Genomic DNA, 61,447 nt, shown 5'->3' with positions numbered 1-61,447 from the left:
CCCTTCCCGGCTCCTTGGAGAGCACAACATTCCTGCCCCGCATTCCTGAGGCGCGGGGAAAAGCCCTGGAATGCTGGGGAGGGCGGGGAAGGAGCGGGATTGCCCAAGGAGCAGGGAGCTGGGGGTGGGAGGATGGCAGCCAGATGTTCCCAAGGCGTGAAAAAATCCACTGGGAACAGCTGGAATTGTCCTTTATCCCACCGGGATCTGCAGCTCTATGATCCAGGCTGGAAAAGACCCCCGAGATCATGGAGCCCACCCTGCAATTATCAAATCCAACACGGGAATGTGGCCACTGGATCTGCTGGAGCTGAGCTTTGGGGCAGCTTTAAGGGAGGAAATCCTCAGTGCAACAGCCAAGGAAAGGGAAGAGGGGTTTGGTGGAAAGGGAAAAGGCTTTTCCTGGGAAAAGGTTTTTCCTGTTTTCTTGGGAAGGGAGGAGGGTTTTGCAGGAAAGGAAATTCCTGCTTCTCACTCCAGGCTTGGTTTTGGGGCTCCCAAGGAGACCACCAGGAGGATGGACTGGCTCTTCTCCAGAAGAATATTCCCAAAATACAGAACTCCTGATGGCCAGGAGAGGCCAAGGAGGAAGGACTGGGTTGTTGACTCCTCCAGGAAAACAGGGAACGCTCTGGGAAGGAGCAGGAGCCCTGCCCTGGGAAGGGGGAGCCAGGAAATCTCTTTATTCTGTGGAGCAGTTTGGGGTCACAGCCCCAGCTCCTGTTGTTTTTCCCACCCCAGCCTGGGAATGGCACATCCATAAATCCACACCCTGGGATTTGCTGGTGGTTTTTCCCAGAAAAAACAAGAAAATAGAGTGTTCAGTGATGGGCAGCACTGGGAAAATAAAGAGGCAGGGAAGGGTGAGCTGGGAATGAGCTCCCACAGGATGGCTGCTCCCTGTTCCCAGGGCCTGGCCAGCACAGTAACCTCTGCAAATCCTCTGACCTTCAAATGCCCTCCCCAGCCCAGTTAAATCCATATAAATATATGGAAATATGGGAACAAAAAGCTTTTTCTTTCCAGTGCTGAGAGTGCCAAGCGCTGCAGGAGCCAATAAAGAGCTGCTGCTCCAGGGAGCTGTGGCAGGTAAAACACAAACAGCCCCAAACTTCCCCCAAAACTGCAGCCAACCCCCAAATTTAAAAAGAAAAATAATAATAAAAATCAAACTAAATCCAAGCCCCAAAGCTGAGGTTTGTAACAGAGGAGGGAAATGTGGTTCTGTGTTTTTAGCTCTTGCCTGGTGCTGGATCCCAGCCTGGCTCCTGGAAGGAGCACTGGGAATTCTCCTCAGAGGGAGCTGGAGCAGGGATGGGGACACTTTGGGGACAGCCCTGTCCCCTCCACACCCCGCTGTGCTCCTGGGACAAAGGGACACGGAGCAGTCCCAGCTTGGGATTGTCCCAGGGATATGGGAAGGATCCACTGCCCGTGCCGAGGTCTGAGCCCCTCAAACCCTGAACACAGAGGGGGGAGCTGGGATCAACTCCCAGGGAATGAGGGACAGGAGGGACAGGAAACAGCCTCGGGTTGTGCCAGGAGGGTCGGGGTGAGTGTTGGGGAAAATTCCTTCCCTGCAGGAGAGGTCAGGGGGCTGCCAGGGCACTGGGGGTGTCCCCATCCCCCAAAAAGGAGCAGGGGTGGCTCCTCTCCATGGGGGTGTTTGCTCAGAGCTTGCATTTGATGGTCCTGGAGTTCTTTCCCAAATTTATCATGGAGCACAGAGGGAGGGAGAGCCGTTCCAAGCAGGAGCTCTCTGGTACCTGGACCTGGAATTCTGTGATCCCAGGCAGGCTCCAGGAGCTTGGCAGCAGCCTGGGCAGGACAAAGGCAGGGCAGAGGCTCAGCGTCACCTGTTTGCTCAGGGACACGGGCACAGAGGTGTAAACGCCATGGCCAAGGTCACACGGGACACCTGGGACACGGCACCGAGCCCCCAGACCCTGCCCCAGCAGGAGGGAATTCTCCTCCAGGGACCCTGGAAGAGAAGGGAATCCCAATGGAGGATGGGGGTCCCTGTGGGAGTTGGGGGTCCCAGAGAAGTTCCTGATGGAGGGAAGGGAAACAGCCTCAAACCCCACAGCAAATGTTGGATAAACCCCCCCAAAGTCACCGTGAACACCAAGCAGAGGAGGGGGACAGGTAAAATGATGAACCCCAAGAGCCAAACCTGCTCCTCAACGGGACAGGGACACAGAAAATCCCAATTCCTGCCTGGATGCGCTCAGTGCTTGATCCTCAAGCCACTTAAAAGTTAAAAAGTCCTCGGTGTGCTGGGCTGGGGAGATAAATCCATTGTGTGACTCCTCCAAGGTGACTCAGCCCCCATGGCTGGGGCAAAGGCAGCGACAGCCGGGCTGTGCTGGGAGGAGCAGGGCAGTGATTTCGTGTCTCTGCCCTTCTCTCCCCACACTCCTCGCCTCCCGCACAAGGATCCATTGAGAGGCTGCAGAACAAACGTTCCCTTATGCCCAGCTCCAAAAAAGCCTCGGTCGGTTTGTGTGAGGCAGCTGCCCCGGAGCTCGCTGTGGTTACTCATTAACCGCGGCTCCCAGGGCACGGGAAGGAGGAATCGGCTTAATAGACCCTAAAAAAAAAAAAAAAAAAAAAAAATTTAAAAAAAGAAAACAAACCGGCAATGAAAATAAATACATCAGGTGCCCTGGAAAAGGACGTGGAAAAAACAGGTGGCAGCTCCCGGGTTGGGATGGGCTGAGGGATCGGGAGGGACAATGGCAATGTGTGGGGACAAAAGGGGACGATTATTAAAGGGAAGGGAAGAAAGAGAAGGGACAGAGAGGCGCTTGTGCTGCACAGAGAGGGGTTTCTGTGCGGGATCTGCTCCCACCCGGAGCCATTCCCTGTTCCCACTGGAGCCATTCCCCATTCCCTGTTCCCACCCAGAGCCATTCCCTGTTCCCATCCAGAGTCATTCCCCATTCCCTGTTCCCACTGGAGCCATTCCCTGCTCCCAGGGCGTTTTCCATGAGAATGAGGCACTGCTGAGGCTCGGGAGCGTTTTCCAGGTGTCACCCCCCGCTGTGTCCTGTCCCGGCAGGTGGGGATGGAGCAGCTCCCTGGATTCCCAGCCTGGATCCCAAAGATCAGATCCTCCAGCCCCAGGGTGGCACCACGTCCTTCACCTGCTCCTCCTCCATCCCTTTCCATGGAAAACACATCCCCCCGTGTGCCTTCATCCCCAGGTGTGGGTTTTGGGGAGAAAGGCATCCCAGAATAGTTGGAAAACCCCCCTAAAATCTTCCAGTCCAACTTCCCTCAGCCCTGCCAGTGCCACCACCAGCCCAGTCCCCAAGTGCCACATCCACAAGGTTCCAAATCCCTGCAGGGGTGGGGTCTCCACCTGTGCCGGGGTTGGACAACCTTTCCCGTGAAGTTTTTCCCAATATCCAACCTCAACCTTCACTGGTGCCACTGGAGAGTTTTATTCCCCTTGTCCCATCATTTGTTCCCTGCCACAAGAGCCCGACCCCCAGCTGGATTTGTGGAGTTCCTGGGCTCAGGGCAGCTCCATGGAAAAAGTGGGATCCAGCCTGTCCCCAAAAACTCTCTGAGGTGACAGGGACACAGGGGAGGGAATTCCTGACACCTCGGTGAGATCCTGAGGGAGAACCACAATTAGATCTGTAATTAAAAGCTCTTAAAAAAAAAAAAAATTAAAAAAAAAATCAATATTTCTGGGACCAAGGGCTGCTGAGGCAGATCCCTCCTTCCCTCCCTCCCTCCCTCCCAGCCGGTGCTCCAGGGGAACAGGTACCTCGTGCTGGAGTTTTTGTGGGATGTGGAACATCTGGAGCCGGGCGGCACAAGGCAGCCTTTGTGCAGCTGGGAAAGGCCGGGCCAGCAACCAGCGCTGGTTTGGGACAGGGAGAGGGGGAGGGAAAAGGAAAAACGCCAGAGGGAATCCAGCCCCACTGGAGAGGGAATCTCAGCCTCCCCTCGGAGCTTCCCGGCTCGCTGTGCTCACCTGCACAGCCCCCCCGGGGGTCTCTGTGTCCCTTTCCGATGGGAATTCCTCCCTCCAGTTTGTCCCTTTCCGACGGGAATTCCTCCTCCACTTTCTCCTTTCCCCATGGGATTCCCTCCCTCCAGCTCGTCCCAGTCCCCGGGGGTGCTGCGGGGAGAGCTCCCAGTCCTCCCCAGTGGGTCCCAGTCCTTTAATGGACTCTGCCTCCCAATCCGCATCCTCTGCCCCGCTCCCGGCTCCAAAGGAATATTGGAATATTCCATCGGGAATATTTGTCCCTCGGAGGTGACCGGAGCCACCTCCCCCAAAAATTCCCGCCTGGGGCATCCCGAGCTGCGGCGGCTCCAGAGGGGAGGGGACAGGGTGAAATTCCCGCTTTGTGTCCAGCTCTGTGCAGGACAAACCATCAGCGTTCCCAACTTTTTTTTTTTTTTTTTGTTCCCCTTTCTTTCCCAGGGTTTGAGCTCCAGTGGAGGCTGGAGCATCCCAGTTTCCCCCACTCTGATGTTTCGGGCCAGGCTGGCAGGAGGGGCAGGAGTGAGGTTGGATTTCAAACACAAATCACATCTCACAGCCTATTTGGCTTTTTCCTTTCCTTTTCCTAGGCCGGAATTTATCCCAGCTCATCTCTGGTGGATGAACAAAAATCCAGGAGGATTTCCCTGAATCCAGCACTGCTGCCGTGTCCCTGGAGCTCAGAGAGCCCCGCGAATTCGGGGGAGATTTCCTAAATCTTGTCTTGGTGAGGATTTCACCAAATCCCTCCGGTTCTGGGTGGAGAGAAAATCCTTGGGAGAGCAGGGAGATGAATCCTGACACCAAGGATTCCCCCGGGGCCTCCCGAGTCATTAAACTAATTAAATCTTAACAGGAGGAGCCCCGGTGATTGGGTGTGAAATCCCCGGGGCTCGGTAATTGCTCTGCAGCTCTGGTGGGTGGAAGAGACAAAGAGATTTGGGGGAATTTTGGGGAATTTTGGGGAATTTTTCCTCTCCGGTGCAGCTGGAGGCAGCTCCAGCCCTTTTTGGATTTTTGGAATGCTCAGAGATTTGGCTGTGCTGGGATGGACTGGGATGATCTGGGATGGACTGGGATGAACTGGGATGAGGTCCCTGTCCCCTGGGTGCTGGGGGGAGAGCTCCCAGTCCTTCCCAGTGGGTACAGCCCTGCACAGAGCTGGGGGGAGCAGCACTGGGATTGGGAATGGGAAAATGGGGTGGGGGAGTTCCAATGGGATTGGGAATGGCAGGATGGGTTCCAATGGGATTTGGGGCCTGGAGGAGATGGGATCCTGGAGAAGCTGGGGGTCCTGATGGAGGTGGGATCCTGGAGGAGGTGAGAGTTCCAGTGGATGTGGGATCCTGGTGGAAGTGAAGGTCCTGGAGGAGCTGAGAGGTCCCAGTGAAGTTGGGATCCTGGAAGAGAAAGGGATCCCAATGGAGGCTGGGGATCCCTGTGGGATCTGGGGGTGCCTGGAGGAGCTGGGGGTCCCAGTGATGTTCCTGATGGAAGTTGGGGGTCCCTGTGGGATCTGGGGGTCCCCAGCACACCCCGGGCTCTGGGACATCCCCACCCCAGCCGTTACCAGCACCTCCCTCCATTGTTTCCCCAGCCGCGTTTTTCCCCATGACCTCATCTTCCCTTGGCTCCCGCTGGTGATTTTATGGCAGGGAAATGATTCTGCAGCCAAAGGAAAGCAGATCCAGGCTTCTCTTCCCCCCCTCTCCCGTTTCCAGCCGGGTTTGTTTCTGCTCCAGGCACGGCAGAGGGATCGTGGGAGACAAGCTGGGAGCTCGGTCAGGAACATTTCCCTCGTTCCTGTAGGAACACGACAGGCACCAGGCAGGGGTTGAAACAATTCCCCCCAGGAACCAGCCCTGGACACGAAAGCTTTTCAGTTATCATCAGCATTTTGTAAGATTATATTCAAAGAAACCCTCAGGCTCCAATTCCTGCTCCTGAGATCCCCCTCGGAGGATTCTGAGGCACAAACCCCAGAAATCTCCTAAGGAAGCACATGGAGAACATCCCCCCGAGATGGTGGAAATGAAGGATTTTAGGTAAAACAACCAAGAAAAAGGGAAGCAGGAGCTCATCCATGAGTTGCAGTCCCAGGAATCCAGCACGGAGCTGTTCAAGGGCTGGCTCAACAAACCTACTGAGAGAGAGCCAATAAATACCTAAAAAATAACTGGGATTAAATTCACAGCTGGGATTGTTCAGCCTGGAAAAGAGAAGAGTCTGGGGAGAGTTCAGAGCCCCTGGCAGGGCCTGAAGGGGCTCCAGGAGAGCTGGAGAGGGACTGGGGACAAGGGACAGAGGGACAGCACACAGGGAATGGCTCCCACTGCCAGAGGGCAGGGCTGGGTGGGATTTGGGGAATTGGGAATTCTTGGCTCGGAGAATGGAGAGGCCCCGGAATGGAATTCCCAGAGCAGCTGTGGCTGCCCCTGGATCCCTGGAATTGTCCCAGGCCAGTCTGGAGCACCCTGGGATAGGGGGACGTGTCCCTGTCGTGGCACTCGATGGGATTTAAGGTCCCTCCCAACCCAAACCATCCCAGAATTCTCTGAAATCTCCTCTGCAACCTCAACAACACCCACACAACATCTGCCCTGGGAAAAGAACACCCTGAACCCAAATTCCTGGTGTTTCCTCCACCCCCCAAACCCAGGCTGGTCCCTGAGGCAGGGAGGAACTGGAACCTGCAGGCTGGGACTGGGACTGGAACTGGGAATGGAACTGGAACTGGGGCTGGGACTGGGACTGGAAGCTCCAGGCTGAGACTGGGACTGGAAGCTCTAAACTGGGACTGGGGCTCTCAGGAGGGCTGGGGAGGGGCAGGCGAGCACGAGCAGCTCGGCTTTAATCGCAGCGCGGCTGCCAAGCCCAACAAAGCCCCGCACGAAGAGCAGAAATCATTGTGTGCCGTGAGCAGGTCGGCATTGCTGCCGTGCCGAGGGGAGGGCAGGGAGGTGAAATCCATCCCACCCCGTTATCCCACCCCGTTATCCCACCCCGTTATCCCACCCCGTTATCCCACCCCATTATCCCATCCCACCCCATTATCCCACCCCATTATCCCACCCCATTATCCCACCCCGTTATCCCACCCCACTATCCCACCCCATTATCCCACCCCATTATCCCACCCCGTTATCCCACCCCATTATCCCACCCCGTTATCCCGTCCCTGCTTTCCCCCCTTTCCAGGCAGTGACTCAGGTGTCGCGATCCGCCCCGGGCTCGCTCCTCGCCCCGCGAGCGGCTCCAGGCGCGCTCGCCCCGGGGCTCATAATGGGATTATTGTTCCTTTGCGTGCAAAGCCTGGCTTGGGGTTGGTGTCCCCGCCCTGCCCTGCAAACCGCAGCCGCCTGCGCCTTCCCAGCCCCCGGCACGGGCCGGGAGAGCCCCGCTCCTCCCCGAGAGCCGATCCTGAGCCCTGAGTCAGCGCCAGGGAGCAGCGGGAAACGGGAATGGGCTGGGAGGGACCCGCAGGGACCAGGCGGCCCCACAGGGATCAGCCAGTCCTAAAGGGATAATCCTGTCCTAAAGGGATCACCCAGTCCTAAAGGGATCACCCAATCCTACAGGGATCACCCAATCCTAAAGGGATCACCCAGTCCTAAAGGGATCACCCAATCCTAAAGGGATCACCCAATCCAATCCCTGCCCAGACACCCCAACAATCCCACCCTGAGGAAAGGGAAAGGGAAAGGGAAAGGGAAAGGGAAAGGAAAGGAAAGGAAAGGAAAGGAAAGGAAAGGAAAGGAAAGGAAAGGAAAGGAAAGGAAAGGAAAGGAAAGGAAAGGAAAGGAAAGGAAAGGAAAGGAAAGGAAAGGAAAGGAAAGGAAAGGAAAGGAAAGGAAAGGAAAGGAAAGGGAAGGGAAAGGGAAAGGGAAATTTCAGTCCAAGCCCAGCTCATCCCTCCAGGCTCCAGAGGAATTTCCCTGGGGGTTCCTCCACAATTTCCTCACCAGTCACTGACAGTGCTGGTACCAGGCAGCACCTCCATGGTTTGGCCTCTGAAACACACACAAAAAAGAAAAAACAACCAAAAAACAACACAATAAAAGCAGGAGAATCCACCCAGCTCTGCATTCCTGGGCTTTTCCACAGGCACGGTGCTTGGCCAAGCCCTGGGAGCAGCAGCTCGTGCACAGGCAGCACCAGAGCAGCTCCAGTGCCAAGCACAGGCACCTGGGGGCTGGGAGGAATTGGGGGATTTCCCCATTATTTCCCCATTATTTCCCTATTGTTTCCCCATTATTTCTCATTATTTTCCCATTCTCAGGTCATCCCCTTCATCAGCAGGGCTTGGAAACCCCCCCCCAAAAAAACACGAAATCAGCAGCAAAGAGGCCACAAATACAGGCTGGGGGTTTGGGGGGTGATTTTAAACCTCATCAAAAGAAAAGTAAATTTATTTAGGGTGGGGGTTGAAGTTTTAACTGCAGAGGGGTCCCAGTTTAAGTTTCCCTCCAACCAGTGCTAACATTTATGATGATTTTAAGGCCAAACTCAAGAATTTAAAGGCTTTATTAAAAAATTAGTAAGGGATGGGGAACGGGGAGGGATCCCCAGCTAAAATTTGCTGTTTTGCTTGCAGGCAGCTCACAGGACATTTCCAACCCCTCCAAAGGCTGAGTGTTCCCAGAAAAGGGTGGGAAGGGAGGGATGAACCATGGCTGGGGATGCAGGGCTCATCTCCCTGATTTCCAGGGACCACAGCAATCCCTTGGCTCCATCCTGACCCCCCCAGAATCCCAAACCCCATCTCCCCCATGGCATCATTTTCCCCTTTTCCCTCCAGCCAAGGAGCAGAGCCCATCTCAGTGTCCCAGACCATGGCTGGGTGTTTCTATTCCCTCTGCTCTCCCAAATCCCATTTTTTCCATGGATATTTCTTGTCCACAGGGGTAATTTCAGGCCTGGGCTCTGTGCCAGCTTTCCCCTCACACCAAGGAACAGGGAGATAATTTCATTCCCCTCCAGGAAACAGAAAAGTGGGATTTTCCTCTGAGATTCTTCGAAATCCTCTGAGATTTCTGCATCTTTCCCTAGGAATCCATCCTCATCTGGCCTGGCTGCATCCAAGCAGGATTAAATGTTTTATTTGGCATTATCTCCCAGAAATCTGATTACAAGGCTGCCTTTAATGGTTTTATTTTGGTACCAGCTGGCAGCACACAGCAGGAATTAAAGCAGGAAACATCCCTGCCAGGCTGGAGAATCCCAAGCTGTGGACAGCCCAGAGGATTTGAAGGTTTTTAAGGCTTTGGGCTTTTAAGGTTTGGGTTTTTAAGGCTGAGGGCTCAGAGCTTTGCAGCCCCTTCAGTGTGGGTGGAATTAAGGAGAGCAGTGGGAGATGCTCCAGCCTTGGGAATGGAATATTGGAATTCCAGTGATTCCCTCTCCTGCCCTGGGATGCAGGGAGAGCTCTCACCTTTTTAAAAGAAGGGCCTGACACCCCCTGCTTATCCTGCTGAAGGCTGAATTCCCAAATTTCCCCTGTGCTCAGCCCCAGGGATGCACATCCAAGGTGAAATTGCCTTTCCTTGGCTCTTCCCCCTCTTTTCCCACCCCCATGGAATCTGCCTGCCCAGCCAAGAGCAGGAGGAGCTTGGAAAGCCAGGAGGAGTGAGGCTGGAAAAAGGAAACCCCGCAGAGTGGGGGCAGGAGGAGCAAATCCGTGGATTTATGGCACTGAAACAACTCCGTGCAAACCTCATTTCCCATTTATTGAAAGCAATCACAGTTAAAAGGTCAAATCCATCAGCAAATGGGAGTTTGGATCATCCAGAGGGACACACACAGGAAATCCAACTAAAAAAAATCAAGGATCAAACAGAAAGGGACAGCTCAGCTTATTCCAACCTGTTCCCTTTGGTTCTGATGGGACTGAACCTGGATCTGGGACATCCCAACCCCAATTCCAAAGGGACAGGGGACAGCCAGGTGATCCAGCCCCAATTCCAGAGGGACAGGGGACAGCCAGGTGATCCAGCCCCAATTCCAAAGGGACAGGGGACAGCCAGGTGATCCAGTTATTCCCACAGGAGGGTTGAGGGACTCTCTTTGTGCTGGGATTTGCAGCATCATTCCAAGCCTGGCAATTCCCTCCTCCCTGGAGGCACAGCCCGGATCAGCCTGGATAATCCTCGATGCTCAGGAAGAGCCATTCCACAAAAAATTCCTGGGAAGCATCAGGAGAAGAGGCAGGAACTCCGTGCACGGCTCTCCAGGTGGGATAATGAAGAATTGATCCATCCATCCATCCCGGAATTCTGGCTCCTGCTCTTCCTGCAGGTCAGGGCTGAGCAGGATGAGCCTGGCCTGGCTCTGCGGGGAGTTCTGGATCCTGAATTCCACAAATCCCTCGGGAATTGCTGCACATGGAATTGCATCCCGGCAGGGACAGTGTGGAGCTCCCAGCCTGCCTGGCACGGAGGACTCAAATCCTCCTTTCCTGCTTTTCTTCCCACAGAAAACCCACACAGAACATTGGAGCTGGGCCCCTCCCAGATACATTTAGGGAAAAGCAAAAAAAAAAAAAAAAAGACATTTTCCTCTTGCAGAGATGCCAAGAAAATTCATCTTTATTTGCCTGGACAATCTCCATCCATCCAAACCAATTCCCTGCAGCATTCCCGAGGGGCAGCAGGGTGTGGGGGACCTGTGATCCCCTGCCTTATCACCCTTCCCAAAAAAAGGGTGGAATTCCAGACTCCGTAAGGAGCTGCCTCCATTTCAATGCCTCAGTGCTCAGCGAGAATTCCCAACCCCCGACAGAACAGAGAGGACCAAAATCCCAATTTCTTTCCTTGGAGAAACCATCCCAGCATCACCCAACGCCCCTTCCAAAAATCCAAACGAGGATCTGGGAACACCCACCCACGTTCGTGCTTGGAAACTCGCAGGGAGAGAAAAGGAGGGGAGATACAAAAATCAGAGGAAATCAACACCAAACCAGATCCCCCCAAAAAAATAAAAATAATAATTTCTGTGTCCAGCTGCAGGGGCGGGCTGGGGCGTGTCGGTGTCCTGAGGCTCTGCCGTGTCCTGCTGGGATGGCAGCTCTGTCCTAGCCCAGCCCCACGTCCAGGGACATCATGACCACGAAGCCCAGCACGCAGGTCCAGGATGCCAGCCTGCCATGGCCACTGCAGCGACACGCGGGGGGGACACGCATTTGGATCGGCTCATCAGAGTCACCATTAAAACACGGATTTCTCCCGGGAGGGCTCGGTTGGTTATTAAATCTTATCTGAAGTGGGGAGTGCTGCAGCTACCAGCTGCAGAATATAGTTTAAAAATAGATAGTTTTTTATCTTTTTATGTATATATATATATTTATATTATATTTATATTATATTTATATATATATTTGTATATATATTTATATTTATATTTATATTTATATTTATATTTATATTTATATTTATATTTATATTATATTTATATATATTTGTATATATATTTCTATTTCTATTTCTATTTCTATTTATAGTTTAGTTATAGTTATAATTTTAGTTATTTATATTTATACAGTTATAGTTATTCCTAGTTATATAGCTATTTCTATTTCTATTTATTTTTATTTTTATATTTATATTTATATATTTATAGTTGTTATCATTATAGTTATATAGTTATATATTTTATATTTATACAGTTATGGTTATAACTATAGTTATATAGCTATATATATTTATATTCATATTTATATTTATTTTTACATTTATATATTTATAGTTGTTATATAGTTATTTATAGTTATATAGTTATAGTTACATAGTTATATATATTTATATTTATATAGTTATAGCTATAGTTATATAGCTATATATATTCATATTCATATTCATATTTATGTTTATTTTTACTTTTATATAGTTATAGTTGTTATAGTTCTAGTTATTTATATTTATATAGTTATAGTTATAGCTATAGCTATATAGCTATATATATTTAATTTTATTTTTATTTTTATTTTTATTTTTATTTTTTTATACATTTATCGTTGTTATAGTTATATATACTTATATAGTTATAGTTATAGCTATAGTTATATAGCTATATATATTTATATTTATATTCATATTCATATTTATATTTTTCTTTTTTAAAATATAGCTACCATCTAAAAGTGATCACAATGGAGCTGAACCTGGCCAGTTACAAGGTTTTTTACAGCTGAACAGTCCAGTAAAGAGCTAACACCTACATTATTTCCACTTTTAACCCAATAACCCAAACTCCTCTGACCTGCAAAAGCTACTCAAAAAGAAAACAGAAGAGAAAGAATTAATAACAAAGTTTAGCACCTGGTGCTGTGGACAGGAGGAGTGTGTGAAAACCAAAATATTTTAATAAAAGCATGTTTGCAAAAAGTGTTGCCTCCCTTAAAGCAATGAGCTTAATTGTTGGGGTCAGAAATCAGAATCGTTCATAGAAATCAGAGTGGAATAAAAACCTCTGGGTGGATTGAAGGATGTTAAAATTGAGGTTTCAGCATGAGGGAGTGAGTGAGTGAAATAAGTTTTAAATGCTTTTAGTAAATAAAGTTCTCAGATCTCAGAGTAGTAGTAAATGTTGTAGTGAAAGTTAAAAAACACAATCCAGCGTTTCCATGGAGGCTCCAGGAGCCTCTCTTCAGACATAACAGAGTATAAAACACCACTTACATTTTTCAGTTACAATAAAATAGGCCATGTACATAGTTTATACACAGCCTGGCGTGCTAAAAAACCCGAATTTTAACAGGTTAAAAAATAATGGTCAGACTTTGTGTCTCAGCTTGTTGGGAAGTTTCTCTAAAAGAACATGCAGCAGGGAGAGCTGGTGCAGTTTGCCACTTGATTTTTTATGCCACTGCATTTTGCCATTTGATTTTTGCAATTTGATTTTTGCCATTTGATTTTTGCCATTTGATTTTTATGCCATGCATTGCATTTTTATGCATTTTGCCATTGCTTTTTGCCATTGCATTTTGCCATTGCATTTTTATGCCATTACATTTTGCCATTTGATTTTTATGCCATGCATTGCATTTTTATGCATTTTGCCATTGCATTTTGCCATTTGATTTTTATGCCACTGCATTTTGCCATTGCATTTTGCCATTTGATTTTTATGCCATTGCATTTTGCCATTGCATTTTGCTATTGTATTTTGCCATTGCACTTTGCCATTTGATTTTCATGCCATTGCACTTTGCCCTTGCTTTCCTTTGCTCTGCCTTTGCTTTTCAGACTGATGCACCCCTGCCATAAACAACTTTACAGCCACTATCCTCTGCTTGGCTCATTGAGAAAACAACCCGACAAGTTGGGTGCCTGAGAGCACCCAGAGGTGTTAACCTCACGCTTATCCCATATAAAAAATACATTAAAACGAGGGAAACAAAACCCCCCAAACCTTCCAGCAGCCGGGGGGGTCTCACCTGCTCTGTGCCTCGGGGATGATGTCGTCCATCACCACGTACACCATGGCTCCAGCAGCAAAGCCCAGGGCGTAGGGCAGCACAGGCTCCACCAGCACCACGGCAAAGGCTCCCAAAACACCAGCCAGGGGTTCCACCATCCCACTCAGCTGCCCATACCTGCCGGGGAAACAGCCAAAAAAAAAAAAAAAAAAAAAAAAAAAATATCCATGGAGAGCCAGCAGCAGGGCTGGAGTCAGCGAGTCAGGAGTTTTTCCGAGAGAAATCAAGAGTGCAGGGGATTGAATTCAAGCCTTTAAATGGATTGAAGTGTGTTAAGCCATAAGGCAGAGGTGAAAAGTTTAAGCAAGTGAGTAAGTAAATAAGTAAGTAGAAGAAGTTTTAAGTGCTTTTAGTGAATAAAAGTCTTGGATGCCAGAGAGAAGCAGTAAATGTTCTCGTGAAAGTTAAAAAAAACACAATCCCAGATACCAGCGTTTCCATGGAGGCTCCAAGAACCTCACTTCAGACATAATAAAGTTAGAGTTAAAAATATTACTTGTATTTTTCAGCTAAAACAAGACAGACCATATGGGTAGTTTGTACATAGCCTGGCGTGCTAAGAAACCAGAATTGTAAGAGTTTAAGATGTGATGGTCAGAGTTTGTGTCTTAGCTCGTTGGGAAGTTTCTATATAAGAACAGGAATTGGGGAGTGCAGCTGTGGGAAGGGGTTTGAACCCTTTAGGTGAGGCAGAAATAAGATGCACAGCTCCATGGTCATGTTCCATGACAGGAAGAAAGAGCCAAGTTTATTCACAAACACACTTGGTTTTATAGCAGGACTGCAACTCCCAGAGCAGAGAAAAGGAGATTGGTTCAGAGAGAAGACACCCCATGGCCAGGGCCTGGGCACACACCACAACAGGGCTTCTATCTTGGGATTAATTCCTTTTTATTGTGACCAAATTATCACCCTGGGAGAAATTCTCCCTGGCCTTGAGCTGGAGCAGCTCATGGGCTGGGAACAGAGCTGAGAAGCTCCAGCCTGGAATATTTTCCAGGCTGTAATTTTCTTATTTTCTCAATATGGGTCCCACAGGGGAGAGCTGCTGCTTTATGCCTTTTGCTTTTGCCATTGCTTTGCTTTTGCTTTGAGACTGATGTGCTTCTACAATAAATAACTACACATAAATAACTTTATAGCAACTACGAGCTGCTTGGCTCATGAAAAAAAAAACAACCTGACAAGCTTCAAGGTTCTAAACCTCAGCCAGCAGGGCTGGCACAGCCATCCCAAAGGATTCATCCTCAGGATAGGGTGATTGTTGGGATCAGAGATTTACCCATTGGGATGTGGTGATTGTTGGGATCAGGCATTGTTGGGATCAGGGATTGTTGGGATCAGGGATTGATGGGATCAGGGATTGTTGGGATCAGGGATTGTTGGGATCAGGCATTGTTGGGATCAGGCATTGTTGGGATCAGGCATTGCTGGGATCAGGGATTGTTGGGATCAGGCATTGCTGGGATCAGGGATTGTTGGGATCAGGCATTGCTGGGATCAGGGATTGCTGGGATCAGGCATTGCTGGGATCAGGGATTGTTGGGATCAGGGATTGTTGGGATCAGGGATTGTTGGGATCAGGGATTGTTGGGATCAGGCATTGCTGGGATCAGGGATTGTTGGGATCAGGGATTGTTGGGATCAGGCATTGCTGGGATCAAGGATTGTTGGGATCAGGGATTTTGGGAATCAGGAGCAGGGGCAGAGCTCACCAGAAAGCTTTCCACGTGGAGAATCCAGCACCACGTAGGGGCAGGCTGACAGCCAGCCCCTCTGGGAAGTTCTGGATCCCAATCCCAATGGCTAAATTCCTGCAAAAAGCACAAATGTATCCATTTATTTCTGTCAGGGGCAAAGCTCAGCCCGGGATAGGGAAAAAGGGACACGAGTAAGGATTCAGTGGAAGTGCTCAGGGCTCAGATTTAACAGGATCCCAGAAAATTCCATCCTCCAACAGCTCCAGAGCTGCCATCAGCTCCAGCACGGAGTGACAGGGACCAGATGGAGGAGAAGAGATTTGTCCTGGGAGGTTCCTGAAGGGATTCCAGCCCCAGGATTCCCAGGAACTGCAGCATTCCCAGACCTGGGCATCCTCCCTCCTGGGGGGCTTTGCCACAGAGACCCCAATGGCCACAGGGTTTTGCTTTTTTTTCTTTTTCCCCTTTTGTATCCCATGGAAAGGGAACACTTGGAATTTTCCAGGGTGAAAATCAAATCCCAGAGCCATGGATTGGTTTGGGTGGGAAGGGATTTTAAAACTCATCCCATGGGCAGGGACACCTCCCAATATCCCAAGTGGCTCCAAGCCCCAACCTGGCCTTGGACACTTCCAGGGATCCAGGGGCAGCCACAGCTGCTCTGGGAATTCCATCCCAGGGCCTCCCCATCTCCCAAGGGAGGATTTTCTCCTCCCAGGGAAGGATTTTTGTCCTCTCAGGGAAGAATTCCTTCCTTGAGAAGCTCCTGTTGTGTCCCTGCTGGAGCTGTGCACATCCACCTCCCACCCTTCCAGCCCTGCAGGAGTTTGGGATTTTTGGGGAATGTTTCAGGCACCAAGCAGGGCTCAGGTTTGTGGCACATCCCTGGCTTTGCTGGGCTGTGCTGGTGGCAACGGGGGGACACCAAGGGTGGGACCATCCCGGGGGGCTCCAGCAGGGAAGGGTTTGGCTCTGAGGGATCCCAGAGAGATCCCAGAGAGATCCCAGAGCCTCTCCCGAGCTCAGCTCCTCCTCTGCCAACACCTCCCAGCTCCCTTTTTCTCACCCCCTCGTTTCCTATGAGTAAAATAAGCCCGGTGAGAAAAAAAAAACCTCTCGGGGTTGTTTAAACTTCTCCCAGGGTTTACAGAGGAGGGGAGGGGAAGGGGGAGAGGCTCCGGGTTTCCCTGGGCAGGACAGGCCATTACAATCACAAACATTATTCCAGGCAGGGAGAGGGAGGACGGAGGGGGAAAACCATCCCTGCTGGAAAACACTGGAGCCGCTGTCTGGGCTGGGTTTGTTTTGTTGTTTTTTTTTTTTTTCTTTTTTTCCTCCTTCCCCCGCTCAGCACAAAGCAGCTATTGCTGCTCCTGGCCACAACAAATTAACAGGAGGGAGCTGTGAATGGAGGGGTCTGTGTGGGAAGGGTGGGGAGCCCCCTCCCCATCGGATCCCAGCGGGAATAGGGACCCCCAGGATGACCCCCGAGGGGCAGGAGGGAGGGATGGAACTGGGAGGAGATCCAGGGGAAATCCAGCAGGGGTTTGTCCCTGTGCTCTTCCACAGCCCACAGGATAACTCATCTGTGCTCCCCAAAACCAGGGAGAAACTCAGGATAACTCATCTGGGCTCCCCAAAACCAGGAAGAAACTCAGGATAACTCATCTGGGCTCCCCAAAACCAGGAACAAACTCAGGATAACTCATCCAGGCTCCCCAAAACCAGGAATAACCCCAGGATATTCCAATCCCAAGGGATATTCCTGCCCTGTCCCAAGGGATATTCCTCTCCAGTCCCAAGTATATTCCAGTCCCTGGGCATATTCCTGCCCTGTCCCTGGGGATATTCCAGTCCAATCCCAATGAATATTCCTGCCCATTCCCAGTGGATCCCCCTGCCCATTCCCAGGGGATCTCCGGTCCCATCCAGCCCAGCCCAGCCCGCAGCTCCCGCAGCTCCCTCGATCAAAGGCTCATTGTGTCCGGGGAACAAAGGCGCCTTTGGACGGGAATAGGTGCGGATTCTTGGAAAGCTTCCCCCAGTGCGGGGGAATACTTTGTGAATAAATTGTAAAACACGGGGACAACGGGGGGAGCCCGGCCTCGGGGGACACGGGGGGGACAGGGACACGGGGGACACGAGCCAACACAGCCAGAGGGAAATTCCATGGAGTGAAGGGTTTGGGGGAGAAGAGAGAAGAGAAGAGAAGAGAAGAGAAGAGAAGAGAAGAGAAGAGAAGAGAAGAGAAGAGAAGAGAAGAGAAGAGAAGAGAAGAGAAGAGAAGAGAAGAGAAGAGAAGAGAAGAGAAGAGAAGAGAAGAGAAGAGAAGAGAAGAGAAGAGAAGAGAAGCAATCCCAGATTTATGGAGAGGGGTGGGATGGGAATATGGAACCAGGCAGCAATCCCAGATTTATGGAGAGGGGTGGGATGGGAATGTGGAACAGCTGGGAGAGGAGCAGCACCCCAGGACGGGAATTGTCATCCCAGCCACCTCTGCATTCCACCCACAGGAGCTTCATGGGCTGGAAAATAAAAACTCCACGTGCTTTTGTGCAGGGGGAGTGCAGGAAATCCATCCCTGTTCTATCCCCATCCTTCAGGCTGACTCACACTTGCAGGGATTTTTTTTTTTTTTTGCCTGCAAGCAGCCAAGTTATTCCCTGGAAGATTCAGGCCCTGCTCCAGCTTTATTTGGGGTGGGAGTAGGGAAGCAGGGAAGGTGCCCCAGGACCCTGGAGCACCAATGCCACGTGAGATTCCCAAAATCCAAACAAACAAAAAAATGCTGAAAATCCTGGTTTGAGCATTCCCCAAGCTCGATTTTCCAGCCTTAACAACAACCTTTGATCAAATATTACAAATTAGACCCACAAGGGATTCTAAAATAACCCCAAAGCTGCGGGATGGGGCACTGGGAGCTGCACCCACATGGAGATATTCCCATTGGAAGAGCATCCCTGGAGCCTTCACATCCCAGCTGGAAAATTCAGCCAGAGCAAAAAGAATCAGCCAGGGGTGCAGGGACATCCCTCCCACCTGCTGGAAGCACAGAGCTGTGATTCCTGCTGGAGCCAGGGAAAATCCAACAGATTTTGGCAGAGAAATCCAAGTTAATTGGGCACCAGATTCCCTTTTCCTGCCCCAAGGTGCAGGCACTGCTCACACACCCTCCTCCTCCTCCTCAGACACATTCCCAAAGCTTTCTCCTGTTAAAAGCAAATTCCCAGGCACAGAGCTTTTTTTTCCAGTTTTTTCTGCAGCACAACCCAGGCACACTCCTGAGTTCCTGCAATCCTGCCCGAGGAAATTAATTTTATGGCAAATTTATCCTTGACAGAAAAAAAAAATAAATAAATTCTTAGGAAGCAGCAACGCTCCGTAAGAAAATGGATTTGGATTTTTGCAGCACGGGGATGAGCTCCTGCAGAGAGCAAAGAGCTCCGGGGGGATTTGGGATTTAGGATTTGAAAGGTGTAGGATCAGGATTTGAGAGGTGTAGGATCAGGATTTGGGAGGTGTAGGATCAGGATTTGGGAGGTGTAGGATCAGAATTTGGGAGGTGTAGGATCAGAATTTGAGAGGTGTAGGATCAGGATTTGAGAGGTGTAGGATCAGAATTTGGGACATGTAGATGCAGGATTTGGGAGGTGCAGATTTCAGGATTTGGGATTTAGGATTTGGGATTTATGAGGTGCAGGTATCCAGCCCCTGCTGGGGAGGAGGAATTCCTGGTCCCTCTCCTGCTCCATCCAGCTTTGGGAAAGCAAAGGGGAGCAGGGTCAGACAGCCCTGCCTGTCCCCTGTGTGTCCCCTGTCCTGTCCCCTTTCTGTCCTGTGTCTGTCCTGTGTCTGTCCCCTCGCTGTCCCCCTGTCCCCATCCCGCCCCCGCTGTTCCCAGCAGCTCCAGCCCCATCTGGTTCCCATCAGAGCAGCCACCAAGGAGGGCAGGGCTGGGCTGGGCTGGGCTGGGCAGGGCAGGGCTGGGCTGGGCTGGGCTGGGCTGGGCAGGGCTGGGCTGGGCTGGGCTGGGCTGGGCTGGGCTGGGCTGGGCTGGGCTGGGCTGGGCAGGGCAGGGCTGGGCTGGGCTGGGCTGGCCTGGATCCCTCCCCGTGCTCCAGGGCAGGCACTGCAGCTTTTTTAAACCACGGCTGCCCTCCTGCTCACCTTCCTGCCTGGAAGGCGGCCAGGAGCAGCTCCAGCCTTCCCCATTCCCATCTGGAGGGAACCTTCCCCTCCTGGGCACACCCGCCCTGCCCTGGCACAGCCCTGGCACAGCCCTGGCACAGCCCTGGCACAGCCCTGGCACTGTCCTGGCACTGCCTCCTCTCCTGTCCCCACAGCACTTTTTGTCCTGAGCTGCCGTTTCCACCCCGTGGAAATTCCCAGTATTCCCATCCCTGCCGCACAGCAGGATGCTCCTGCCTGGGGGTGAGGAACAGCTCAGCCCCCACGGGACACACCCCAAAAGGGGCACCTGGCACCATGCCAGCTCCAAACCCCATCCCAGCTGCCCTGGGACACTTCCAGGGATGGGGCAGCCACGGCTTCTCTGGGAATTCCATCCCATTCCATCATCTGGGAATTCCTTCTCAATATCCCACCCAGCCCTGGCTCTGGCAGTGGGGAACAATTCCTATTCCTGTTCCCATTCCTATTCCTATTCCCGTTCCTGTTCCTGTTCCCATTCCCATTGCTGTTCCCATTCCCGTTCCCATTCCCATTCCCGTTCCCGTTCCCATTCCCTGTGCCCTGGCACAGTCTCTCTGTGCCTTCTCCCCACGGATGGAAATCCAGGATCGGGCTCCAGCCCCCGGAGGATCCCGCTCGCAGGAGCAGAGCCTGCACACCCGGGGGCAGCAAAGAAACGCGCAGGAAAACGGGAAAGGCCGGGATGAGCCGGGAATGGGCAGGAGGGGGAATCCCGGGAATTCCAGGATCATGGATGAGCCGAGAGATGGGCAGGAGGGGGAATCCCAGAATCCTGGGTGAGCCAAGATGAGAATCCTGGGATCCTGGATGAGAATCCTGGGATCATGGATGAGCTGGGAATGGGCAGGATGGAGAATCCCAGGGATTCTCAGGATGGCTGAGCTGATCCAGCACATCAAAGCCCCAGCTGTGGTAAAGGTGAGATTCTCTTCTTCCCAATCCTCATTTTTGGGGTTTCAGCAGATCCTGGGATGTGTCCCTGACTGGGATCATCACTGTGGGGCTGCACCTGCTCTGCTCACATCCCCCTTGGACAGCACAGGGAAAATTCCCTGGAAAAGCCCTTTGGGATCCCTGCAAGGATGAGGAACAGGGCATTCACCTCATCCAGAGAGGATATTGGGGAGGAATTGTTCCCTGTGAGGCCCAGGTTTGCAGGATGAGCCTTCCTGAGAGGCTCAGCAGGGCTCAGCCACAGCCAGGAGAAGGAAAAGTGGAATGGAAGAGGGAAACTGAGTCAGGGAGCTGCTCCATGAACATTTCAGTTCCACAGGAATGGGTGTGAGGGGGATCCCCACTCACAGAGCTGTGTCCAAGCAGCGATTTTCCTTTTGGATGTGCCCAGAGCCAGCAATAACTCCCACATGAAACAGAATTCCAGCTCTTTTCCCCAACCCCCAGAACACCAAGGAGCTGCCTCGAATCCTCCTGGAGATTCCCAAAGGATTTCCCAGTCCCAGGCAGTGCCAGCCACGCTGTCTCCTCTGCATTTGTATCGGGATTTTCCTGCTCCAGATGCCACCTTTCATCTCCCATGATTAATACCCTTGGAAATCCAGAGAAAGCACCAGCTGCTTCTGCCTCCTCAGCCTCCCCAGAGCAGCTGAGGGGGAAAAAAAAACTCCTTTTGTTCCAGCATCTCCTGAGCTGCCTTTGTGGAGAGCCTTTCATGTGCAAAGGTTAGGGAAACACAGTGGGGAAAAGCTGGAGAATCCTGATTTTCTCACTGGGATCTGGGGCAATGTGATCCCACGCTCAGGGATGTGCCAGGGAATTGGGAATGGAAGGTTTGGGATGGGGCACAGCTTGGGCCTGGCCAGAGAAGAGGCTGGACAGCCTGGAGAGGTCTAAAATCAGCCTGGATGGATCCAGAAGCAGCCCTGGCACCCCAGAGATCCTTCAGCAGGAATCATGGAATGGTTTGGGTCGGATGGGACCCCCAAGATCACCCCTGCCATGGGCAGGGACACAATCCATCATCCCAGGCTGCTCCAGCCTGGCCTGGGACCCTTCAGGGATCAGGAATCCCCCCCTTCCCAGGGAGGAATTTCCCCCTAAAACCCAACCTGACCCCGTTCTCCTCAGGAACAAGGTGACTGAGCCATAACAGCAGCTGCAAATTCCAAGGAAAAGCCAGGGCTGGGCAGGGAGGTGCCATGTGCAGAGCGGCCACCAAGAGGTGCCAGCAGCTCTTGCAAAGCCTCGGCAGCTCCTCTCCAGATTTATCCCAGATTTATCCCAGATTTATCCCAGATTTATCCCAGATTTATCCCATTTTCCCATATCTCCAGCCCAGTTCCAGCTCTGCTGGGAGGAGCAGGGAACATCCTGAGTACCCAAAATCCCGGAGTTGGGAGGAGCTGGATGATCCCCCCCAGGTCCCAGCAGCCCCAGGGAAGCACAGGAGGGTTTTCCTGGCAGCACTGCCAGCAGCAGGAATGACAGGACTCACTCAGGAATGCCAGGACTCAGGAATGCCAGGACTCAGGAATGCCAGGAGGACTGGGAGCCTTCCCTGCCACCAATTCCAAAATCCTGTGGCCCTGCTTGGCAGGAATGGGGACAGAGCCACCAGAGGATTCCCAGCAGCTGCTCCCACCCTCTGGGGATGCTGATTTTAGGGAAAATCCCACATTTCCCTGTGCCAGGGATCCATGGGGAGCAGAACCAGGGCTGCTCCCAGCTCAGGTGGGACAGAAGGAGGAGGAGGAGGAGGAGGAGGAGAGGAAGGAATCCTGCAGGGAGCCATGGAGACCCAGGGTAGAGGCACTGGGAAGAGGAAGGTGGAGATTCCACCATTCCATTCCTGCTGCCAGCTCCAAGGAAAGGGATTCCCCCAGCTGGGATTTCACTCATCCTCACCTGAGGGATTCACCTGAGATTTCACTCCTCTCCTCCTGAACGATTCACCTGGCTGGGATTCCCCTCATCCCCACATCCCCAATTTCCCTCCATCCCTTTTCCCTGCCCTCTCCTCTGGAGCTCCCCACAGCTGCCCGTGCTGAGCTGAGCACCCCCAGGATGTTTAACAGGGGGATAAAACCCCAAAATCCCTCCTGAGAGCCAGCAGCACCCCCGGGACACTCAGCTGCCCCAGCCCCAGCGATCCCAGAGAGGAAAAATCACGGAAAAATCAACACCAAAAACCTTCTCTCACATCTGGAGAGCTCAGAGTGAGGAAAACGCAGCAGGACCAGGAATTTCTTCCCCTCCCTTTGCCACCCTCGTGATTCCAGACAAATTTCATGGATCCATGGATCTCCAAGCCCCTGTCCTGGCCTGGGACAAGGTGGGACAGCCAAGCTCCAAAGGCAAACACAAAGAGCAGGATGGGGACTCACCTGGCACTTTGGAATGTGGCAGACTCGGATTTTCCAATGGCCCCGAATCCAACTCCCACTGCCAGGCCCTCTGAAACAGCAGGAAAATGCAGTCAGGAGCAGCCCTGAGCCCAGCCTTGAGCCCAACTCTGATCCCAGCCCTGAGTTCAACTCTGATCCCAGCCCTGATCCCAGCCCTGATCCCAGCCCTGATCCCAGCTCTGATCCCAGCCCTGATCCCAGCCCTGATCCCAGCCCTGATCCCAGCCCTGATCCCAGCCCTGATCCCAGCTCTGATCCCAGCCCTGATCCCAGCTCTGATCCCAGCTCTGATCCCAGCCCTGATCCCAGCTCTGATCCCAGCTCTGATCCCAGCCCTGATCCCAGCCCTGATCCCAGCCCTGATCCCAGCCCTGATCCCAGCCCTGATCCCAGCCCTGATCCCAGCCCTGCAGGATCCTTTGATCCCAGCAGAATTGATCCAGCAGTGCCCAGGACATTCCCACTCTGGATCTGCTGTTCCTGGATTGATGAGTGCCAAGAAAAGGAAAAATTCCCAATGCCCATCTGGAATGGGAATTTACCAAAGAGCCAAAAGCTCTTCCAAAAGGCTCAGGCTCAGCAAAGCTTGGGTTCCAGAAGAACCAAAGCCCAGCTTTTCCCATGGATCCCCCCAGCAGTTAAACCAGGCTCAGGCTCCCAGCAAAGCCCCCTCCCCTTCTCCTGTTCCCCAAAACCAGCACCACACCTGTCTGGAGAGAGCACAAGGAAACCCAAATTCCACGAGAAAACTCCACAAGAAAATCCCTACCTTAATGTTGTATATTACAGCTAAGCCCATCATTTTAAATACAGCTTTTCATCATTTTAAATACAATTTTTAATGCCATAAACCCCATGAAAAAAAAAAGCTGAAAAGCCTTCCCAGGAAAAAAAAAAATCTTTTTTTTTTTTTTCAGAAAAGACCAAACCCTCAGTATTTTTCCCCCTTGGTTTAAAATCCCCATTTTTGTTTTTTTGTGGGTTTTTTTTTGTTTGTTTGGGTTGGTTTTGGAGGTTTTTTTGTTATTTTTGGGGTGTTTTTTGCAGCCTGCTCCCCTCCCAGCAAGGTGGGGGGAACGTTCAGAGTGCAGAACCCAAACTGGGGGGGATTTTATCCTCCAAGGGGGGATCGGGTGAGCATCCCCACAGGTGGGAAATGTCCCTGGAGCGTTTCCCTGTGTGCCAGGAGAGCAGCTCAGGGGGGAAGGACACCCCGGGCTGCGTTTGTGACTTCCCAGTTGCCTTGGAAACAGCAGGAGAAGCAGAAATTCCCGGGATGATCCCAACGCTCCCAGCCCGAGCCCAGAGCCTGGAGCCAAGGACGGGGTAAGGCAGAGCAGAACCAGCCCTAAAACCAGCCCTAAACCAGCCCTAAAACAGCCCTAAAACCAGCCCTAAATCAACCCTAAACCAGCCCTAAATCAACCCTAAACCAGCCCTAAATCAACCCTAAAACCAGCCCTAAATCAACCCTAAAACCAGCCCTAAATCAACCCTAAATCAGCTCTAAAAACAGCTCTAAACCAGCCCTAAACCAGCCCTAAAAACAGCTCTAAATCAACCCTAAAACCAGCCCTAAATCAGGGCACAAGGAGCCCAAACCAGCCCTAAAATCAGCCCTAAATCCAGCCCTAAATCAGCTTTGTCCAAAGTTTCTGCCCCCAAACCCCCCCAGCTGTGCCTGAGGGGATTTCAGGGCAGGTGAGGGGAGCCAAGGTCAGAGCCTGCAGAATTTGGGGGAAAACAGCAGGAATTGTGGATTTAACAGCAGGAAATGCCTTTTCTCTTTCTTTCTTTCTTTTTTTTTTTTTTTTTTTTTTTTTTTTTGCTTGTTTTTTATTGTTTTGGGGTTTGTTTTTTTTTATTTTTAGGTTTTGGATTTGGGGTGTTTTTTGTTTGGTTGGGTTTTGTTGGTTTGTTATGTTTTTTTGGTTCAGTTTTTTGTTGTTGTTTTGGTTTGGGGTTTTTTTTTGTTTGGTTTGGTTTGGGGTTTTTGTTTGTTTTGGGGGATTTTTTTAGTTTTTTTCCGTGAGAAAAGGAGAATTTGGGATGCTGAGGAATCCCTTTGCAGGGCTGTGGGTACCAACACAAACACTCCGAGCTCATCCCCAAAAAAAAAATTAAAAAAAAAAAATTCCTCCCGTGATAAAACAAAGCATCAACACTTCCCAAACCCTGCAGGATCTGCACTGGGATCCCCTCCTGATTCCCCTGGAAATTCCTGATTTCTCAGGAAAACCAGGGAGCTTTCCCAGCTCCCAAAGTCTCATCCATTATTCATCCTGTTCCTGGAAGAGCTGTTCAATTCCTACTGGGAAATTAATCCCCCCATAACGAGGTTTGGATTTCTCCAAGAGTTTAAGCATTGCCACTCAGAGATTTAGTTTTAATTTTTATTTTTTTTTCCCCCCCTGCAGATTGAAGCCCAGGTCCCTCCAGGAAATATAATTTTGCCATTATTGCTGGAGGATCAGCAGATTCCAGGGATTTTCCAGCTCTGCCTGAGGCATTCAGGTGGAATTTGGGAGGAAATGCTGCAAATTCCTAATCTTGGTTTAACCCCCACAGGATCCAGCCCATCCTCATCCTCATCCTTTCCTTTTTTTCCATCCTTTCCCTTTTTTCCATCCTTCCCCAAAAGCAAATCCTCATCTCAATCCTCATTCCAACCCCATGGAGCTGCAGCTGAACAGGAGCTGACAACTCAACCTCCACCTGATTTTATAAAGAAATTTTAAACATTTAAAAAAAAAATCATTTTCAAAATTAAAATTGACATTTTCAAGAATTCCACTCGGTTGGAAAGAATTAAATCAACTTATCCAACATCCCAAAACTCCTCCAATCCTGGGAATGCTCCTCTGGAAGCAGAAAACTCCCTCCCAAATTTCCTGAGCTAAAAGCAGGGGCTGACCCTGCTGGAACCGAGCTCTGCTGACCCCACAGCACCTGAATCCATCAGAGATATTTAAAATTTCATTCCTAGCACATAAATGCTTTCTCAGGCCACTGCTCAGCCAGGTTTAATGTGCCAGAGCCGAGATCTGCCGGGGACAAGGCAGCACAGCAGCTCCCACGTGAATATTTCAGGGAAATATTTCATTCCAGACGCTGACAATCCTGGATTTCATTGGATTTTGTCACCTTGGTGGCTTCTGCTGGTGACAAAACACCGAAGTGTTCTCGGAGCCTGGCTCTGGCTGCCTCCAGATTTTGTGACACGTGAGCCAGAGCCAGGGGACAGCAGTGTCCCCTCCCGAAAGGGCGAGGCTGGGAGGGAAAATTCCCACCCTGGAAATGTGGAATTGCTTCAGCTGTCATTCCACAGCCTGGAGGAGCAGGGGGACAGCTGGGCTGGGCTGAACTGGGCTGAACTGGGCTGAGCTGGGCTGGGCTGAACTGGGGCCACAGAGCCAAAAACAACCTGAGAGCAGCAGCCACGGCTGGGGATGGCACCTGAGCCCTGGGGATGGCACCTGTGTCCCTGAGAATGTCACCTGTGTCCCTCACTGAGAGCAGCACACCCACAGGCTCCCTCTGGAATTATCCCAGAGCTGCCCCAGGAGCCAATCCCAGCTGGATTTTTCTCTCCAGAAAATCTGGGAAGAATTCCTGGCTGTTCCAAAGTGCATCTTCCCATCCCTCTGAGCCTGCACTCAGCTCCACTTGCCTGAAATTCCATGGAATTCCTGCTCTGTGGACTCACTGCACCCACCAGCACCTTCCTTTTCCTACCAAAAAAAACCCCCTTCCAGTGGGACTGGGGGTGCTCCAAGTGCCCAGGAACAGGCAGGGCAGCAGGAACGCTGGAATTCCAGGAAGAGGCATCACCCAGACGAGGCACAGATTGATGGGTGCAGCTCAAGTGGCTCCTGTTCTCACGCTCTGCTGAGCCCCAGTGGGTTCCCAAATCCTCATTAAAGTCAACAATTGGAAAAACAGCCTCAATTTCAACAGCCCCACGAAGAAAAAAAAAAAAAAAAAAAACAACGAAAAACATCATTCCAAACGAATGTTCCCAGCTTTTGAATGGATCTGGGGGAATATCCATATAAATAATCAGTGCTGCTGATAATTGAGATGCAATCTGGCACTCGTTGCCCCTCCCTGGGGAAGGGGAGCTCCTGTCCCGGGAGGATGAATCCAATCAATTTTTGCTAATGACAAAGCAGCCAGCCTGGAAATCGCCTCCCCTGGCAGGAACTCCAATCTGCCAGCACAGCACGGAACCTCTGCTGCCAGCACAGCCCCCTCCCTTCCCCCAAAAATCCCCCCAGCCCCACCCCAGGAGCAGCTCCAGCTCGGGAAGGAGCTCCTGGCACAAGGAACGAGCTCTGCCCGACCCTCGTGGGGATGGGCTGAGGTTTAAGAAGCTGCAGCGTCCAGAATTGCAGCTGGGAACGGCAGGGACTCAACCACAGGGGCCCCACGGCTGAGGGAGCTCACCTGGGAGCTGCCAAACCCCATGGGGCAGGTACAAACCCCAAAGGGTTAAAGGAGCTCACCCGGGAGCTGCCAAACCCCATGGGGCAGGTACAAACCCCAAAGGGTTAAAGGAGCTCACCTGAGAGGTTCCAAACCCCATGGATTTGTACCCACAAACCCCAAAGGGTTAAGGGAGCTCACCTGGCAGGGAAACGTTTCCATTTCCCCCAAACAAAAGGATTTTGCCTCTCCTGGCCTTCTTTGGCTTTACAATCCCAGGCACTTCATCCCAATGAGGCATTTCCAGGGATCAGCCTAATCCTGGCATCCCTTAGGGATCAGATTTCCTCCCAGGATGCCACCCTGGTGCCAGGGCACCCCTAAACCTGCCAGGGTATTCCAAACCCTGCCAGGGCACCCCAAACCGTGCCAGGGCACACCCCAATTCTGCCAGGGTACCCCAAATCCTATCAGGGCCCCCCTAACCCTGCCAGGACACCCCTAACCCTGCCAGGGCACCCCAAACCCTATCAGGGCACCCCAATCCTGCCAGGGCACCCCAAACCCTATCAGGGCACCCCAATCCTGCCAGGCTCCCCTCCCCTCCCACGGCAGCACAAAGGGAAAGGCTGCTCAGCTCACACCTCACTAATTGTTATTTGTGGTACACCAGTAACATTTTAATTAATCTGGAGCCTTCAGCATAACAGCCACCCAAGGTACAAAGCTAAACCAGAATAAACAGGGCTTGATTAAATACATAATTAATGTTCTGCTAAAGCAGGCGTGTATGAATATTAATTAGCAGGAAGAGTCTGCAGTTTGGCATCTCCTGTCATTATCAATTTATCCTTTCCATTGGCATCCCCAGCTTTGGGAGAAACGCTCCAACCTTTCCTGCACACAAACGCAGAGGGAGTTCGGGCCGGGGCTCCATTCTCTGCCTCCACCAGGAGCTGCTCCCAGGCTGGAAAACAGAGACACCGCCAGGACAGAGCCAGCTCAGCCCTAAAAAACGCTCCAAGTCCATCCAATAATTCCCTGCTGGCAAGAAAAGGGGAGCTCATCCCCCCCAGAGGCCCGGGATGGAGCTTGGGACAGAGACAGAGGAAACTGAGGCAGAGTCTGGGGATGCAGAGCAGCCCCAGCCCATCAGAGTGAGAGCAATGTCCAATTTGTCTTTATAAACCAGCTCTGGGTCTGCTGGTGGATAAATCCAGCACTGAGGGATCACAGGAACAACGGGATGGATTGCACTGAGGGATGAGTGGAATATTTGCCTTTACACACAAACTGCAGGGCTGCTGATCGCTGAAATCGGATATCGGAAGGCGAAAGAAAAAAACGGGGAAAAAACGCTGAATTCCATAAGAATGGAAATGCCAAGGGAGGGTTGTACATCAGAGGGGAATCTCAGCGATCAGGGCTTGGGAAGTCTGCGCCTCTCAGCGACCTCAGCAATGGGGAAAGAGAGAGGGAAACGTGGATGGGAAATTGGGATAAAAAGGAGGCTGAGTCCCCCGAAAATTGGGGATATCCCAGGGGAATGTCCCATGGCCTCTCCCTTTATTGGAATAAAGCAAAAGGACTGCTCTGATCCTTTTGGACACGGACCTCTGATGGAATTTGGGATGGATGTCCTGGGTAAAAAGCCACTCTCAAAGGTGATGTGAGAGGGTCCAGCTCTTCCCAAAACTCCCATTGTGTCTTCCTGAATTTACAGATCCAGAAGTCTGTAAATTGGGGAAGAAATAATGAAAGTTGTTCTTTCCCTGCACACACCCAGGCACAGAGCAAAGAAGGGAGAAAGGAAAAGGGAGGAGGAGGAGGAGGGAGGAAAAAAAAACAGGAAAAAAGCCCTGTAAAAGGTTTCCTTATTTTACTTTCAACATCCTCAAGAATTGCAAAGCAGCCCAATGTCCTGAGCTGTTCCAAATTGATCTCATCATCCTTTGATCTCCTCTCTCAGCACCACAAAGCCCAGCCTGGCAGGGCTCAGCCTTCCAGGACCTGCTGCTCTGCAATTTCCCACCCATTGTCCAACTCCACGCCTTGCCTAAGGAAATCAAATCCTATTTCTCCTCCTCCTGCAGAGCCCCGGAGCTCTGAAATGCATCCCTGGCCCTTCACAGGCACACAGAGGTGAAAAGGCAGCAGGATTTCTCATTCCCGGCATCACCATTCCCAATATTCCCCCAGGAATCACAATTCCCGGCCCGGGCTGGCACGGGGAGGCTGCAGCTGCTCCGGGCTCCCCCCGAGCCCCCTCCCCACCCGCTTCTGCTGCCAAGGCCCCGCCTGGCCCAGCCCCAAAAAAACGGGAACAGGATCCGGGCCAAGGGCGCCCACTCAGCATCTGCCAGGGGAGAGGGGATGGGAGAGATCCCAGCGGGACGGGCAGGGACGGACACACGGATGGACGGACAGACACACGGACACACGGATGGACAGACAGACCAATGGACACACGGACACACAGACACACGGATGGACAGACAGACAGACAGACACACTGATACATGGATGGACACACGGACACACGGATGGACAGACACACAGACAGACACACGGACACACCAATGGACACACGGACACACTGATACATGGATGGACACACGGACAGACACACGGACACACCAATGGACACACGGACACACTGATACATGGATGGACACACGGACAGACACACGGACACACAGACACACGGACACAGGGACACACGGGCTCACCCGGGATGTTGTGGATGGACAGACAGATACACGGACAGACACACGGACACACTGACAGACCGACACACGGATGGACACACGGACACACTGATGCATGGACAGACACATGGACACACGGACAAATGGACACATGGACACACGGATACAGCTCGGGGCAGGGACGGACACACGGACAGACAGACACACAGACACACGGATAGACAGACACACGGACACAGCTGGGATGTTATGGATGGACACACAGACAGACAGACAGACAGACACACGGACAGACACACGGGCTCACCCGGGATGTTGTGGATGGACAGACAGACACACGGACAGACACACGGGCTCACCCGGGATGTTGTGGATGGACAGACAGACACACGGACACACGGACAGACACACGGACACACGGACAGACACACGGGCTCACCCGGGATGTTGTGGATGGTCACCGCCAGGATCATCAGCGCCATTCTCCTCCAGCTGCTGCTCCCGGCCGCTCCAGCTCCGTCCCGCGGTGCCGCGAACGCCGGGGGACCCTCGGGCAGGGGGGACCCCCCCGGCCTCCTCCTCTGGTACAGCTCCCCGTTCTCAGCCTTGTCTGGGGACACACAACACCGGGGTCACCCAAAATGGGGACAGAAAACACCGGGGTCACCCAAAATGGGGACAGAAAACAGCGGGGTCAGGCAAGGTGGGGCCAACCTGGGCAGCTCCTGCTTCCCTTCCCAGAAGGAAAAAGCAAAGAAAAGGAATAAAACCAAGCAGAGCTCAGGGAAACGCCAAGACTTTGCGCCCTCCTCCTCCTCCTTTCCTTGCTGATGAAGGAAAACCCCCCCAAAACTTCCTTTGGATTTCAGCCCTTCCCAAAATAGCTGCATTTAACCATGATTTCTTCCACTACCAAAAGCATTTGCCCTTTGGATCCCTGGGTAAGTCCAGGCTTTCCCAAACCTCTGCTCCCAGCACGATTGGTGCTCTCGGCTCTCTTCCAATCAGTTATTTGGAATCACACCCCAAAAACTTGAGCTGGGAGGGCTGGAAGGATGCAGGCAAAGCCCAGCCACCACCTTCAGCACGACCAGGGCAAGAAATGAGGAGCTCAGCCTCCCCCAGCCACAGCTCCAGGCCAAGATTGGACACTCAGACACCACAATTCTCCCTCTCTGGATTTATAAAATTCTCCCTCTCGCTCCTTGACCCCCCAGCTCCAAGGGTTTTTTTGTCTGGACAGTGCAAGGAGCTGTGTGAAACAATTCTGCTGGGATGGCAGTGCTGGCCTGGCACGTCACACATCACACAGTGGGTGACTCCAGAGCCAATTAAGGACCTCATGCAAATCCAGGGATGTCACCTCGGGGAGGCAGAGGTGTCACCAGCACTCCACATCATGCCAGCTGGAGCACAAACCCACACACCTGGAGAATTCCCAAAACAGTCCTCAGCAATACAGGCAAGCAAGAATTTGTATTAAATTCGCACCAAATCATCCAGGTTGGAAAAGACCTCCAAGAGCATCGAGTCCAACCCGTGAGTGATCCCCACCCTGTCCCCAGAGCACTGAGCTGCTCCTGGGACACCTCCAGGGGTGGGGACACCTCCCCGGGCAGCCCCTTCCAACACCTGCCCACCCTTTCCACGAGGAAATCCCAACCTGAGCCTCCCCAGGATCCACATCCCCTGGATTTGCGGTCCCACAAACCAGGGGAGAGCCAAACCCTGCCCGTGGGGAGGCTCAGGTGTCACCTGCCAGGTGTCACCTGCCCTGTGCCAGCAGCACCCCCAGCACACAGCCAGTGCCACCACTGCAAACACAGCTGGATGCAAATCTTGTCCCCAAAGCCAGCCCAGGCAGGGACAGTTGGTGGCAGAGCTCAGCTCTGCTCCAGCCCGTGGGGACAAGGATAAATATTTTGTTTGAGGCCAGCCAAGGACAAGCAGATCCCACAGAGCAGCCTGGCCAAGGCTCCGTGGGGATCCTGGCACGGGGGCAGCCAAGGCTGCAGCCACGTTGGGCTGGAATTCCCTGCTCCCAGCACTGCTCTGCCATCATCTCCCGGCCTGTCCCCACTCACAGCTTTGTCCTGAGCCCAGCCTGACCCACAGAACACGGACATGGGGTCGCCCAAACCCCGCTCCCTTCCCATGGGAAGCCGGGGTAGGGATGCAGAGGGGGCAGGGATCCCCCTCTGGCACCAAAGGCTTTCCTGGGATAAAGGGATTTTGGGGGGACAAGAAGTTACCTTCAAGAACCCCAGAAAGATCCAAGTGTTCCAAAAAACACCATAACAGCCAGGGCAGATTTTCATGGAGTTATGGAATGGTTTGGAATGGGGAAGGGACCTCAAATCTCACCCAGTGCCACCCCTGCCACAGCAGGGACACCTCCCATTGTCCCCAAAGTCCAGCCTGGCCTGGGACACCTCCAGGGATCCAGGGGCAGCCACAGCTGCTCTGGGAATTCCATTCCAGGGCCTCCCCACCCTCCCAGCCAGGAATTCCTTCCCAAATCCCATCCAACCCTCCTCTCTCTCAGTTTGAAGCCAATCAATAAAATCCAAAGGCCAGCCCAGCTCTGTCACTTCACTGCCACCTGCTCAGGTGCTCGGGCCCAGCTCACTTCTATCAGATTAATGATTATTTTACATTTTATACGTTATTTTTATTTAGTCTGCTTGGTCTTATTGGGGGGAAAATGATGAAAAATTGCCTTTTCTGAGGAGATCTGAAGGCCCTCCAAGGCCAGTGGGGGATGCCAGGGGGGTGAGGAAAACAGGGAAAACCTGTGGAAATGAAAAGAAGTGGTGCAGCTTTTCCAGGGAAAGCGCTGAGGGGTTGGAGGCACAGTTTGAACACAAAATCACCTCTCCTGTAAATGATCCCTGGATTAGCCAGGGATAAAGACAGCAACACCAAAAGCAGGGAGACAATCCCAGCATCAATTTCAGAGGAAAAATCGCACAGAGCCTGCTCAAGGGATGGGCTCTGCTCCCAAATCCTGCTGGAAAAGAGGATAAAAAGGAAAGGAAAAAGGAAGAGATAATTGCAGAGCAGCGATGCCACCGGGACATCAGAGCCAGGAGCATTCCCAGCTGGAACACGCCGGGCTGGGAGAACAAAACAGTCATTAGGGATAAAGCACGGGCTTGGCTGGCAATCAGGAAAGCCTCAATGGCAAATTGGAGAGGAGATAAGAGCAGAACAAGGGCCGGGCTCGAAAGAAGAGCTGACACCACACACAGCAGCCCTGCCAAGACAATTAGGTGGCAAATAACTCCCCGTGCCACAGACATTATTCTAAACCTTGTTCACAAAAAAAAAAAAAAAAAAAAAAAAAAAAAAAAAAAAAAAAAAAAGTCCTTTAGATATTCCACTCGATTTATCATTATTGAATTTCTTAGCAAAGCTGCGGGGCAAAGATTCTGCCAAAAGTTTAATTACATGTGTGCAGCCTGCTGCATTTTTCATATCCTCTGCAGCCAGCGCTGGAGAAAAGATAAATGGCTTTGAGCGTGGCTTAAACGGCTGCTGAAGTGAAAAAAAACGACTGGCTCCTTATCAGCACGTGAAATGGCTTTTTATTTTTGATTATTTCTTAATGAAAACTGTTTGCATTAGCCGTGAGCTCAGCTTTGGTGCACAAACAGAGCCAGGCTCTGTTGACTCTGGGCTCCTGCCCTTCCCCAGCTCCCAAATCCAAACTCCTGGAGCTCTCCAGTTTTCCACATCTGCTCCAGAGCCCTTCTCCTCCTCCTCACTTAGGTCTGGCTTTAAGCTGTCCTAATCCCTGCAGTCCAGGGTGCTCCCTGGCACGGCTTTGGAGCTCACACAGCCCCTCTGAGAGGGTTTAGGACGGGTTTTAGTCCCGGTTTAGCTGCACAAACTCTGCAGACAGCTCTGCTGATTCCCCCCAGCACAGGCTCCTTCTCCAGGCAGCATCCCAACATTTCCTCTCTGCACGCTGGAACAAACTCCCCCAGGACAATCTGGAGCTTCCCTTGGCTGCCGATGCTGGAAGGAAAAACATTCCCAGCTCCAGCCCCTCCTCCACTTGGAGCCCAGCACCCAAATCCCAGCTCAAAACACCACTGAGACTCGGACCCCCAAATTTCTCCTCAAATCTAACCCAGAGCACAACACCCAAACCCCTTCTGAAAAATCACTCAGAGTTTGACCCCCAAATCCCATCCCAAACATCAACCAGAGCCCAACATCCAAATTCCTCCTCGAAAAAATCACTCAGAGCTCAACACTCAAATCCTACCCCAAACATCACCCAAAATCCAACACCCAAATTCCTCCTGGATGTCACTTGGAGCCCAGCACCCAAATCCCAGCTCAAACATCACACCAGGATCAACCCAGCCCCAAAAGAGCCCCCGAAGCTTCCAGCACCCCCCGGAATTCCCCCGTGGGAGGTGGAAATTTCCCTGGCAAGGCACAGGAGCTGCCGGTGCCGCTGCCACCAGCGCTGTCCCAGCCAAGGTGACACAGCTCGTGGTGACAGCGCGGGGCCCAGCCGAGGTGCCGGGGGCTGGCAGCACGCAGGAGGAATTCCCAAACCCTCCCTGACCTCAGGGCTCCGTGTTCGGCGATCGATCGCTCATGCCTGCCGATCGATTACATCGGCGATCGATTGATCGCGACTGCCGATCGATTACATCGGCGATCGATTGCTCATGCCTGCCGATCGATTACATCGGCGATCGATTGCTCATGCCTGCCGATCGATTACATCGGCGATCGATTGATCGCGACTGCCGATCGATTACATCGGCGATCGATTGCTCATGCCTGCCGATCGATTACATCGGCGATCGATTGCTCATGCCTGCCGATCGATTACATCGGCGATCGATTGATCGCGACTGCCGATCGATTACATCGGCGATCGATTGCTCATGCCTGCCGATCGATTACATCGGCGATCGATTGCTCATGCCTGCCGATCGATTATATCGGCGATCGATTGCTCATGCCTGCCGATCGATTAGATCGGCGATCGATCGCTCATGCCTGCCGATCGATTAGATCGGCGATCGATTGATCGCGCCTGCCGATCGATTACATCGGCGATCGATTGCTCATGCCTGCCGATCGATTACATCGGCGATCGATTGCTCATGCCTGCCGATCGATTACATCGGCGATCGATTGCTCATGCCTGCCGATCGATTAGATCGGCGATCGATCGCTCATGCCTGCCGATCGATTAGATCGGCGATCGATCGCTCATGCCTGCCGATCGATTAGATCGGCGATCGATTGATCGCGCCTGCCGATCGATTAGATCGGCGATCGATTGATCGCGCCTGCCGATCGATTAGATCGGCGATCGATTGATCGCGCCTGCCGATCGATTAGATCGGCGATCGATTGCTCATGCCTGCCGATCGATTAGATCGGCGATCGATTGCTCATGCCTGCCGATCGATTAGATCGGCGATCGATTGATCGCGCCTGCCGATCGATTACATCGGCGATCGATTGATCGCGACTGCCGATCGATTATATCGGCGATCGATTACTCATGCCTGTCGATCGATTAGATCGGCAATCGATTGCTCATGCCTGCCGATCGATTACATCGGTGATTGATTGCTCATGCCTGCCCGATCGATTAGATCGGCGATCGATCACCGATGCTCATTGATCCACAGGCATGAGCGCTCGATCATCTATTTTTTTTTTCTTTTTTTTAATGTCTAAAATTTTTTTAAAGTTTTCTATTACTTAAAAAATTTTTTTACTTTTTAGTTTTTAAATTTTTTTAAATTATCTTTTCAAATTTTTTAATTCTCCAATTTTTTTCTTTTTAAAATTATTTTAATTTTTGTAATTTGTTTAATTTTTGCATTTTGTGTACTTTCTGAAATTTTTTAACGTTTTAAAATTCTCTTTTATATTTTTAATTTATTTTTTTAATTTTTTAAAAAATTTTAATCCTTTTTTACATTTTTCTTTTGATATTTTTATTTTTAAATATTTCTGTAAATTTTAAAATTTTTTATTTTTATTTTTTTTTTAATTTTTCAAACGTTCTTCTGTTGTGTAATTCTAACTCCACCAGAGCTCCGAGCTCACCTAACACCCGGAGGGAGCAGCACAAAACCCTCTCCAAATTATTATTATTATTATTCCCTAATAATCATCATTCCCTAATAAATAATCATTATTCCCTGCTGGAATTCTGCCAGGCATGGGGGAGAGAAGGAACAATTTGTTATTATGAAAAATTCCCCAAAGAAATGGAAAATTTCCTGAAGAAATGAAAATTTCCCCCGGAAAGGGAAAATTCCTCAAAGAAAGGGAACATTGCCCAAAGAAATGGAAAATTTCCTGAAGAAAATTTCCCAAGGAAAGGGAAAATTTCCCAAAGAAATGGAAAATTTCCCAAAGAAATGGGAAATTTCCCAAGGGAAAATTCCCCAAAGAAAGGGAAAAATTCTTGAAGAAATGAGAATTTCCCAAGGGAAAATTCCCCAAGGAAAGGGAAAAATTCTTTTCCAGGAGCTGACTGTTCCACCCTCGCCTTTCCCTGGTTTTTAAAGATTTTTCCAAGGATTTCACCCATATTTTCCTTAAAGCTTTTCCTATTTTAAAGGATTTTTTTCCAAAAATTACTGACAGCCATTTGTTGGTTTTAAAATATTTTTCCAAGGATTCCACTCGTGTCTCCACTCAGCTTTCCCTGATTTCAAGGATTTTTCCAAGGATTTCACCCATTTTTTTTTTCCCTCAGTTTTCCCTGTTTTTTTAAAGGATTTTTTCCAAGGATTCCACTCCCTCAGTTTTCCATGATTTAAAGGATTTCACCCATTTTTTCCAACGATTTTCCCTGTTTTTTAAAGGCTTTTTCCAAGGATTCCACTCCCTCAGCTTTCCCTGTTTCTAAGGTTTTTTTCCAAGCATTCCCTCAATTTCCCCTGTTTTTTAAAGGATTTTTCCAAGGATTTCACCCATTTTTTCCCTGTTTTTTAAAGCATTTTTCCAAGGATTTCACCCATTTCTCCCCTGTTTTTTAAAGGATTTTTTTCCAATGATTCCAGCCATGCCTTCCCTCATTTTTCCCGTTTTTTTTTTTCAGGGATGCTGAGGAGCAGATGGGTGTTAGGGAGCATCTGCTGCTCTCATCTCCCACCTCCACAAAAAGCTTTTAATTAGTGCCAGTAATTAAGCAGAGCACGCCTTGGGGGATGCTGCCAGCCCCAGGTACAGGGAAAGCTGCATCCCACAGCCAGGTGAAATCCTGGGATCCCACCCTGGGGAAATGAGAAATAAAATCATAAATTAAATTAGAAAAAGAAAGAAATACAAAGAAAGAAATACAAAGAAATAAATACAAAGAAATAAATACAAAGAAATAAAAATCATACATGAAAAGAAATAAAAATCATACATGAAAATCATACATGAAAAGAAATAAAACCATAAATAAGATCATTAATAAAAATCATAAAATTCATAAACAAAATAATACTTAACAATAATAAATAACAATAAATAGGAAAGAAAGAAAACCAATAAGAACAAAAAAAATAAATAAAAATCATAAATAATAAATAAAATCAAATACCGATAATAAATACCAATAATAAATTTAAATGAATAAAAATAAATAGAAATAAATAAATAAAATCATAAAGAAAAATAATAAAGAAAACTTCCAGGGAAAAGCTGCTGTGCTAAGGAATGAACTCCCAAAAATGGGAGAACCCAATTCTTTGGGAAGTTTCCACTCAGAGAACAAAAATGCTGGAAAAGAGGCTCCGTGGAGCTGCCCAACTATGGTCAAAATAAGGATTTCTTTTTTAAAAATAGCTTTTATTTACTGCTGGGAAGGCTCAGGGTGCTTGAGCAGAGAGCACAGAATTCCCATGCCCCAGATACTCAGTGGGAATTCCCATATTCCAAATATTCAGTGGGAATTCCCATATCCCAAATATTCAGTGGGAATTCCCATATCCCAAATATTCAGTCGGAAAAATCACCCAAATCCCTTCTGGATGGCACTTGGAGCACAACACCCAAACCCCAGCTCAAAAATCACCCAAATCCCACCCCAAACATCACCCAGAGCACAGCACCCAAAATTCCTCCTCAAAAAAAAAAATCACTCAGAGCCCAACACCCAAAATTCCTCCTCAAATCTCAGCCAGAGCTCAACATCCAAATTCCTCCTCGAAAAAATCACTCAGAGCTCAACACTCAAATTCCACCCCAAACCTGAACCAGAGCCCAACACCCAAATCCCAGCTCAAAAATCACCCAAACTCCTTCTCAAAAATCACCCAGAGCCCAACACCCAATGCCATCTCAAAAATCACTCAGAGTTTGAGCCCCAAATTCCTCCTCAAACATCACCCAGAGCACAGCACCCAAATTCCTCCTCGAAATAATCACTGAGTTCAACACTCAAATTCCACCCCAAACCTGAACCAGAGCCCAACACCCAAATAAATCCCTTCTGAATGGCACTTGGAGCACAACACTCAAATCCCAGCTGAAAAATCACCCAAATCCCACCTCAAACATCACCCAGAATCCAACACCCCAATTCCTCCTGGATGTCACTTGGAGCCCAGCACCCAAATCCCAGCTCAAACATCACCCAAACCCCTTCTCAAAAATCACCCAGAGCCCAACACCCAATTCCATCTCAAAAATCACTCAGAGTTTGACCCCCAAATCCCATCCCAAACATCAACCCGAGCCCAACATCCAAATCCCAGCTCAAAAATCACCCAAATCCCAGCTCAAACATCACACCAGGATCAACCCAGCCCCAAAAAGAGCCCCCGAAGCTTCCAGCACCCCCCGGAATTCCCCCGTGGGAGGTGGAAATTTCCCTGGCAAGGCACAGGAGCTGCCGGTGCCGCTGCCACCAGCGCTGTCCCAGCCAAGGTGACACAGCTCGTGGTGACAGCGCGGGGCCCAGCCGAGGTGCCGGGGGCTGGCAGCACGCAGGAGGAATTCCCAAACCCTCCCTGACCTCAGGGCTCCGTGCTCAGGGATGAATCCCTCCATGCTCGGTGTCATTACATGCACCGGGTCCTTTTAAACAAAGAATTCCTGCTCCTTTCCAAGGGCTCCTGAAGGAGTTCCCAGTGGATGAAGAGCTCGGCTGGATCATTTGGTGCTGAGATTTTCCCACATCCCAGTTAATTGGATCACTTCATTTCCGAGGGCTCGTGGCTCGCAGCCCTGGATGGGAGAGGGGTCAGACACGGAGGGAAGGCAGGAAAAAAAAAAAAAACAACCCACAGCCTCATGCCCACGTGAAAGGAAAATGGGATTTTATCAGGAGCTGGGGAATGGGGTTGGTGCTGCTCCCCCTGAGCAGCCCCATGGGATGGGCAGAGCCTTTCCTGCCATTCCCACAGGATCCTGTCCCCAATTCCTACGGGATCCTGTCCCCAATTCCTACAGGATCCTGTCCCTAATTCCTACAGGATCCTGTCCCCCATTCCTACAGGATCCTGTCCCCCATTCCTACGGGATCCTGTCCCCAATTCCTACGGGATCCTGACTCCAATTCCTACACAATCCTATCCCCCATTCCCACAGGACCCTGTCCCCCATTCCCACAGGATCCTGTCCCCCATTCCCACAGGACCCTGTCTCCCAGGAACAGGTTCCCCTGAACCCCCAGGTTCCAGCATTGCCCCCCACATATTTAATTTAATTTTAATTTAATTTATTGCCACCTCATTCCCGGCTCGTCTTCCCAGCACCTTTCCCTCCTCCCTGTCATTTTTAACCCGAGCTGAAGGGTGGAAATGCAGGGAGCAGGAATTGGGGCTGGCACAGGCTCCAGGAGCAGCCAGCAGGACAAACACAGCCACACATCCCAGCTGCTGGAATCTCAGAATAGAACCGGTTATTCCCACTCGGATTTCAGCACTTCCAAACCAGGGACAGCTTCCTGTTCTCCATAATTCCTCTCATTCTTTCCTCCTGCCGTTCCCACTATCCAAAGTCACCTGCTGCTCCTTTCATTTCAAAAGGACCAAGTGGCTTCAGCCACTTTCAGCCCGTTAATTTAATTCATTTCAAAATGAAAATAAATGACTAAAAGATCCCGGAGGTTTAAGTAGAGATGGAGTGGTGCAAATAATTATGGAATGTTTGGGGTGGGAAAGGACCTCAAAGCCCATCCAGCTCCACAGGGACACTCCCCCCTGTCCCAGGGATCCAGGGGCAGCCACAGCTGCTCTGGGAATTCTTTTCCAGGGTCTCCTCCCCACCTTCCTAGCCAGGAATTCCTGGCCAACATCGCACCTATCCCCACCCCCTGGCTGCTCAAAATTCCTTCTCCCTGCACACCAATGCAATGGTTTGGGGCCCTGCCACAGCCCAGGCTGCCACAAAACGCTGCTGGTTGAGGGCAAAAAAAAAAAAAAATTAGGATTTTTTATCACCTCAGAGCAGGTGAGGGAGAGGTGGAGCTCCCACCTTTCCTCCGAGGTGAGAAGGAAATCCTGGCTTAGTAAAACCAGAGACTTTTCTGAGCTCCTCAGTGAGAAATCAACAAATGTCAATAAAATCTGAAAAGCAGAGTCCTAAATACCAAAATAAAAAGCAAGTGGCCAATAACTTGGGTTTAGACATAATCAAACCATAGTAAGAATGTTGCTTCCATTTTTTAAATCAAACAAGGTAAACCACCTGCATAGTTTAAAAACTAAAAAAAAAAATAAAATTCTGATAAGTTAAGAAAAAATAGTTCGTGTTTTTAAATTATTAAGTAATTTGTGTATAAAAATATATACACAAATTATATATAACATAATATTATTATAATTATTATTAATATATTAATAGTCATAATTATAATTACTATTATATTTTATATAGTATATTAATATTATAATAAATATAATAAATATAAATTATATTATGTTATATATTATATATCATGTAGCATTACATAGAATAATTATAATTATATACTATAATTAATATGATATTTCTATATATTTTATATATTATATAGATATATAGAATATAGATATATATACACGTGGGGGAAATATTCACTTTTGTTCCTGCTCTCTCACTTTTCTTCTCTCCTCATCACCCAAAGAAAACAGGAGCTGCCTTGGGACCTCGACAAGAACAGCTTTTAATTCCAATTAAAACTTAATTTCTATTTAGAACTCTATGCCAAAAACTTTTAGCATGGACTTCAACGCTTGTGACTCTTTTACCTTTCAAAAAACGAAAAATATTTACAATAAATAACTTTGTAACAACTAAGAGCTACTCAATTCTTTAAAAAAAAAAAACCGCAAGAACAAGGCAGGGTCGCAGCTCTGAGTGTGAGCACACCCCAAATCTCTGACATGCAGCTAAAATCGAATTTCCAGCCCCAGGCAGTAATGCAGATTTCTACATTATTTCCATATTTCCAATTTTCCACATTTCCCATCCCTGCTCCTCACCCCCCCATCCATCCCCAGGCACAACAAGGCAGCTGCTGCTTTGGGATTTTCCCTTTGTTTTCACATCTTTAGCGATTTAAATGATGTAAATGTGAAGGAAGGGTCAATGATTGAACAGTGATTAAACTGAAATATTTCACTTGGTGCCCCTTAGGCTTTGAAAACACCCAGAGGGTCCCCAGAGCCCAGGCAGGCACTGCCCAGCCCTGGGGAAAAGCAGATTTCTTGGAAAGCTGGGGGGGAAATCTTGTGAAAACACCGAGTTTATGTCAGTAAAAAGAAAAGGGAAAAAAAAAAATCAGAAAAGATAATAAAAGAATTAATGTGTTGTTGGTTGTTAATGCCATTTCCCCAGAGAGAGGGAAAAAAAAAAATAACAACCAAGCCTAATGGAAATTTTCAATTCCCAAAACCATTTGCACTGTTATTGTCTGCAGCTAAAAGGAGATGAAAACATAAAAACCTCAGCAGCTCTGGGCTCTGCTGCTCTCCCTCGAAAAATAAAATCCAACTGTACCTGAGAAGGGGAAGTTTCCACCTGACAAAAAAAAAAAAAAATCAACTCATCGCAGGGAGCAGAAAAAAAAAAAAAAAAATCCTTCCCCACCCCTCTGGAAAAAGCCAGGCTTAAATCCCCAGATGGGGATTTACAGCACTTTGGGAAAGGTGTGCTGGAGCAAAGGGGTTCAATAAAATAGGTTAAATAAAAAAAGGTTCAATAAAAAAAGGTTCCATTAAAAAAGGTTCAATTAAAAAAGGTTCAATAAAAGATTTAGGAGGGGAGCAAAGCAAGAACCGTTCCTCCCCCATCAACTCGGGATGTTTTCACACCGAATAAACCAGAGGAGAAATTCAATGAATTCACCGAATCACATTTGCTTTGTCTCCCTGAAAGCTGTGAGGGGAGGAAGAGCCAATTGTGCTGCCTCAGGGGCCGGGACACCCAAAATTCCTTCTTTAAAATCGGGGTAAGGAGGGAAGGGCTGGGCTTGGGTCCCACCCTCGGGCAGCTGGGACTGGATCCACCCCCAAAATGAGGAGGGACAGGCAGACCCCAGCTCAGCCTGGGGCTAAAACACTTCAAACTTATCCTAACTGAGCCAAACTTATTTATTTACTTGCTTATTTTATACCTTATGTGTGAGTGGCTTGATATTCTTCATCCAAAGGTTTTAATTCAATCCCTGCACTCTGATCTCTCTCTGAAGGATTCAGAGAGAACTTTGATTCCAGCATCTCCCCCTCCTCTTTGAACCATAAAGATTCCTTTAACAGATTTATTAATCACCCGAAAATGCACTGGAGGAAACAGGGCATCGTGATTAGGGGTAGAGGGAGAGCTGGGCAGGGTCAGTGCAGGAAAAAAAAAAAAAAACAACAGAAAAGCTGCGAGTTTCACTCCTCCAGCAGAGCAGAGAGCTCCTGATCAATAATTCATGGCCCAGACAGTGCAAGTGGCTTTGAGAGATGGAAGGGAAAGGAAAGGAAAGGAAAGGAAAGGAAAGGAAAGGAAAGGAAAGGAAAGGAAAGGAAAGGAAAGGAAAGGAAAGGAAAGGAAAGGAAAGGAAAGGAAAGGAAAGGAAAGGAAAGGAAAGGAAAGGAAAGGAAAGGAAAGGAAAGGAAAGGAAAAAGGAAAGGAACCCTGGGCATGGGCAAAGCCCTGGAATTCCAAAGGCCTGGAATTCCAAAGGCAGCCCTGGTGCCAGGGGAGCAGGGAGCTCTGGGCTGTGTGTGACAGGATGCTTGCCTGGCTGCAGCCCAGCTCTACCTATCCTGATGGACAGCTCGTTGTGCATCCACAGCTCATTCCCAAAATCCCGGCCAGGCTCCTGCTCCTGCTTCTCCTTCAGGGCTCGCTGCTCACAGCTCAGGGCCAGGGAGGGGCCAGAGAAACCCTGCAAGGGAACACAGACACGTCAGGACATCCCAGAGCTGTCCCCAGGCTCCCCCTGCCCCATCCCCTGCTGTCCCCGCGTTTGGGATTGGTGGGGATGGATGGGGATGGATGGGGATGGATGGATGGGGATGGATGGATGGGGATGGATGGGGATGGATGGGGATGGATGGATGGGGATGGATGGACAGGGATGTCACAGCAGCTTCCCACCACTGCACCCAGGTGTGTCACTCGGGCTGGAAAGGGACATTAAAGTCCATTCAAAACCACCCCTGCCATGGGCAGGGACACCTTTCACCAGCCCAGGGTGCTCCAAGCCCTGGCCAAGCTGGATTGCAGCCATCTGGGAATCCCAAATCTGCTCCCCACCATCACAGGGAAGAATTCCTTCCCAATATCCCATCCAGCCCTGCCCTGTGGCACTGGGAAGCCATTCCCTGTGTCCTGTCCCCACAGGTCCTGATTAAAAGGAATCAAGGAATCCAGGCTGGTGTTTCTGGATGTCCTCAGACCCACCTGGAGCTACAGAACCAGGAGGAACCTGAGGACTGGAGGCACAAGAGCAGAGCTGGGAGAAGGGAATGTGTGCCATGGCAGCGACCTGGTGTCCCCAGCTCTGCACTGGGAGCAGGGCCCTGAGTCCCCTCCTCCTGCAGGGCTGGGAATCCACCAGGAGCACCCACAGGGAGGGATCACCTGGAATCCACCCCCAGGAGCACCCACAGGGAGGAATATCCAGGTGGGATCACTCAAGAGCAGTCACAGGGAGGGATGTCCAGGTGGGATCACTCAGGAGCAGTCACAGGGAGGAATATCCAGGTGGGATCACCTGGGATCACCCCCAGAGCAGGGCTGAAGCGCTGGGGTGAGGGCAGCAGGGTGAAGCAGCTCCCCTGAGGCAGAGCAGTAACCGGAGCCTCACTGGGGGGGTCACACGAACCCAGCCCAAAGGTTAAAGATGAATAAATAACTCAATGGGCTCCTCTCCCCTCATTTGCATAACGAGTCTGAGCAGGGCTATTAATACTAATCACAGCTCTGCGGTTCAGCCCGGAGCTCTCACCTCCCCTAACCCAGCAGCTCCAGCCTGGGGAGCTGGGATTAAACCCCTGGGGATGTGGGAGAGCCGAGCCTTCCCTCCCAGCTCCTGCAGGTCTGAGCTGGGATTAAATCCCTGGGGAGATGGGAGAGCTGCAGGTCTGAGCTGGGATCACCTGTAGGAGCTGGGATTAAATCCCTGGGGAGATGGGAGAGCCTTCCCTCCCAGCAGAGCTTCAGGTTTGAGCTGGGATTAAATCCCCGGAGGATTTGGGAAAGCCTCCCCTCCCCTGCAGGAACTGGGGGAGCAGCAAGGGATGGAGGAGTTTTCCAGCAAAAGCTGGCACAGCAAAGGAAAAGGGGAATTTCACTGGGATGAGGAATGAAGGCACTGGGGACGGGAGCTGCTGCTGTCCCTAAACAAGGAGGGAATCCTGACGCAGAATCCTGGAATGGTTTGGGTGGGAAGGATCTCGAAGCTCATCCCATCCCAGCCCACCCCTCCCACCGTCCCAGGGTGTTCCAAACCTGTCCAGCCTGTCCTGGGACACTCCCAGGGATGGAAAATCCCAAAATCCCATCCAGCCCTGCCCTGTGTCCTGTCCATCCTTTCCCATTACCCAAAAATCTCTTCCCACCCTTCCCGTCCTGCTAAACCCAAATAGATTTTTCACCTCCGGAAAAGGAGCAGCATCCCCCCCAAAAAAACAACAAAAAAACCCAAACAAACAAACAAAAAAACCCAAAAAATAATAAAAATTAAAATTAAAAAAAAAAAAATACCACAAACCCGCCCCGAGGTGGAGGCAACTCCAGCTGGATTTGGGCAGGGGGGGGACAATCGGTGACAATATCGGTGACAATATCGGTGACCTTCAGGAAAGCACGGGAGCGATCCCAGCTGAGCCTGTTGTGAGTCAGCCCAGCCCGGAGCCTGAATTCCTAATTGCAATGTGTCAGTGGGTTAAAAAAACACGGCAGGGACGAGAGGAAAGGCAACCCGCATTAATTAGTCCGTGGCAGTAATTAGCGTCAGCAGAAATAACCACGGGGGTTGATTATTTGCAGGGAAAAAAAAAAAAAAAAAGTAATAAGCAAAAAACAGGGAGAGATTTGGAGAGGAAGAACTTGGAGGGAAAATTATTCTGGGATGTGGGGGGCTCGCATTGCTCTGCTCATGGTGGGGGTGGTGTGGGATTGGCCTGACCCTGTGTGGAAAAGCAAAAATGAGGGGGGGAAAAAATGTAATTGATGTAGGAAAGAAGGTGTCCTTGGTATGGGAGAAAAAGGATCATTTTTGATATAAAATGGATATTTTTAGATTTTTTCAGAAATATATATATATACACTAAATCCTTGCTTTGCCTAAAAAGATATAGATTTTTTAAAATATCCATTTTATATCATTTTTCCCCTATAGAGGACACCTTCTTTCCTACATAAAGGATTTTTTTTTTTTTTTTTTTTCCAGGAGCAGCCCCCCCAACACCCCCTGCACCTCCCTGGCTGCAGATCTGGGAGGGCTCAGCCTGAGGGGAGCAGAACTGCTGGGAAACCCCGGGATTTCTGTGAATTATTTTGCCTGTGATTTTTTTCCCTGTGGATTTTTGCCTGTGGATTTTTCTGCCTGTGGATTTTTTTCTCTGTGGATTTTTCCCTGTGGATTTTTTTTCCCTATGCATTTTTTTCCCTGTGGATTTCTGGACCTTTCCTTCCCAATCCCCAGAGCTCCCCTGCACCTCCAGAGCCCTGGGGATGTTTTTTTTTTTTTTTTTCCTCTTTGTGATCCCCATGGAATCAATTTCCCTCTCCCTGCCTTCCCCCAGAACCTCTCTCACTGCTTTCCCTGACACCTTAATGGCAGGTTTGCCTTTCAGCGTGGAGGAATTAATTCGGGGTTGTGCTTTGAGCAAATTCCAAGGCACATTTTGAGATCAAAGAACAGCTCGGGGAGCGTTGGCAGCCCCGGATAAACAGGAGTCAGAGCACGGGGGAGATCCTTTTGTGCTCCTCCTTGTGGGAAACTTCTCTTTTACAATGCTGAGCCAGGCCCAAAATTAAAAAAAAAAAAAAAAAATCAAAATTCAGTCAGCAAAGGCTGAGCAGGAGGAGGGGAAAACCTCGTTTATATATCAGGGTTTATTTATCCATATCAGGGTTTATCTATCTATATCAGGATTTATCCATATCAGGATTTATATATCTGGGTTTATCCATCATCTATCAGGATTTATTTATCTATCAGGGTTTATTTATCGATATCAGGATTTCTTTATCCATATCAGGGTTTATCCATATCAGGATTTATCCATCATCTATCAGGGTTTAATCCATCAGGATTTATTTATCCATCAGGAATATCAGGAGCTTTCCCAGCAATTCCTGCTCCAGGCTGGAGAAGGGAATGATGGACAGAGCTCTATCCAGAGCAGGAATTAAGAATTATCAATTAAGAATTATCAATTAAGAATTATCAATTAAGAATTATCAATTAAGAATTATCAATTAAGAATTATCAATTAAGAATTAAGCCAGTTTTTCTCAGCCCTTTCTTGTTTTTTTCCAAAGGGATTTTCCACCCCACCCCACCCCATTAAACTTCTCCAGATCCCAAAAAACCTGACCATGGTGGGAGGGAATTTAACCCTGACTCAGAGGCAGCTCCAGCTCTGGGGCTTCCCAAATTATGTTTTTATGAAATGCTTGATGCATAATGAGAGAGAATTCTAATTAAGAGCAGCTGACAAATTGCACTGCGGCAGTAAATAAGCCTTCACCTCCACTAATAAAACAAAATGCTTTGGTGGAAATTAGGATAATTAGGATTTTGTGGGGGTTTTTGGCAAATAATTCCAACCTATCCAGCCACCACTGGATTTGAAGCACTAAACCACAGCACAGGGGTGGATAAAAACTCTTTATCCAACAGGATAAAACCTCTTTGTCCAGGTTTTCCATGGATAAAGAGATGGAAAAAAAAAAAAAACCTTTGGGGTTTCTGAGTTTTTCAGAGGATGCCATGGGTGGGTTTGGGTTTGATTTTTTTTCATCCAGAAATCCCAGCTGGGACAGGAGACAGGGATCAATCCCTCATGGATCAATTCATAAAAGCCAAGCTCAGGTAACTCTGCTTTACTGGGAGATGGAAGGGGAAGGATTTTCCCAAGGGAAGGGAAGGATTTTTCCCCATGGAAGGGAAGGATTTTTCCCAAGGGAAAGGAAGGATTTTTCCCAAGGGAAAGGGAAGGATTTTTCCCAAGGGAAAGGAAGGATTTTTCCCAAGGGAAAGGGAAGGATTTTTCCCAAGGGAAAGGGAGGGATGATTCCCAATGGAAGGCTTTGCTACATTCCCAAAAAAACAAACTTTCTCCTCCTTCATCCTCAGAGCCAGATCCCTCCTTCCTCCCTGAGCCTGTGGAAAAGGGCCAGGGCTCCACAAAACCAAACAAACACCAGGGCTGCTGTTTATTCTGCCCTGGGCAAAGCAAATCCAAGCAAAGCAGGAATGCAGGAGCCAGGCTGGCATCCCCAGCTCCATCCTCTCCCCTCCTCCAGGAGGGGAAAAACTCCAATTCCTGCAGCTCCACACCCCAAAACTTCATCAAATCCACAAAAAAAAAAAAAAAAAAAAAAAAAAAAAAAAAAAAAAAAAAAAACCAAAAAAACCCTCCCCACCTGACCCAGGCAATGGGGATGTGCAGCTAATTAACTTCCTAGGAGTCAGAGCTGAACAGGAAAAAGCAGATTAAAGTGGGAATGTGAGCTGGGCACATCCCACAGGAGCAGCAAATTGCATCAGAGGAATCTCAGTTGCAAGGATAAATGAGCAGCAGGCAGCACACCCTGCACGTTCTCCACGCTGTCCCTGGAAAAACGAGCCCAGCAAATCCAGCAGGGAAAGCAGGAGAAGATTTGGAGCTGGGAGCAAGGGCAGGAGGATCCAAAAAAAATAAATAATAAAAAATTAAAAAATCCCCAAATCTCAGAATTCCTGAGGCTGGAAAAGCCCTCCAAGATCACCGAGTCCCATCCCCACCTTGTCCCCAGAGCTCGGAGTGTCACCTCCAGGGATGGGGATCCAGCTCCTCCCAAAGCCTGCCCAGGGAGAAATCCCAGGAATCTTTTCCCTTCCCAGGAAGAAATTCCAGGAATCTTTTCCCTTCCCAGGAAGAAATTCCTCCTAAAATCCAGGGATTTTCCAGGAATCACTTCCCAGTGCCCCCACTCCCAATAAAAAGATGCTCCCCACGTTCTAATCCAGCTGTGGTTTAGCCCTGAGAGAAAAATTTGCAATTTTAAACAACTTGGATGGTTCCTCCTCCTCCTCCTCCTCCTGCAGCCTCATCCACGCACAATTCCCAGCTTTCCCTCCCAAAAAAAGGAACTTGTATGGATTTAGAAGGGAAAAAAAAAATTCCTCCTGAAGGCACATTGAGAGCCAGCCACAGCCCGGGGATGCTCAGGGCTGTTTATTCAGAGCTCCCAGAGGCCTCCCAAGAGTTCTTACCCAAAATAGCCCAAAATTCACTGTACAGAACATCCAAGGCCCTATTCCCAAAGAGCCCTGGAGCCACACAAGGGCAGCAGGGAATTCTGTCTGCAGGGCTCAGGGCAGAGCCCAAATCTGTCCCCAAACACAAACCCCGGAGCACAGAGAGGGATTTTGGGGTCAGCAGTGGCACCTATGGAAAAAGGCTTTGGAAAGGCATTTTAGCCACTGTTTGTTTAAATCTGAGAAATGTTCTGCCCATCACATGAGGCTTTATTGATTTTTTTTTTTTTTCCTGTACTCAGGAGCAAAAAAAATAACAACCAACCCAGGAAACCTGTACCCAGCAGACAAAAAAAAAATTAAAAATCCAATAAAAAACCCCACCAAACCTGTACCCAGCAGACAAAATAATTAAAATCCAATAGAAAATCTCTACCAAACCTGTACCCAGCACACACAAAAAAATAAAATCCAATAAGAAAAAAAAACCCATCAAACCTGTACCCAGCAGACAAAAAAATAAATAAATAATCCAATTAAAAATCCATCAAACCTGTACCCAGCAGATTAAAAAAAAAAAAAAATCAATAAGAAAAAATCTACCAAACCTGTACCCAGCAGAAAAAAAAATCCAATTAAAAAAACCCTACCAAACTTGTATCCAGCAGACAAAAAAAAAAAAAATTAAAATAAAATCAAATGGAAATGGCATTTCCAGGTTGGAATTACAGGCCTGGCTCCCCAGTCACCTTTTACACCCCAGGTTTTTGCAGTGCTTGGAGAGGAATTGCTGGGCCAATCTCACTGGGTAATGAGAAGGCAAAGAGCAAAGTGAGGTGGTTGGAGCTTTTATGGCTCAGAGCAAAGATAAAACCACCTCAAACCAAAGATATTTTTACCAAATAAAAGGATTTTTACATTCAAACAAGAAAGCCAATGTTGCAAGTAGAGAAAAAAAAAAAAAATCTCATTAATTTCCACTGCAGAACGAGTCCCAAAATTGAACACGTGGCTACTAACTGTGATGGTTGGCTAGTCACTGACATAACGTGGGAATTCCTGCAGTTTGGATGGGCTGTGTGTAAATATAAAAGGTTCTGTGTGTGATGCTGACTGGCAGCCGTGTATTAAGATACTCTGGAATAAAAAAAAAATATAAAATGGATTAAAACCAGAATTAAAATCAGGACTCACAGCTCTGAGCTCACCCCCAGCTGCTGGAACCTCAATAAAGTGAATTTTGGGAGCTGGCTGAAGCCTCTGTCTCCATCTTACACCTGTGCAGCTCCTGAGGCCAATGAAGCCTGGAGGGGGAGGAGATGAGGCTGATTAAGGCTCATTATCCCATTTGCTAATGATGGCAGCAGAGTGGGAAGAGCAGGATCAGCCGGGCTGCTCCTGGCTCAGTCCCAGCTGGGAGTTCCTGCTGCCTCACAGGGCAAAGGCTGGGATGCAGAAAAAGCAGGAGCTCCTGGAAGGCACCTGTGCTCCACTGCAACCCAAAAAAAAAAAAACAAAAAAAAAAAAAAAAAAAAAAAAAAACAAAACAAAACAAAACAAATCCAACCCACGTGTGCTGAGAATTCCACAGGGAATTCTGCAGCTCCAAGGGAAAGGCAGCTCACAGAGAACCACCAAAGTCACAAAAATACAAAATAACAGAACCACAACAATCAGAGAACCACCAAAATCACAGAAATACAAAATCACAGAACCACAACAATCACAGAAATACAAAATCACAGAAATACAAAATAACAGAACCACCAAATAACAGAACCACAAAACCCCAGAACCACAAAGTCATTCTGGGTGGAAAATCCCTCAAATATGAAGTCCAAGCACCCCAGCCCTGCCCAGGCCACCACTGATGTCCCCAGGTGCCACCTCCTGCAGGGATGGGGACCCCACCCTGCCCTGGGGCTGTTCATGAATTTTCAGCTGCGTGTGAAAACGCAGGAGCCAAAGCAGCCAGGGCTGGAGGAATCCTCTGGACTCTCTGGGATTGCCCCAGGGAGGGAGGGGGAGGCTGATCCCAAACCCAATAAAACCCCAAACCCTGGACAGAGCCCAGCAGAGCTGCACGACACGTTTGAAGGATGAGAATAATAACATTTAATTCCAGCATTCTTCTGCCTTTCAGCAGACCCAAAATAGCTCCTGAGCCACCAGGGACCTGCTGCACTGAATTTTCAAGTAAACTTTCCCTCAGACGCTTTGGGGTCTTGGCAGTGAAGACACCAAACCTTTTTTAGGAAAGGCTCACACATCCTAAACCTCCTCAAGCACCACCTGAGAGCCTCGTTTAAAGCAAAAATCAGCTTCAAACGGAGGCTCCATGCGGGGAGATTTGGCAAAATAAAGGAGATCCCGTTTGGGGGTTTTTTTTTCAGACCCCTGGGATCTGATTTTGGCCGTGGTCTGGCCCTAAAAGTGCCCCCCAAATTTCCACCAGCATCTCCCGGGCTGGAGGATGAACAAACACGAGGAAGGCTCCACCCGGGGAAAGGCAAAGATGAAGCTGTAGGAGATGAGCTCAGGCTGCAGTGAGGGATGGGAGGATTCTGCTCGGGATCATTTCACTGCCAGGGTTAACCCTTCCCGTGCCAGCAGCACACACCGGGAGCCTCCAGCTGGGGCTGAGGCAGGAGAAAAACCCAACCAGAGCAGGGCTGGGCTGTGAGGAGTGGAGAAAAGCTTGGAGAGGTTGTTGTTATCCAGCCTGGAGCTGCTCAGTGCAAAGAGCAGCAGCTCCATCATCCTCATCATCATCATCCTCCTCCCACCCTCCCCGGGCACAACCAGCCCGAGGGGGAAGGGATTGAAAACCCTTTTCTGACCAGCATTGGCTCCCCGGGGGGAAATCTGGGCTCCAAAGGGAGGGAGAAGGATCAGGAGCAAATCCAGGCACGGCTCGAGCCCCACACGGGCTGTTGGTTTGCATTTGGACACGTTCACCTCAAACCTCTCCCAGTTCCCCCAAAAACCTGCTCAGATCCCCAAAACCCTGCTCAGCTCCCCCAAAACCCTGCTCAGATCCCCAAAACCCTGCTCAGCTCCCCCAAAACCCTGCTCAGCTCCCCAAAACCCTGCTCAGATCCCCAAAACCCTGCTCAGCTCCCCCAAAACCCTGCTCAGCTCCCCCAAAACCCTGCTCAGATCCCCAAAACCCTGCTCAGCTCCCCCAAAACCCTGCTCAGATCCCCAAAACCCTGCTCAGATCCCCAAAACCCTGCTCAGCTCCCCCAAAACCCTGCTCAGCTCTCACCTCTGTTCCCCCAAACCCTGCTCAGCTCTTACCTTTGTGTTCCCCAAAAAACCTGCTCTGTTCCCCCAAAAACCCTGCTCATCTCTCCCCTCTGTGTGCCCAAAAACCCTGCTCAGCTCCCCAAAAACCTGCTCATCTCTCCCCTCTGCTCCCCCCAAACCTCTCTGAGTCTCTGTTCTCTTCACACAGCACCCCAAAAATCCTCCTTGGCCGTGTCCCAGGCAGCAGAATTCCCATGGGATGTGTCAGGAGCCACCAGCTCTGCTCCCAGAGCACCATTTAACCTTTCAGGATTTCAGGATATTTGGGATGTTTTAATTTCTGCACTGCTCCCTGCAAGGCCAGCACCCTCCCTGTCCTTGTCACTCCATCCTGCTCTTCCCAAGAATTTCACTTCTCCCAAACTTTTCCCTCTCCACAGGCTCCTGTTTCAACACCCCCCAAAAAAAAATAATAATTCCAGCCACCAGGAACAAAATCCCACTGAGCTAAAGGTGAAAATTGAAGAATCTCCTTGGAAATGTTTGGATTTCTCTTCACTGACTGCACCATTCTCGTGTTTCCAGCTGCACAAACCCACCAGCTCCCTGTTTATTTGTATTTTTAGCACCAGCTCAGGCTGTGCAGCCCTGCCAGGGTTGGCAGCTCTGCAAATGAAGCCCCTGGGCTGGGACACGAGGTCACACCTGAGCTGTTCCAGGAGCGCTGCCAGCAAAAAGAACAAAAGCAGGAGTGTGAAGAGGGAAAAAAAACAGGGAGATTAAAAAAAAAATTAATTAATTAAAAAAATAAAGAGCTCAGCGAGTCTAAAGATGCATCCAGCACTGCCAGAGCAGCCAGGGCTCAGGGAAATCAAAAACTGAGGAAATCTGGGAGGGAAATCCACACAGCTTCCAGGAGGAAGGGCAGGAGTCCCCCCCCCCTAAACTGGGGATTCCCACTCAGCAGGACTGGGATGAGCTCCCAAACTGGGAATTCCCTCTGGGAGGAGCCCCCAAACTGGGAATTCCCTCTGGGAGGAGCCCCCAAACTGGGAATTCCCTCTGGGAGGAGCCCCCAAACTGGGAATTCCCTCTGGGATGAGCCCCCAAACTGGGAATTCCCTCTGGGATGAGCCTCCAAACTGGGAATTCCCTCTGGGATGAGCCTCCAAACTGGGAATTCCCTCTCACCAGCACCGGGAGGAGCAGGTCAGCCCCACAATTCCCACTGGGATCAGCTCCAAACCCCACAATTCCCACTGGGATCAGCTCCCAGCTCAGGAATTCCCCCCGGGATGATCCCCCAGCCCCACAGTTCTCACTCACCAGCTCCGGGAGCAGCAGGTCAGCCCCATAGACAAACGCTGCCCCCAGGGCAAATCCTGCAGCCACAGGGAAGAAGGAGAAGGCTCCGAAGGCTCCAGACTCCTCGGCCAGCTCGATGGCCGGGGCCAGCAGGGACCAGTAGGACGCTGCCAGCATCACCTGGGGACAGAAGGGCAGCGGTGAGACCCCAGGGCACAGCAGGGAAAGCAAAATTCCCGTTTTTGGACCCGTTGGAGGAGCAGGATCCAGTGGGAATTCTGCAGGGATGCAGCAGGAGGACGCTGTGGAAAAGGCCAAGCTCCTGAGTGTGCAGGGTTTGTGGGTTCATTTGTTAGGTTTTGGGGTTTTTTTAATATTTTTATTTGGATTATTGTTTTTTCTTAATAGAGGTTTTATTTGTTTGGTTTGTTTGATGGTAGTATATGTTTTATAGTTATGGATAATTTGAGAAATATTGTTTATGGTTAAATTTATTTGTTGGTTTTATGTTTATTTATAGGTGCTATTCTTATTTTGATGATTTGAAGTCTTATGGGTTTCTTGAGTTAGGAATAATTTTTTTTGCGTGTTGTTAATTTATTTTTTGATATTTTTATTTGTGTAGTTTGATTTATTTAGTTGTTGCTTTGGTGGTTTTTATTACCCCAATCCCTGCCCAGCAGCCCAGGCAGTTCCCTTTGAAAGATGCTGAGAATCTCAGAATGGTTTGGGGCTGGAAAAGAATTTAAAAGAATTTAAAGAATTTAAAACCCATCCACAGTGCCACCATGGGCAGGGACACCTCCCACTGTCCCATCCACTGGCCTGGGACACTTCCAGGGATCCAGGGGCAGCCACAGCAAATCTGGGAATTCCATTCCACCCTCTCAGAGAACAATTCCTGCCCAATTCCTCTTTTCCAGCTCAAAGGCACTCGGGAGGAGCTGCCCAGCTCTGGCAGCACAAGGACTCAGAGCAAACTCTGCCATCCTGAATGCCTGAAATGATAACTGGGAATACTGATAGCAGGACAACTAATAGCAGGACTAGGGAGGAGGAGAAGAAAGGAGGAAGGAGAAGAAAGGAGGAAGGAGAAGAAAGGAGGAAGGAGAAGAAAGGAGGAAGGAGAAGAAAGGAGGAAGGAGAAGAAAGGAGGAAGGAGAAGAAAGGAGGAAGGATAAAGAGGAGAAGGAGGGAAAAAAAAGGAGGAGAAGGAGGAAGAAAAAAAAGGAGAAGATTAAAAAAAGGAGGAGAAGGAGGGAAAAGAAGAATTCGGATTGCTGAATCCGTGCTCAGGAAGGCAGGAGCCAGCAGTCCCTGGGGGGCCGTGTGAATCTGAGCTCACGGTGAGTAAGAAGAACGAGGGTTTGTCATGTCAGGCTTAAGCACGGCTGTCAAACCTCATATTTCAAATGCCACCTCCTTCCAGAAACAACCACACAACCCCAAGGTGGAAACACAGGAAAGGCTCTGGAGAATTCTCTTGTCAGCTCACGTTGAGATCTCATTTCCCCAAGGTAAACTGAGCCCTGCACATCCTGGCAGCACCCAGGGCAGCTCGGGGCTCCTGGGGAAGAGGTGCCACAGCTCTGAGGATCCCAAAGTGAAGGAAAAGTGATTTATTCCTTCCAACCCCACGTGCTGGGTGTCACTGTCACGGATTTACGGGATTTCCAAGTTGGAAGGAGGAGCAGCAGCTCCCCTGAGCTCATCCCTGATCCCAAACTGGGATTTAGGGATTGCAGGGGATCCAGGAGGAGCAGCAGCTCCCCTGAGCCCATCCCTGATCCCAAACTGGGATTTAGGGATTGCCTGGAGCAGCCCCTGCCCATCCCCGAGCTCTGGTCCAGCTGCAGTTCCCATCAGCTGATGTCAAAGTGACAGAAGGGGGAGGATTTCTGCCAAAAACCGCAGTGAAGTGACAAATTCACACCGATCTCAAAGCTCTGGAATGGCCCAGCCAGGGGCAGGAATAAAAGAGGAAAAAACCCCCTGGATCAATAAATGCAGAGCAGGAATTTCACACCTTCCCCTGTGGATTTTCCACACCTTCCCCTGTGGATTTTCCACACCTTCCCCTGTGGATTTTCCACACCTTCCCCTCACTCCAGTTCCCAGCTGCTGGCACAGGGACCCCCTGCTCCTGCCAAGCTGGATTTTGGGGAATTTTCCCATTTTCCCAACCTTTGTGCTCCAAAGGTGCAATAATGCCATAAATGCATAAATTTTGGGAAAACGCAGCAGGGTGGGAGGAGCAGCAGCTGAGTGATCCCTGGGGGAGCCCAAATCCTTCCCTGGGCTCCAGCAAGGGGACAGGAGACAAAAAAAACCCCCAAAAAACAAAAAACCAACAAATGAATCCAGATCTGTGCCCAAACACAGCAGGATTTAAACCCAAACACCAGGGTTTGGGTATCTCCTTCCACAGGAATCCCCAAAATTCTGGGCTTCAAACTCTCCTCACCCCCCAGCCAAACTCAGGGATCCAGCTCAGCCCTGTGGCTGAGGGAACTTTTATCTGCAAATCCACAATAAACAGAGCCACGACCTCCACACCCACACAATTAAATCCCAATTAAAGCAGGAGGGCCTGGCCAGGCTCCTGTGGGATGGGAATGGGAAGAGGGAGGGAATTATTGGGAGCAGGAAATCCAGGAAAAGGAGATGGGAAAGGCAGGTGGAAGATGAGGCACTGGCAGGGCACTTTCCTTGCCAAAATTTTCCACTTGGCCTCATTAAGGCTCCATTGAGCAGCCCCAGCAGAGCTGTGGGAATTCCTGGTGCTGTTTAAAGGGAATTTTTGATCCCTGGGTGATTTCCTGCTCCACCTGGGACAGGGAAAAACCAAACTCCAGGCCAGCCAGAGGAAAAGCTGGGCCAGGCTGCAGGGAAAAGGAGGGTGCAGGTTTTTGTTCCTGGTGTCTGAGCCCAGCCCTGCATCACCACAGAGAAAAACTGGGGGAAAAAAAAAAAATAAATAAAAAAAATCTCGTTTAAGGATATCAAGATTTAAGAGAAAAAGCAGAATTTCACATCAGATGCCCCAGCAAGCAAAGCTTTGTCTCTATGGAAACACATCACCTCCCAGGCTCCTGCATGAAAACCCTGGAAGATCTGGGAGTTCCAGGCAGGGAACTGGGAAAGGAAAAAGGCAGAGGCAGGATGGGCAGGGCTCCCCCACAAGGACGGAGCTGCTCATGTCCCTCCAGCCCAGGTGACACCTGGGCCACCAGCAGGGACAGCCTGAGCCCTCAGGATGCTCCCAGTACAGCCAGGGCTCTCCCAGTACAGCCCAGTTCCATTCACCTGGCTCACCCAGCACACCCAGATCAGCTGGAACATCTGCCCAGGCACAGCTCCCTGCACCCCAAAACAGCTCCCTGCACCCCTGAGAGCACCTGGATGTCCCCTGAGGACACCTGGACACCCCACCACGAGGGGATTTCTCCTGATTCTTACAAAACCACCAAACACAAAAACCAGGAGAAAGGGGACAGGAAAAGTTCCTTGTGGTGTTAAACCAGAGAAAAGATGGAGACCCAGCTGTTGGCCAAGCAATGACAACGCTGCCAAGGTGGGAAAATTAAAATTCAGGGGGATCCTGGTGTCCCCAGGGCTCCCTCCCTGCCTGTCCCCTCCAGGCACAATCCCCCCGTTCCTGCTCTGGGCAGTGCCAGCTGGAAGAGCTGAGGGAAAAGCAAATGTTTGTTTGCAAAATGTTTGTTTGCAGGAGTTCTGCTTCCTGAGCCACACCTGGGGTGACTCAGGGCTGCTGCCAGGGTGACGTGGTGGCCACAGCAGGGACAGCAATTCCAAATCCCGATGGGATTCCTGCAGAAATCACAGCCCAGGGATCCCCCCCCAGCCACCGAGGGGAGCAAACCCAGCTCCTGTCACCCACCAGGGCACCCAGGGGCCACCTGCCCAGGCAGGGCTCAGGTGACCCCAGCACAGAGCTGGGAATGGGCACCTCCCTGCAGAGCACATCCAGGGAGGCGTCTGGCAGCTGGATTTGATCCTTAATGAGGTAATCATTAATCACAAAGGTGATTTAATGAGTGTGGATGAGGCCCCACCTGCCCTCCAGCACCTCAGCAGTGGCAGCCCCACATTCCCAAATTCCTGCACCAATCCCAGCCCCACATTCCCAAAACCCTGCACCAATCCCAGCCCCACAGTTGCACATTTTCCTCCACGAAAAGCCCCAGATTTCAGAGATTTCTCTCTTCCCTCTCCTCCCCAGGGATTAAAGCATCCATGGGGAAGCACAAAGCCAGCCAGGCACAGCAGCCCCCAGCACAACCCTCCTGCCCATCTCCAGCTCTCCCAGAATTCCAGGGAAACGAGAGGAATTGAATTCCAGGCAGCCCAAAGCAGCGTGGGCAGCTGGTGACCGTCCTGGTACCACCTCCAGCCTCAGGCAGGAGGAGCCAGGGCAGGACCAGGCTGAGCCTGAGCCCTTCCCTGCCCTCAGGGAATTCTCCAAGGGATTTGAACTCCAGTGGGCAGCGAAACCAAGCGTGGAGGGGCTGCAGAGAACACGGGGGAGGGAGGAGGAGGAGGAGGAGGAGGAGGAGGAGGATTCTGCACTCACCCCCGCAGCAAAGCCCAAGCTCCCATCCAGGATTCGCCTCTGGAAAAAAAAAAAAAACAAACACAAAACACCTTGAATTCCTGGTGAAAGCACTGCCCACGGTGTGGGGAGATGGGAGAGGGGTCACCAGGCTGGAGAGGGACTTTGCACAACAGGGAATGGCTTCCCACTGCCTGAGAACGGGGTTAGGTGGGATTTTGGGAAGGAAATTTTCCCTCTGAGGGCGGGGATGCTCTGGAATAGAATTCCCAGAGAAGCTGTGGCTGCTCCTGGATCCCTGGAAGTGCCCAAGGCCAGGCTGGACAGGGCTTGGAGCAGCCTGGGACAGTGGAAGGTGTCCCTGTCACTGTCAGGGCAGGTTTTACCCCCTCCCCAAAGAAGAAAACCAAAGTTCTCCTCCAAAGGGAGCCTCACTTTGCAGCCACCTCCTGAATAAATCATCACAAGACCAAGGCATAAATAATAAATCCAGATCTGGGCAATCTGGAACGCCCTGGTGAGGAGGGCCTCTAATTTTGGATCCAGGATGACTTAAAGCTCAGCACTCTGCTCGTTCTGAGCAAAGGCCTGACCCAAATCCTGCCCTGGAAATCAGGCAGCAAAGGCAGGCTGGAGGAGGGGAGCTGCTGCTCCCAGCACAGAGCCCCAGGAGCACATTCCACAGCCCAGGTCAGCAACTGGATTTCCTCCCCTCCTGTGTGTTGGGAAAGGAGCTGGATTTTTCCTCTATCTTGTCCATCAAAGCTGAGAGCAGGGAGACAAACGTAGCCACGAGCAAGGCACAGCCCCGGGGTCTGGATTTTGTGGGATGTCAGGGATGAGGAGCCGATCCCAAATCTGGATCCTGGGGGATCCCAGGGCTCCCCTGCCCTCAGATTTGGATCCTGGGGGGGTCCCAGTTCTCACCTGGCCACTGGAGAACACGAACACCAGCGCTGACCCCGCTGCTGTCAGCCCCCAGGTGAGCAACGTCCCCAGCACCGCCTGCAGCACCGGCCCCAATCCCGCGATCATGCTGGCCTAGGACACAGGAGCAGCCTCAGGAAAAGAGCCAGAGAACCCCCAAACCCCACCCGAACCCCTCCACACCACAGGGATCACAGCCAGCTCAACCCGCCTCCCCTAAGCTCCTCTCTCCCCCTTAGGCGAAGCTTTGGGATTTAAGCCGAGCTCATCGGGACCCGGCACATCTCACTTGGGGCACAACCCCACATTTGGGGATTTGGGGCTCAGCCAGGCACAAACGGGGCTCAGATCTCACTCAGGCAAAAAAGGGGGGACAAAAAGGGGTTGGGAACAAAAAGGAGGGGACAATCCCCAGGGATGGGGAGCGAGCACTGGGAATAGCCCAGGGAAATCCATGGAAATGCACCCAGGTTGGAAATACAAATGAATAAATTGATATTACATGCCGTGTATTTATATGTATATACACCAAAGGCACAGGGATTGATAGATTTATATACACATACAGGAAATATACAGGGAATACACAGGGAATACACAGGGAATATACAGGGAATATACAGGGAATATACAGGGAATATACAGGAAATACACAGGAAATACACAGGGAATATACGGGGAATACACAGGGAATACACACACACACACATCAGGGTCAGTTTCCAAGGCTTTTCCCAGTCCCTGCAGGTGCGTGCCCGGCTCAGACTCCCCCCAGCTCCCCAGGGAGATTCTCCTTTCCTACAGGGGGTCCTGCAGCCCACCAGGAGCACCCAAACACCCCCAGATCCGCCCCCCAACCCTACACCGGCAGCTCCGCTCTGGTATCCCGAGCCCTCCAGCCGCGGGGCCGGTCCCGGCATCACCGAATCCTCCAAACCAGGAGCCCCCGGCCGGTGCCAGGATCCCCAAACCCCCCAAACCTGGGACTGCCGGACCCCTGAGCTCCCCAAAACCTGGACCCCCCGGGACAGCCGAAGGACCCCCAGACCCCGCAACCCTGGACGTTTCTGAACCCCTGACCCACCCCAGGACCCCTGAACCCCCAAACCCGGATCCCCGGAGCCCCTGACCCACCCCAGGACCCTTGAACCCCCCATAAGTGGCGCCCCCAAATGCTCTGACCGGTGACAGGACCCCCGCATCCCCCAAACCCGGAGCTCCGGAGCGGTGTCCCCTCATACCTGGAGGGTCTGGGCGGTGCTGGGACGCCCCCAGCCCAAACCCGCTGGAGCTGAACCCCCCGGTAGCCCCGAGCCGGTCCCGCCGCCACTTCCGGGTGCGCACACGTGTCTGCGGGCTGGCCCCGCCCCGCGGGGGGCTCAGCCAATAGAAGCGCGGCAGGGGTGGGCCTCTCAGCCAATGGCAGCGCGGCTCTGCGGGCCTCCCGCGGCTCTGCGGTTCGCGCGGGCGCGCCGGCCTCAAAGCGAGGCGGGCGGGCGGAGCAGGCGGCTCTGAGGGCGGGCGGCGCGGGCGGGCGCGACACGATGGCATTGCTGGCCGTGTGTGTGTTTCTTATATATTTACATATAAATCTATCAATCCCCGTGCCTTTGGTGTATATACATATAAATCGATCAATCCCCGTGCCTTTGCTGTATATACATATAAATATATCCATGCTGGCGTGCATTATCCATTTATTAATCTATATTTCCAACCTGGGTGCATTTCCATGGCATTTTCCATGGATTTCCCTGGGCTATTCCCAGTGCTCGCTCCCCATCCCTGGGGATTGTCCCCTCCTTTTTGTGTCCCCCTTTTTTGCCTGGGTGAGATCTGAGCCCCGTTTGTGCCTGGCTGAGCCCCAAATCCCCAAATGTGGGGTTGTGCCCCAAGTGAGATGTGCCGGGTCCCGATGAGCTCGGCTTAAATCCCAAAGCCTCGCCTAAGGGGGAGAGAGGAGCTTAGGGGAGGCGGGTTGAGCTGGCTGTGATCCCTGTGGTGTGGAGGGGTTCGGGTGGGGTTTGGGGGTTCTCTGGCTCTTTTCTCGGGGCTGTCATTGCCATTGTCACTGTCGCTGTCATTGTCACCGCCCCTCATTGCAAAGAGACCTCCGGACTCCGCTTCCCGTTGCCATTGGAGTGCCCTGAGAGCCCGCCCACCCCTTAATGCCACCCCCGCGCTGCCCGTAATTATCCCTGCTAATTAACAACCTTAATGAGTAGCTCGTGGCAGCCTGGGGGAGCTCACGGGGCCAAACCGAGGTCGCTCCGTGGCTGGTGGCCGTGCCTGGCACTCGGAGTCACCCGTGGATGGCCCAGAATCCCAGAATTATTGAGGCTGGAGATGATTTCTGGAGTCACCGAGTGCCAGCTGTGATTCCCCACCGTGTCCCCAGCCCAGAGCACTCAGTGTCACCTCCAGGGGTGTCACCTCCGAACCTCCCTGGGCAGCTCCTTCCATGTGTCACAACCCTTCCCATGAGGAATTCCTCTCGATGTCCAACCTGGACATCCCCAAAACCATCACTGCAGGGTGGCAGAGGAAATGTCACCAATCCCCCCTGTGCTGGGACACAGCCACAGAGCCCCGGTGTCCCCTGCAGGAGGAGCAGGGGTGGCAGAGGGACAG

General features: G+C 50.5%; 1 protein-coding gene and 1 long non-coding RNA gene across 10 annotated transcripts; both read right to left on the bottom strand.

The window, feature by feature from the left end:
* Positions 1-3,422: 3,422 nt before the first annotated feature.
* SLC39A11 (solute carrier family 39 member 11) lies at positions 3,423-60,175 on the bottom strand. Of its 9 annotated transcripts, XM_088176444.1 has the most exons (12): positions 60,058-60,175; positions 58,817-58,930; positions 57,911-57,949; positions 53,338-53,496; positions 43,083-43,230; positions 30,322-30,492; positions 22,729-22,798; positions 15,191-15,289; positions 13,434-13,592; positions 7,966-8,013; positions 5,620-5,806; positions 5,265-5,403 (listed from the first exon to the last, which is right to left on the bottom strand). In XM_088176444.1, exons 2-11 carry the CDS (start codon positions 58,922-58,924, stop codon positions 5,650-5,652), a joined length of 1,158 nt encoding a protein of 385 aa, XP_088032570.1. In that variant the 5' UTR covers positions 58,925-58,930; positions 60,058-60,175; the 3' UTR covers positions 5,265-5,403; positions 5,620-5,649. The 9 variants fall into 9 exon arrangements, with proteins under 9 accessions (XP_088032566.1, XP_088032571.1, XP_088032569.1 ...); XM_088176440.1 differs by lacking the exon at positions 5,620-5,806 and having other exon boundaries at positions 3,423-5,403; positions 43,104-43,230; XM_088176445.1 differs by lacking the exon at positions 5,620-5,806 and having other exon boundaries at positions 3,423-5,403; positions 60,058-60,145.
* Positions 37,695-40,722, bottom strand: LOC148221540 (uncharacterized). Its single transcript, XR_015807776.1, has 2 exons — positions 38,325-40,722; positions 37,695-38,117 (listed from the first exon to the last, which is right to left on the bottom strand). It is a non-coding gene; the product is annotated as an uncharacterized LOC148221540 (long non-coding RNA).
* Positions 60,176-61,447: the final 1,272 nt, after the last annotated feature.

Source organism: Sturnus vulgaris, chromosome 20, assembly GCF_052056855.1.
Source record: "Sturnus vulgaris isolate bStuVul1 chromosome 20, bStuVul1.hap1, whole genome shotgun sequence".
Taxonomy (NCBI): Eukaryota; Metazoa; Chordata; class Aves; order Passeriformes; family Sturnidae; genus Sturnus; species Sturnus vulgaris.
The sequence above is the reverse complement of the archived record's forward strand: the minus strand, read 5'-3'. Positions and strand labels throughout refer to the sequence as shown.

Excerpts from the sequence above, each read along its gene's own strand:
- SLC39A11 (XM_088176445.1), bottom strand. The coding sequence starts at position 58,924 with ATGATCGCGGGATTGGGGCCGGTGCTGCAGGCGGTGCTGGGGACGTTG. Across the intron at positions 22,799-30,321 it reads GACCATCCACAACATCCCGG|AGGGCCTGGCAGTGGGAGTT; the intron begins GTGAGCCCGTGT and ends CTGCTGTTTCAG. Across the intron at positions 8,014-13,433 it reads ATCCCCGAGGCACAGAGCAG|AGGCCAAACCATGGAGGTGC; the intron begins GTGAGACCCCCC and ends TGTGTGTTTCAG.